The sequence below is a fragment of the Numenius arquata genome, chromosome 1 (assembly GCF_964106895.1).
Source record: "Numenius arquata chromosome 1, bNumArq3.hap1.1, whole genome shotgun sequence".
NCBI lineage: Eukaryota > Metazoa > Chordata > Aves > Charadriiformes > Scolopacidae > Numenius > Numenius arquata.
In genome coordinates, this window is record NC_133576.1 from 125,986,631 (window position 1) to 126,058,719 (window position 72,089).

Sequence of the window (72,089 nt, forward strand, 5' to 3'; positions counted from 1 at the left end):
ATTTTAGAAAAAATATTTAGCAGATTTATGATGTATTAGGTATTCTTAGACATATCTGGAGCTGACATACACAGAAGCAATCCTTCCAGTGCAGCTAATAGAGTAATAATTGTTTATGGCACATTGCATCTGTCTCAATGCTACCTGAATGATACTGACAATCTTCAATGAAGTCAGTTACCTGTTGGTAGGTACAAGGTAATGAATTGGTCTTGAGTTGTTTGAAGTTTTCATTGACACCAGGTTGTTTATAATTTTTCTGAGGTATGATAAAAGAAGTCAGTCTATGGGCAGGAAGCCCATGCTGATAAGAGATGCATTTCCTGGAATTAATGGCAAGATCAATGCTGTTTTTCAACATAAAAGTGAGCAGCTGTTCTTAATAAAATCTGTATGAAATGCTCAGGGTCATACAGCTGAGAGTGCTTGGACAAAGAGAGGCACTTCTAAATGGTGCTTATAGTCCTCAGGATGACCAACAAGTCCATGAAATAGTCATATAACACTCCTGTGCTTTACTTTACCCCCTTGAAAGATAGTGATGATATACCTTTGGTGACAGCTTCTCAGCTGGAAAGGCCAGCTCTAAGGGACAGAATGATGTGTCTGTATTCATGTTGATGTGCACCTCATGCCATGAAGAGCACCACTCAAGACAGCACCACTCAGCAACACAAGGTCTATCTGCTGTGAGCAAGGCTGTCACAGCCTGGTCCTCTAACATAAATTGCACTGCTTTGATGATAATAATTGGCACTAGCTTCTCCTGCATGAAGGACAATGTTATTAGACAGGGAGATGCTGAACAGACTGAAGGGTAAGTCCACTCTGCCAAATGGCATGGCTTCCCAGTTGTCTTCTGGCTTCTCTGATCATCAAACCTCATGCATGTTAATTGCTTCCCAGCAAATCACAGAATCACAGAATCTTCTTGGTTGGAAGGGACCTTTGAGATCATCGAGTCCAACCACAAAAACAAACAAACAAACAAAAACTAAGACAAACACCCACAACCACACACCACACCCACCCACAAACAGACACAAACCAACAATCTCAGGCACTACAGCATGCCCTGAAGTGCCATGTCTACTCGTTTCTTAAATACCTCCAGGGATGGCGACTCCACCACCTCCCTGGGCAGGCTGTTCCAGTGCCTGACAACTCTCTCAGTAAAGTAATTCTTCCTAATACCTAATCTAAACCTTCCCTGCCGCAACTTTAGACCATTTCCTCTGGTCCTGTCATTATTCGCTTGGGAGAAGAGGCCAACACCCACCTCTCTACAACCTCCTTTCAGGTAGTTGTAGAGGGCAATGAGGTCCCCCCTCAGCCTCCTCTTCTCCAAAATAAACATGCCCAGCTTCCTCCAGAATGAGTCTTACAAATGGTGCTGGGGATCCTTAACTGCCACCCTCACTCCCAGAGCATCGTGTGGACCCAGCTGCCCCAGGATGGATCTCTCCTTCCTTGCATAGTATCTGGTGGCACTCCAGCAAGCTCATACCCGCTCACACCTTGCCGTGCTCTGGGCTGCACTCCAGGCTGTGTGATACCTACCCACACGTGGCTGGAAATACACCCTTCTGGAGGGTTTCAACACAGCCATTGCATAACAGCAGATATTTTAAACTGCAGAAACACACAGGATAAAGTTTTTGTAGGGTCACCCTATGAGATTCATTAAATATATTATGCAGTGTGCCATGGCTGGTTTGCTATGGAGGGTGTTCCCATGCTGCTGTGCACCATTTTGCAGAGGTTACACTTGGGAGCAGATTCTGTTGGCACCATATATGTATCTGAAGGTTTTTCTGATCTCTTTATGGATGTTGTTAAAGCATACTAATATTTACACCCGCAATATCATAATTTGTCTGTTTTTTTTCCTTAGACTTCCTCTATTTTTTCCATGGAAGAAAGCAATTTGAGTTTGACCCTGACAAGAAGAGAGTTATGCGCCTCCTAAAGACAAATTTCTGGTTTCAATGTTAAGAAAATGGAATCTGTAACAGTGTTGGAAAGAATGTAGTGTTATTGCACTAGAAACACTTTTTTTTTAATAAATATATGGTATGTGTAAGTACTTCGGCATCAGTCAGCAAACCTCAGCCCCTGAACAATCTGTGTTTCTGCAAATAACAGAAGAGTATTTAACATACTGATATGTATATATGTACATAATTAACATCAGGATTGCTAGCTTACCAAAGAGCAATGTGGCTTTTACATTTGATACAAAATTGTGTCTTGTTTTATTTTTTCCACTGTATTCTTTTGACTCTTCATGCTGTACATCACCCTACACAGAGCCCTACCAGCCAGGAGTCCATGAGGAAGAACATTTCTGTTCCTAGAGCTAAGACTCACAGAATCACAGAATGATATGGGGTTGGAAAGCGACCTCTGGAGGTCTAGTCCAACCTGCCCTGCCAAAGCAGGTCCATCTAGAGCAGGTTGCACAGGAACATGTCCAGGTGGGTTTTGAATGTCTCCAGAGAAGGAGACTCCACCACCTCTCTGGGCAGCCTATTCCAGTGCTGTGCCACCCTCAAAGTAAAGAAGTTCCCCCTCATGTTTAGGTGGAACTTCTTATATTCAAGTTTGTGCCTGTTACCTCTTGTCCTGTCACTGGGCACCACTGAAAAAAGACTGGCCCCATCCTCTTGACACCCACCCTTTAAGTATTTATAGGCATTGATCAGATCCCCCCTCAGCCTTCTCTTCTCTAGACTAAAAAGACTCAAGTCCCTCAGCCTTTCCTCATAAGAGAGATGTTCTAGTCCCCTAATCATCTTGGTAGCCCTCTGCTGTACCCTCTCCAGCAGTTGCCTGTCCTTCTTGAACTGGGGATCCCAGAACTGGACACAGTACTCCAGATGGGGCCTCACTGGGACAGAGTAGAGGGGTAGGATAACCTCCCTTGACCTGCTGGTCACACTCTTCTTGATGCACCCCAGGATGCCATTGGCCTTCTTGGCCACTAGGACACATTCCTTTCAACCAGTTTCAGATATTTCAAAGTTAAGCAAGCCGGCTAATCAAAGCTCCTGCTTGTAATTACGGAGAGACAGACAGGAGCTCCAGAGAGCAATTCCTCCCAGCCTGAGGTGTGTGCCCAGGGATGGAAGTGCTCCTTTCCATTACTGAGTGGAGGGGCAGCCTGTTTGAGCAGTTTATGTTAGACACCTGCTTATAGAAGGCTAAGGTTAAGTGGGATGAATCCTACCCTAAGACATTTATTGATATATATGTGATTAAAGGCTCATCTCCACAACCACAGGAGCAGGGGAGGCACATTGGCCTGTAGGGGAGCCCCAGTCATCCCTGACCTTCCTCCACTCCTCTCCAGCTGTTCTGGAGGAAGCCGCCATTGGGTTGGGGCACACCCATCACCATGTGTCAATGGGAGAGGGTCCCCATCACCTCACAGCTGACTGCCCAGGGGACAGGGACCAGTAACCAGAGGAAGAGCATTTGGGGATTTTATAAAACTTACTGTGTCATGTTTGAAGGGCACTGCAGGAATTTGCAAAATGTATTAGGGGAATGATCAAAGGCAGGGAAATGGAAGGATCAAGGTAGATTGGGGAGGAACAGGTTTGGGAAAATAGAGGGGTGGATGAAGGTGGCTGGTTGCATGTAAGCAGGCTTCAGGTCAGTGTGCTTCTTTGGCCATGCCCTGCGCATTTGGCCCTGTCTTCTCAGTAAATCATACCTTATGTGTGGGTGAGCTCTTCCTACATGTGTTTGGGAGAACTTCAAGTTGAACTGGCTGTTGAGTAGGTTAAGAGGTCTGAGCACCGGCAGCTGGAGCACAGCAGCAAGATGCAGGGACTTGTATGTTACTGGGGATACAGGTGGTGTGGGGACACAGATGATCATACTAATTGTTGAATATAAAGTCTTGGATCTGTAGCAGAAGTAGAGCTTAACTGACTCTAGTATTATCTGTCTTAATATAATTTATCTGGTTTAGTGTTGGATGTTGGTGTCTTTTTTTGCTTCCCAATTTTTATTTTGAAAATCTCTAGTACTACTGACAAATCAGCCTCATCGTTCGGGTGAAAGCAAGCTTTTGAACTGCAGGTCACTGACCTGTATTCAATATCTTGTGCTCTTCTGAGACACGGTTTGAGACCTGGACGCTGAGTTGATATGTTCATTGTCTGTGGTACACTCAGTCCAAGCATTTCAGTTATGTTTTTCTCAGTCTTCTAAACACATCAGATTTTTCCATGCTATAGTAAATTTCTAGCCTGTTTGCATGGAAAATTGGGTGAAGACAAGTGTTTTTTCACAAGGAACAGGCTTATCATGTGATTCTTTCTCCTCTAGAATTCAGATCACAAAAGTTACTTTTTCTTCTGTGTTTTGTTTGTAATAGTCTCATTTCTTGCGGTTTTCACCATCTTGTCTTGGAGGACATTTTGCCTACACCTGAATTTATCTAATTGCCTTTTGTTTGCCAAAGACTCCATAGTGTGTCGATCAGACATAATCCAGAAGGTCCAACATGGAAGGCCCAACACTATCTACCCCAGAAAAAAAAAACAGTTTGGTTTGGATGTTCTTTTTCTTACCATTTATTGGTTTTCTTAGACTCACCCTGCCTGGAAGGGACAAATGTTCTTTGATATTGCTCTTGACGTGGTTATCTACGTATTATCACAACAGGTAGGGCTGTTGTACTGAACTGAAAAGCTATTGTGTAATGTTTTGGACACCCTGAACTAAAAGACTCCAGAGAGTTTATCACCCAAGTAAAACAGGCATAGGTAACTGATAAGCCCTGGCAGAAAAGAATAAAATTCATTTAGTCCATTTATGTCCATAAAGTCCATTTAACTACTGTTTGCAGGAAGTTGTTCCTAGTGAAATGTTGGCTTGGGTTTAAGGAAATGGGGGTGAGGAGAACCCTTTCTTGGTGTCAGAAGCAGCAGATTTATAGGTTCAGAAGTGCTGAAGGCAACTCAGAACTGCAAAGATGCATCTCTCGGCTGCTATTAATGTTGCAGAGAAAATAGTTAAAAGCTACCAAGGTGCAGACTTTGTTTCCAGATGATTCCCTGGCAGCCTCTGAACTTCCAGCTGGCTGGTCTCCAGTCAACCTGTTCACGTTTGCTCCCTGCCAGCAAGATAACAGCCCTTGCAGATTCATAAGCAGTAGCTGTCTCACGGGATGGTTTGGCATTGGTGCCATGCATCCAACTGGGGATCTGTGAGCCTGTAGCAATTCCAGTATATCCCAAATGGTCCGGAGGCCCCGGGCATATGCAGGTCTATTTTCTACGTCAGTGTAGAGAACTTCATCTCTTCTTGCTGCTTCTTTCAGGGCAAGTTTTATGTCTGTACAGCTTGTGTGACAACCTTGAAGTTTAGAGACAAAGGACTTTGAGTTGCTAAGGTTGGCTCTGCAAGGCATCCCAGGGCCTGTCTGCCATCAGGGAAGTCATGCCCGGGACATAACAGAGCAGGTTCCTATCCCAGACAACAGTTCAGTTGCAGGGATGAAGAATGTGATTCGGCTTCCCTGTGTGTTCAGGAAACAGGTGTTTGGCACTCCTGTGCCATTAAAAGTGGCACTCCTTACCGTCTCCTTTTACTGAAATCATTGATGATGCCATGTCTGAGACTGTGCAAGTCACTGAGGTGCAGCTCAGGCACTGCCCCAGTCTGTGACTTGTCGCATTGAATTGCTCTTCTACAACAAAATAATTAGGGCTGACTCACCACCTGATATCCTGGGCCCTATCATGGTGGCCTTCTGACTTCAGCATGGTTTGAACTATACCATAGTGCTCCTAACCCTGCCCAGCACAGCAACCTGGTTCATAATCAGAGTGACTGACCATTCTCCTGTAGCAGAATCAACAGCATTTCTATACAGGAAATGTTTAACATTGGGTGACGTTAAGCCATGAGCTTGTGCAAACTTTATGACACCTGACTTGGAGGGCTGCCTTTGGCTTTTTCATCTTGGTATTGAAATGTACTTGGCTCATTAAGAGAAAATTCCTAATGAATTCTCTAACTTTATGTGAATATCTGGCAACCAGTTGAATATTGCTGCACGGTGACGTGATTTATGTCTTTGACACTTCAGTCTTTGCATGAAAAGCGACATCCTCCAAGGAAAATAGCTTGTTTCAGGATAACATTCTGGGGTTGCAGAAAGATTTTTATTTTGTTGTTTCTAGATAGATAGGAAACACATGAAGAGATTAAGGTATGCATAAGAGCACAGAACAGACATAGAAATACTTCCTGCAAGAATGATGACTGTACTGTACTTTGTAGTGCCACCTGCTACTGCAGAAGTAATTGCAAACATCATTGTGACAAATTATAACAGTAAACAATTCCTACAATTATGAAATACCCATTTTAAATTTCATAATATTAAAATTACAGAACTACCAGTCAAAGTTCCCTTTTCTACACTAATTCTGTAGTGAGAGATTTTGATTTAGGGAAACCCCATTATGATTCACACTGTGAATCTTTTTTTTCATTATTTAGTCAGGGGTGTGGGTGGAAGTTTCTCCTTAGGGAGAGAAGGATGAAAGCCATTAAAACATTTTAAAATATTATCAGATGTAACTAGGGGAAATAACTAAGTGAAGTAGCATGAAGAGTCAAATGCAAGCCCTAGGTCAGTGAGGTACAAAGTAAATGGAAATCACTGAGACAGAAAATTGTTCAAGGTTGGGAAACACTTCTGGGGAAATATGTCTCCTCTTATGCTTCTGCCTAAATGTCCTTTTCAGTTGATGCTGGAAAGAGGAAATGTGCTGGATAGACCTCTGGCAGTGCTTATATTCCTATGTGGACTTAATGCAAGGAACGGTGAGTAGTGTACCTAGAAAAGGGACACTTCGAAGTCTTGCCTCAACACGAACAACAAGGGTGACATTTTTCTGAGGAAGTGTGCAAATAAAGTAGGATTCTTGCCAATATAGGGAGACATGAGCCTGTGCTGCCTGGGTGTACAATGGAAAAACCCTTGAAAATGCTGGCCCTTTCTCAGCAACAGTGTCAACCCCCTCTTCCATAGGCACCCAGTTTGGGTTTAGCAGTGACTTAGCAGATGGGTCCCAGACCTGTTGGGGTGATTTGGGGCAACCTGAGTGAGGTACTGGTGCTTGCGGCTCATGCAAGAGCTGCCTCTGAAGAACAACTAGTGGTAGGTAAGGCAAAGTTTACCTCTCTTCATTGGTTATATGGAGATTTTAGGGAAACTTAAGGCAGGGCCAGCATGCTAGGACTTGTCCACATCTGGTACCCTGATAGAGGTGAGGATGCTGCAGGTCCATGCCCCCAGCTCCAGCAAGCAGTGAGGCTGAGCGTGTATTCCCAGCAGGTACATGCACACACACATACACACATATGCACACAAGCCCACACACACGAAGACACTACAGATACCCTAGCAGCTGGGCCCAGAGACCCTGTCCATCCAGCAGCTGCCCTGGGATGTGCTGGTGTCCCCTGCTGCCTCATGCACACACACACAAACAGGTCTCTCTGCCAACCCCAGATCCCAGTTGCTGACTTGGGCCCCGAGTCCCTCAAGTAGCCAGCCCACAGAACCCTGGTCTCTCCAGTATCCAGCCCTGGCTTATGGCCACTTTGTCACCCAGCTCCCAAACTTTTACCCTACTGTCTGGCTCATCCAGCTGGATCTTCATTAGTGCTCGCACACACGCACATGTACCCAATTGACATGCATGCACCCCGGTCTCTCCAGTCACAGCACCACAGGCACAGGGGCCTCCAGCCCCTGTCCCACCCCAGTGGCTGTCACTGAGACCCACACACACACGTCTGCCCCTGGGAGACAGAGCCCCTCACCTGGGAAAATGGCTAGAAATGGCTAGGGGTTTTGTGATAGACCAGGACAGACTGCTGTGGTTCAGTGCAAGTGCAACACAATGGTCCCACAAGCAAAGTGAGGGACTGTGTAGACACTGGTTGGGACTTTATAAAAATTCTCAGGTATTTTGAGGGGTCTTAGTCTCATTTATGTCTCCTTCTGTTGGGTTTTGACTTTTTTGTCTGAAGGCAAATTCTCGAAAAGCATAGGGTGGCAATGTGCTAGCTGCCACACTGTGGGAAGAGCAGATGGCTGAAATCTCTCCTTTCCTCATTTGAGGGAAATGTGCTGAAGGACACGCAGTAGGAAGCCAATGCAGACAGTGAAACAGGACATGACTTTGTAGCCTAACACTGTGGAAATTCCCAAGACGGAGGGAAGATACTTCTTCTGCTTCTTCTTCCTGATGCTGTTTAAGGTTTTTCACTTGATGACTCTTCAACTACATAAACAGCTCCCACAGCTAGTGCTGGAGACCAGGGCTTTCTAGTCTTGCCACTGGCTGCCTTGAAAAGTAATTTATATAGTTTCCTGGAAAACAACCAGATGTCCCCTCTCACCCTCTGCTTGACTCAGTATCCTCTTGGCCACGTTAAAATTTGGCCATAGACCCTTTGCAGAAATGTGTAAGGCAGCAGAACCTCTCTGTGCAAGCTGCAACACATGATTTCCTAATGTTCCTGTCTCAGCCATCAGACACATCTGATTAATCTGCATCTCTTATTTGCCTGTATCTGTTTAAACATGCCTATGATGCCTTTGGAAAATAAAAGGAAAAAAAAAAAGAAAAGAAGAAATAAGGAGTTAACTACTCCTTAGGGGGAAAAAAAAAACAACCACCAAACAAAAACACCAAGAAGAAAGAAACAAAGGTACTGAGGTATTGAATCAGGAAGTATATAAATCAACCTATAGAAACACACGAAGGAGAAATATTTGCAGGGAAATAACACTAGTTTAGAAACAGAGTTAGAGAAGTTAAGCAGCATTTCACAAATCCCAGGATCATGTGAGTTGTAACAAAGACAGTAAGAAGAGAAGTATCCAACAGACATAGAGAAGTAGAAGAGAAGTATCCAACACACATAATTCTTTTTGTTCATGTCTGAAAATCAAGATGGATTAAGAGTAATCAACAGTTAAGTTTCTTTGGACTATGAACCATGAAGCTGAATCTCTTTACATCTACAAAAGCAGTACCCTTTGAAGAATTATTGTCCTAACCATTTCAACTACCAGCACTGGCACAAAGGTATAAAGTAATTTGCTTTTCTCAGGAATGATGTACGCTCTGCTGAACCTAGATATAATTAGGGGGTGCTACACTACAGTGAGTATAGAATCATATACTAAGTACATTATTTTTCCCTGATATTTGGGAAACTAAAAGTGAAGTACTTCCCAGCACAATTAAAATGTTCATCCTGTATTGAGCTCCTTCATAGCAAAACTTGCTCAAATATGAGAAAAAAATTACAATGGTACATATTTGTATTTCTCCAGGTCACACTAACATTTACTGTTTCCCTTTTAAGGTTTCCAAGGACGATCTTTATCTCCAAGAAGGACAGCAACACCAAAACTATTCTGAAAGATGTCCACCCTGTACTTGACAGCTTCCAGAGTTAGCAAACATGCAAACACTTCAGGCCATCTGCTCTGATGTTTAGCTGTCCTTGTGGTTAGAAATGTTTTCCTCAATTCCTGAGTCTACACTGTAGGTTCCCACATGTGTCCTGGATATTTAAACTCCTCTTATCATTGATAGAGACCTAGCCAATACAGTCAATGAAGTTCAGAGAGCAATTAGTCTCATCTTAAAATCCATGTCATATGGTCAGTTGAATCTCTCTCTAGATTCCATTGTCCAAAATGGGAGCTTAGACACCTAAAAAACCTATGGATATCTACAGGATGAAACATTTAAAGTTAATTCCACCTCTTTACTCATTTGCCTGTACTTGAGACACCCACCTGGGTCTGGCTGCCATGACACAGGAGCTGTGGAGACCTATATCCTCCCAGGGCAGCTGGAGATGAGGTGGGATTCCCCAGAGCATCTCAAATAGCACTAATGGTCAGCTGAGGCCACAACTGCAGTATTGCATCCAGTTCTGGGCTCCCCAATTCAAGAGGGATAGGGAACTACTGGAAAGTGTCCAGCGAAGGGCAACAAAGATGATTAAGGGATTGGAGCATCTCCCTTATGAAGAAAGGCTAAGAGAGCTGGGACTCTTTAGTCTGGAGAAGAGAAGGCTGAGGGGAGACCTTATTAATGCCTATAAGTATCTCAAGGGTGGGTTGAAGGAGGAGGGAGCCAGACTCTTTTCAGTGGTTGCCAGTGAGAGGACAAGGGGCAACGGGCACAAGTTGGAACATAGGATGTTCCACTCGAATATGAGAAAGAATTTCTTCACGGTGAGGGTGACAGAGCCGTGGAACAGGCTGCCCAGGGAGGTTGTGGAGTCCCCTTCTTTGGAGATTTTCAAGACCCGCTTGGATGCAGTCCTGAGTAGCATTCTCTAAGCAATCCTGCTTCAGCAGGGGAGTTGGACTAGATGATCTATATGGTCCCTTCCAACTCTAAAAAAAAATTCAGTGAAATTCAGTGAAATTCAGTGAATCCCAAGTCTCATGTCTAAACTTAATCCCTGTTGTTTAAGACTGTTCTAGAGTCTTGGAGAACGGTCACTGCTTGCCTTTTAGAAAAAATGTTTCATATATTTAACAGTATTTATCATGGCTCCCCTCACTCTTCCTTCCATGAAACAGTGAACACAGAGTCACAAAATAGTTACTTTAATTTTCCTTTTCCAGATTCACAAAAATTCCTGTTGGACTTCATGGAGTCTTTCTGACCAGAGCTCAGCACTCTGCCTGGATCCAAACATGCTATTGCAGCTGAGATCTGTGCTGGCAAGAGCATAGACATTATTTACTTACCAAACATATGGGAACCCAGTTTGTACATTCCAGTAACATGACTGATTTTTGTTAATATCAGTCAAAAAATGTTGAATCATTTTAACACTCAGCTTTGCTAGCATCATGAGATTGGTTTAGATAGAACTCTTAGTTAGCTGATGATGGTCCTCCTGGAGTTATGATGTTGATTATTCCTAGATAGATCAGTTCTTTGTACGGTCTTTTATATTTTATTATTACATTATTACATATATTTTATTATTACATATTAATACATATTATTACATAATATGCTATGTTTTGTAAAATATTAAAATGTATGTATCATATATATAGCATAATGTTATTCATTATGATATATTATGTTACTGTTAGATGTTACTTCCTATTATTTCTTCAGTTTGTCAAGACCTTGTGACATAAGTAGTCTAAATTCATGAGTCAAAAAAAAACTATGAAATGTAGCTCCACATTTTACCTGAAAACCATTTCCTTATTTACTAAACACACTAGAAAATTGCCTAAAACAGAAGACTCAGGCAAAATAAGGACAGTAACATTAGTTAAACACACTACATCACTACCTGATGATGAAACTGTTATGTATCATTTCTACTAATCAGAGGATATTATACAGCATGAGTCAGACATTTACAGATTTACTATATAAACGAAGCTGAGAAGTGTGTTCAATAACTCAAGAGTCAAACTGAGGCAGACAGCCTTAGACAAGGATGAAGACTCTTCTGCTTCTCCTGTTGCTATATGTGTCCATCTCCTCTGCTTTTCCTGTGGCTCCAGAAGCAGAAGATGAAGGAAAAACCCTACAGCTTGTAGAGGTAAGTAATTTTCAATGCATTTCTAAGTGAAACATAAGATAGTCTGAGAGTTAACTATAGTTGCAATTATTTTTACAGAGTATGGTTTGAAATTGAAGATGTACCGTTTTGCAGTTTCCAGAGAAAGCTTTTCCTATCAATCTAGAAAATATGTGAAAATTATGTAGAACTTATTTACCCAAAAGTAACTTGAATATTGCATAAATTCACTTCTGATGTTGTCAGTAAAATAATAACAACACTGCCAAAGCATGAGTTCTAGCAGTAAGGCTCTGTGGCTGTGCAGAAATAGTCAAACTCGGCAACAATTTGCATTTCAGAAGGTGCTTTGAAACTTGTGATATGACTGGTCTCAGTAACATAAGGGAGGAAACTTGCTTGAAGCAGGCATGTATTTCAACATTTTGCTGAATGTTTTTTTTATGGAATACTTTGGGAAAAAAAGGGACTGTTATAGAAATACAACACTTACATAGACACAACACTATTACAACACAACTACTTATTGGAGACAAAGTTGTTGAAATTTAGTAGGAAGACCTCAGTTCCTAATATTGTATTTCATAACTAAAAGTAAATGGCATGATTTGACAAGTGCTGACTCTTTCGTAGTAGTCACCTGCTTTGTTGGGAGTCCTGTCTGTGTGGAGTCTCACTGCTAATCTCTATTTCCTTGAATGAGACCAGTTACAAGCTTTCTCATAAGTTTTGCTGGTAGAGTAATTGGGCACCATAAACAATGGGGAATTAATTATTAATATTAAATATTAGATTTTAAAGACATTTCTTTATATATTACATCAGTGAAACAAGAAATTTAAAAAACTATATGAAACCTGTAAGTTATATGTGACTCTTCACACCAAGTCCTGGGGAAAATAAGCTGTTCTTGCTCCTGGTAAACACAGGGCATGTCAATATGGGAATAGTTCAAGATTACTTAGAAAATTTAAGTGGGACTGAAGACAATACTGATATTCCACAATGCTCTTCTTTTTTTAAAATCTGGTTCAGAGTTATCTACAGAATTTCTACAATCTTCAAAGGGATCACCAGCCTCATTTAAGAAATAAGGATGAAAACCCCCTTGCTGAAAAGCTCAAGGAAATGCAGGCATTCTTCGGACTAGAAGTGACGGGGAAACCTAATCTTGAGACTTTGGAGATGATGAAAAAACCCAGATGTGGTATACCTGATGTAGGGCAATATGTATTCACAGCAGGAAATCCCAAATGGAAAAGAAAAAATCTGACATACAGGTAACCTTTCCTAATCTGGTTCAAAAAAATGTAAATGTAGCATCCCAAATTTGGGGCATCTGAAGTAAGTAATATGCCACAATAATGCCTTATATGGACATCCAGAGTGATTAACTGATTTCTGGAAGAAGACAGACACTCTATAAGGCAGTATCTAAAATGAAGTCATTAAAAATTTTCATTGATGAAAGATATGTCTAAGATTTCTGACTTTTGCACAAGTTATTATTTTTCAGTTAAAATGTTGTGTTCCTAACAATATAACAACAAAGTGTTGGCTTTGCCTTGAAGGATTTTGAATTATACCCCAAAGATGAGACAAGTGGATGTAGATGAAGCAATCCGAAAAGCCCTCAGTGTATGGAGCAATGTGACGCCATTGACATTCCAAAAGGTTGAGGACAAAGAAGCAGATATAATGATCTCTTTTGCTTATAGAGGTAACATTGATATCTTTACCTATTAAACAACCATCTGTAATCATAGAGATAATTTAGGATTCTAACTGATTTTTTCCCTCTTCTTTTTAGACCATCGTGACAACTCTCCTTTTGATGGCCCCAATGGGCAGCTGGCTCATGCTTTCCAGCCTGGTGAAGGTATTGGTGGAGATGTGCATCTTGATGAGGAGGAAGCCTGGTCAAAAAATGGAAGAGGTAAGGACTTGTAACTGGATCCATTTATACAGTTTTAGCTCATACAATCTGTGCTCTTTTGATGTTTAGTTCATGAGCCTGATTACAGGCAAAAAGTGACAGAACTTGTCCTTTTATATTGCTTTGCTCTTTTTTTTGTTCGTTTGTAGGAATCAATTCTCAGAAAAAAGATTTTTTAGGTCATAGTGGTTTATAGTGGCAACCAAGTCAGTACTTAAAAATATTTTTTTTGTTCAGATGAAACCTAAAACTTGGATACAGGAAGATCTGGCGGTGCACTTCTCAAGTCAAATCCTTTATCTTTCTTAACATAGCACTTCAAAGTTTGGTGCTAACTAGGGTATTCAAGTATCATCAAAACTGGCATCTCTTTTTGTTTCGGAGGTTTTTTTCTGTTGGATCACTGAGCCTCCACTCATCATTGGCATGATCCTTGATCTGAGCAGTCTATGTGATAGCAGAAGAAAGAGGATTTGTGTTTAAAACACAAGGACACTAGAGAAAGGACAAGGAGACCACAGTTAAGGCTGGACATTCTTTAATTACTCATAAAGCTCTTCTGTTACAATATTTTTGAGTTGTAATGTTGATAGCATTACTTACAGTCTCTCCTGTACTTGTAGTGTGTTGTGGGAGGATGCATAAGTATTTCCCATTTAGTCAACTGTGCTGAATACTGAAATGGATTTTACCTTTTGTTTCATGTGATTTTTATCCTACAGGCTACAATTTGTTCATTGTTATTGCCCATGAGCTTGGCCATTCACTGGGGCTGTCTCATTCAAATGATCCTGGAGCACTGATGTATCCAACTTACTCCTACACGGACCCCAATGAATTTCTTCTTCCTCAGGATGACATTGATGGCATTCAAGCTATCTATGGTAAGAAAAAATATTTTTATTTAATATTTCTACTTGGGAGGCTGGTAAACAGTAATAAAAACATATTTAAAATATGCTTATTCCACCAAAATTAAAAGTTTGATTGTTGCTGAACGATAGATAACAAGAGAGAAAATTTCTGGAAGCTAACCTCATCTGAAGTCCAGTTCTGTAAAAACCTAATTTTGGAAAAGATGAATACAACCAGTTTTATCAGCATTAAAAGTCTGTTTTTAGTGTCAAACCCTTAGTTTAAAACCATATGCCTCCTCATTCTTTGTAAAGAAGGGTCTTGGTGTCCTCAGAGACCTTCCGAACACTGTCTTTATATTTCTCCATACTAAAAAATAAAATATTCTTCCTATAGGACAGTCTGATGCTGCTGTGCAGCCAGTGGGACCCGTAACTCCACAAGCCTGTGATCCAAATTTGACATTTGATGCTATTACTACCCTACGTGGAGAAACAATATTCTTCAAGGGCAGGTAACAACAATAAGAATATATATTATCTCTTTGAAGTGTTCAGTGGTTTTAAAAAATCTATAATCCATGTGGGAAAACTGTCCTTTGGGAATGTGGAACAAAGACAAGCACTGGAAAATCACCATGTATTTACACAAGTGAGAGTTCTCAAATCATTAATCCCAAGAGCCCTAGTTGACAAGAGCAGTGAAGGAGACGAGGGCTTGAAGGTTGTTTTCCAAGTATTCTGCTGCTCTGGCCACTGCTGCAACAGACTTGTCTCTGAACTCGATTCAACTAATGGCAAAACATGAACATTTGTATATCCCTTAGCAATGTGTCCATGGGTCCCACTCTGTAACTTCTGCTACTGCTCAATACAAGAGCAGGGGCAGAATTGAAAGCACTTTTATGTAGAAAGATGTCTTTTCAGTGGTTATGAAGCCAACTCTCAGCCTGCCTGTCTTACAGAGAAATTGAAGGGCATATGTTCCTCTTGCCTGGTTTTTGGCATGTAACAGGTGCTAAAGTTAAGAGTGCAGTCACTCTAGGCTTCCTTTACATTCAATGGATGGAGGCACTTACAGCCATCTTCCTCCTGTTATACTCCAGGAGATGTAGGAATTGTTTTGCACTTATGCTAGGAGTGGAACTATTTTAATATATATATTTTATTTAAACCAGATACATGCTGCGCAAACATCCTGAAAGGGCAGAGACAGAGCTCAATTTTATCTCACTGTTCTGGCCAAAGTTACCATCAGGAATTCAAGCTGCTTATGAAAATGTTGAGAGGGATGAAGTTTTACTTTTTAAAGGTAATGGAATCTGAAATTCTCTACGTTTTCTGACCAGTTACTCCCTGCTTCTTTACAAACTATGCAATTACAGAGGTCAAAGTGCTTTTTAAGGAAGACCAGTGAAACTGAGGTTCTTACAAACCCACAAATAATTAAACCAGAGCATCACAGAGTTATAATGCTGTAAGGGATCTCCAGAGGTTGTAACCCTGAAAACTTGCCCATCTGTTACAGTTAATGCTCTGAAAAACAAGACAGGAAAATAGCTTCCCTTCTTCACATCCTCTTTTCAGGTAACAGCATTTTGCTTTAGGTACAAGGATTTTAGCTGAATTCAGTTCACAAATACAGGCATTTGTACACTACTGTTACTGACATACTTATTAGTATTTTGTGATTTTTTAAAAAACAAACAAACAAACACCAAAAAAAAACCCCAAAAGAAACATTAGTAGAAAAGCATACTGTGAGAGGAAAATCCTTCACTGTAAAAACAATCAGTTCTTTTCTTTAAATGTCTCAAATAACTTCATTATGCATATATTACAGTACGTGATATATTACCGTATATGAATATGTTCATTGCATCTAAAATAACCAAAGAATTTTGATTAGGCATATGCCTTTCTTAATACCTTAATCTAATGCACATTGTCTAGTTTTCAAAATATTATATGGCTCTATAATCAATTAGCATATTACAGGAATTTAATCAACCTAATATCCCAATCCAATGTCAGCAGATAAACTCATCAACCTCCAGCCAACCCCAAGTGGTTACTCAGACAAATAAATTAATTTGAAAAAAAATCTGGGAAAAATGCTATCCATACACCTTATGATTCTCACGTTTTACTCATAAAAACAAAAGGCGCTTTGGCTTTCTTCGTGGTGTAGTCCCAGTGTAAGAATTAGCACCATTTTCTAAAGTAATAAACTGAAAGGAATAATATTGATAACTAAGACACATTGTGTGCTACTAAATGTTGTTTATAAATATCAAAAACAAATGAAATGCGCTTATATTTTTCAGAGGATAAATATTGGATTCTCAAGGGATATGACATTGCACCTGGCTATCCTAAACAAATCCGTCGTTTGGGGTTCCCAAAGACTGTTAAAAGAGTTAATGCAGCTTACAGTGATGAAACTACAGGAAAAACATACTTCTTTATAGCTGACAGATACTGGAGGTAAGATTTAATGTTCATTTAGCAGAAGGCGCATTTTCACTTGTACACGAGGACTGATGTAATACTATAAAATTCAAATGCAATGATGGTTAAACCAGGTATATTCCAGAAATTTAACCAGGATTCTCTGGTAGTTCAAAAATTTTAAGCATTCGTTAGGAAATGTCAACTTTTCAATAGGATTTTTTTCTCATTCATTAGATTCCCGTAGCAGGAATGTAGTTGCAACTGAATGAAACATTTGCCCAATAAGAGAGAGATTTTTCATGTCAATTACTCACTTTTTCTCCACAGCAATGCTGTTTTTCTGTGCAACTTTGTGATAGTGTCCACTTTTCTTTCACATCTCAAACAAAATCTCTCATTCTCTAAGCAATCCTGCTTCAGCAGGGGAGTTGGACTGGATGATCTATATGGTCCCTTCCAACTCTAAAAAAAAAATTCAGTGTAATTCAGTGAAAATGAACCTCTAATAAAAAGTGTTGTAATTGAATTTCTATGTGAACAAACTATAAATATTCTCCAGTTGTACAGCGGGTCATATTTATAACATAAGTGTGGCTCACGAAAACTTTCAGAGAGTAATTTTGTTTAAGAAGCACATGGTTAACACTAATACAAGTATGTTTCAGTACTGTGCTACCATCTTCTGCTCCCAAGCTTCATGTTTTACTTTTATACTGAACTACATACCCAGTGCCTTGAAATAGAAATTCACTTTATGTGCAAGTGATGGCCAAGGCTCTGGACAGGCCAGAAAAGTGTTACTATATTCCTGGGATGCATTCCCAAGGTCCTCGAGAGCTTTGTTACAAACTTAACCAAATGCAGAAGTTTTGAATCTCAAAACATCCATGCTGTGAGAACCTTAATACAAAATAGGAAGAATCATAAAGTTACTTTGGCTAATCTTTATAAAATTTCTTAGTAACGGTAAAGTTGCATATGTGTAGGAATGTGCTTTGGACTTTCAAAACATTGACTGCTTCCTCAAAAATTTTAATGATGTTTCTTGTGTTAAGATATGACGAAAATAAAAAATCCATGGATCATGGTTATCCCAGGAAAATAGTCTCTGACTTTGGAAAAATTGGCAGAGTTGATGCTGCTTTCCAGAAAGATGGTAAGTAAAACACACTTTTAATCTGAATTTCTGTATTTGGGTTGTTCTGCAGATAGAATACTTGGGCTTCTGTAGATAGAAGCATTTGTTTTCAAAAACCTGTTATTAACCTTAATGAGATGGAAATGAAAAATAGCAAGTATACATGGATTTTTTTTCCAAAATAGTGAAAAAAAGTCACATACGAAATATAATTGTATTGAATTTTATTTCTAGGCTATGTCTACTTCTTCCATGGAACAACTCAGTTCCAGTTTGATCCTCGTGCCAAACAGATTGTCAGACAAATGAAGAGCACCAGCTGGTTTAATTGCTAATTGCAATGTTTTATGCATACTGTATGTTTTTATGTGCTGAATTTTTCAGTATTTCATGACTATAAGGTCAGAATGGATTTGTGCCCAGATTCTGTGGGAGTATAATCTTAATACTTATTTATTGTAAAACAAATACATTTATATAATTTATCATAAAAAAAAAAAAAATCACCAGCTACGTTAAAGTTTCCTAATAAATAATGCTTGTCGTACCATTGTGCCTTGATGTCCTGTTTGCATTAATACTCAAGAGCCAAGTCTGTATTCCAAACACTAAAAAATGTATTTTGGCATGAAACATCAGATTTTTTTCCCAAAGCCAGAGAAAGGAGCAGCCAGCTGGTTCTGAACTCCACCACCCCACTCAAGCCTTGGTGAAAATCCTCTGAGTAGTTAGATCAGTTGGGGCTCGATAACATCAGTCTATAAATCATACTTCCACTCTCTGTTCCTCTTTCCCCAGCTTCCACTCTTAGCCTTCCCTCCAGGGCATATATCTTTGCAAGTGTAGGTGAGGTTGTTTCTCATGCTTTTGGGTTTAGGACCTTGATTCAAACCTGGAAATGTAGATTAGAAGAACGCGTGAGATCAGTAAAAACAGTCCCTTGCTATCATAGGTAGCCACATCATATAACAGACAAATAAACCTCTTAATTCAAGGCTGTTTCAAGTGCCTACTACTCCAGCAGTTAGTAAATCCTTCCTAATTTCAGTAGGTTAAAGGACAAACAAGTTTGCTTAAAGAATGAAAATTCTGGGCCAAAAATATATCTGCTACAAAAAAGTTCATGAAAAAGACAGCTTAACTTCCAGCTTAACTGCAATTTTTTTCAAATATCTTCAACTAAAATGATGTTTGAAGGGTTATCCACTTTCTCTTTAATCTCTGTAACTCAGCTGATAACATAAGAAGGCATATAACCATGACAAAATGTATTTTCTCATAAAACATCTGTATTATCCAACATACTTCAGAGAAAGGTTTCAGGTTACTATAATAGAAGTAATTGTATTTTGAGAAAAGAATGTATAACCTTATAAAAACATATCCATTCAATTTTTTTCACTACTTTGTTGTCGTTTTAGAAGCCTGCTAAATTATATCCTTCATAATAAAGAACAGATTTGGTAGTTCTTATGTTTATTACATTCAGGAGTAAAAATTAGTCTAAATACTATTAAAAGATAAGAAACTGTATAATTGCAAATTAACTTGAATATATTCTATTCTTTATAACCCCCTAAAAATATTATAAAATAATAAAAATTAAATTAAATTACAATAAATCAAAGGCTTTAACAAAGAAGTTAATTTATGTGAATCCTGTTCTCACAAGGTGACTTATATGTTGATTCTTTAATTCGAAATCTTAGTAGCAATGCTATTTAATCTTATTTTCTTGCGTAAGCCAGTGCTACTGAACCATCAATGATAATTAAATAAAAAATTGTTTTAGAAGTATATAAATCTAAATTCATTGTGTTGTTTTAGCAGAGATGGTCTACAAACATAACACAAGATTTATAGGGAAAGATAGTATTTATTACTAGACCAATTGTATATTAAAAAATAAAAATTAGGGACACGTACCCTTAAAATATGAAGTAGAAGCAGAAGATCTCAAGACAATGCCAGAACTTCTCCTCAGATGTAGAGCAAAACACTAATCCTCTCTAGAAGAAAAAAAGTAGTAGGTACTCATGGGGCAGACACAATATTAAATGGGAGACAAGGGGTAAGGAGACAATGACGTTTTGGAGGAAAGAGAGAGATAAAGGGTGATTTACAAACCATGAAGATGAAGAAGTTAAAGAGAGGATAAAGTTTATAATGGCATATTTTTAGTCCATGCTTTCTGGTATCCCGTGAAGTTCTGGTTTTCAGTTACCAGGCACATTTTTCTGAAATTTGTTTTGTAGATATCCCTTGAGCAGGAAGACCGAGAGCTTAAAATTAAATGATTTCTTTGCAAGAAATATTCCCTGTTCTTATGTGAGTGAATATTTCTTTTGCCTGAGGAAGGCACATCTGATGCCTGCAGCTCTTGCCTTCCTGCAGGCACAAGCACCACTTTCAGTACTTAGGTGTTGTTTACAGCTCAGTCCACACAATCACCTGCCATTTTCTTACTCCCTTTAATAAGTTTACAGTCCTATTTGCTAATTACTGCACCATGGTGGAGTACCCTACAACCAGTATCTGGTTACTGTTTTTCTGTGTAGTCATAGCCCATATTATTATTAACTGAGACAGATTTGACCAGGTAGGAGTCAAATTCCCTAAACATGTGCTTAGTGCACTTGAGCTTCTGTAGGGTATCCAAGTCACCCATGCGGGTATGAAACAGAACTTCTCGGAGACCAGCACTTCCCAAAGCTCCACAGAACCTACACTGTCTCTAGGCACCTATGTTCAGGTGGTTGAATCCTGCCCCAACAGTCTGCAGTCTTTCTAAAGGTTTCCTAAGGGTCAAATACCTTATTTGAACCATATGCCATTGTCTCGTGTTTTTCACTCAAGCTGAGTAGTGATTCAGCTTTGTTGACTCTATGGTAGGACTGAGCCTGCAAAGTCATCGCTCAACTCAGCTGCCTGAACAGATACCTAATGCCATCAAGGTGCCTGTAGATTTTCAGTTGGCCTCCAACTACCAGTCTAGAATCATAGAATAATTTGAGTTGGAAGGGGCCTTTTAAGGTCATCTAGTCCAATTCCCCCTGCAATGAGTGGGGACATCAACTAGATCAGGTTGTTCAGAGCCCTGTTCAGCCTGACCTTGAATGTTTCCAGGGATGGGGCATTTGCCACCTCTCTGGGCAACCTGTTCCACTGTTTTAGCAACCTCATGGTAAAAAAATTTCTTCCTTATATCTAGTCTGAATCTACCCTCCTTTAGTTTAAAGCCACTAACCCTCGTCCTATCACAACAGGCCTTGCTAAAAAGTTTGTCCTCATCTTTCCTTTAGGCCCCCTTTAAGTACTGAAAGGCCACAACAAGGTCTCCCTGGAGCCTTCTCTTCTCCAGGCTAAGCAATCACAACTCTCTCAGCCTGTCTTCAGAGGAGAGGTGCTCTATTCCTCTGATCATTTTTGTGGCCCTCCTCTGGACTTGTTCCAACAGGTCTGTGTCTTTCTTATGCTGAGGCCTCCAGAGCTAGATGCAGTATTCAAGGTGGAGTCTCACCAGGGCAGAGTAGAGAGGTAGAATCACCTCCCTTCACCTGCTGGCCAGTTGCGGCCACATAGTCTAGAAGCCACACATCTTCTCTAGGTCCTGGATCACAGCCACCAGGCCTGTGTCAATGTCTCATATTCACTAGACCGTCTCAAAAGCACAACAAATCACTGTTTAGGCAGCTTAATTGCATCCTAAGTGTTTTCATGTGATCTCAGGCTTATGCTCCTGCCATAGTCAATGGTATTGGTCAAAATGTTTGGTAAGGTCCTGAGAGCTGTACAAATCATCCTAAGCTTATCTCCTACATGCGGTCAGATGAAATGCTCTCTAGATGCCATGTGAATTATATTGGTTAGATTTCTGTTGATATAATGCAAGCTTACATAGTTAGCTCATGTGCAGACACCTATGTTGTGAACACTTAAGAAAGATGAATCCTTGCTGGTATTGTGTTAGGATCACCATGATGCAGCAATATTGATGATTCCTGTGAAGCTCTGTGTAGAGTCACTTTGATAAGGACAGGCAGTGACTTTTCTGGGTTAAAACATAGGTCACATTACCGCAGTTTGGGTAAAACCATTTCTAGGAAAAGAAAAGAAGTCACGAGGTAAACCAGCAACCCTAACCAATGTCAAAGATAAGCGTTAGGAAACCATAACCAGCAGCTGCTTATACAACTTCTTCTTTCCCAGACCTCAAGGCCAGCTCTGGGCATATTTGTGAAACATTGCTTGCGAAAAAAACGTGCTCTCCCATGAGCAGTGGGAACTGGATGCTGTGTTGTGTAGGTGGTCAAGTTGCAAAACCCTAAAAATGCTTTGAGTGACATAGGCCTCCATCATCTGTCACTCAAATGTCTTCTGAATAAACCCTAATGTAGCTTGAGCTGTTGGCTTAAGCTAGAAATGTAGCCTAAATTAATTGTTTAAGCCTCTCTACATTCAATAAAGACAGAGAGAGCACCTATAGAGGCCAGTTCATCCTATTCCAAGACAGCTATTGAATCACTCTCCAGATATATGCAGTTGTCAATTTTCTACAGAAGAATGCTTTACTAATAAATGTATAAAGTTAGGTGCAATTCATCTTAACCTGGCTCCTGTCATTGTCTCTATCCTTCCACTTCTACACAGCAGGCAGCCATGGGGACTGGATGGCCAACCACAGTGGGAAAAAAGATAACCACTTCTCCCAGCTCATATCAAGTCTTCCCATAGTGCTGCCTTGATTTTTTACAAAATAAAATTCATATCAGCCAAAGCAAGTTTTACTAAAAGGTGTTCTAGTGCAATTTGAAAATATGCTTGGTGCAAAAGCCACTGAACAGGGGTTTGTCTTTTGTGACCTGTGCCATGTACATAATCAGATGATAGCACCATGATCACTTCTTCTAGCTTTGAAACCTTTGAGACAGACAAATATATCCATTTGAAAACAAGACATATCTCAAAAAAGACATTCTGCACTTCTGGATGAACACACATGTCATTTCCAGTATCAGTTCAGCCAATCTCCCCATCTCAGAAAATTTGTTGTCACAGTTTGTACCTCAGGTACAGAACTGAGTGGGATCCAGGGTCTCTTACCTTACAATACAATGATAAAAAAAAACAAATTAAGGGAAGGGATTTTTTGTTGCTTGTGTTTGTGGGTTTCTTTGGTGGTTTGGTTTTTTTTATGGTAGCTGAGAAATGCCATTAACAAACAAGTTTAACTACCAAGGCTACATTGTGAAATTTGGGCTAAAAAATTCGTCATTAACACCTCCAACTGGAGAAAAGTTGGCTGCAAGTGACAGCAAAAAAGCCAAAAACACGGAAGCAAAGATTTCCTGAAAAAGCCACAGTCTGACATGGGGGTATTGCTTACAACTGTCTTGTAAATGTTGAGTACATGCTGTCAAAGCTCCTTTGAGGTGCTGAGCACCTGCAGGTCCCATTGCTACCAGTGCAAGGGGAAGGTGCTTGGCCAGCACAGGGTGGAATCCCATAATTTGTCACAGCTTGTGTGACTCTTGAAACTTCCTTTATGCTGAATTACTCAAGACAGGAAATAATCATATCCTCTGTGGCTAACGTGGTTAAAATGAAGAAACCTTTCATGATAAAATGGCAGATACATAGATGATAGATAGATAGATAGATAGATAGATAAATAGATACATAGATTAGATAAATGCAGCCAGAGATTATTCACATTGTTTAGGCTGGATTTATAGGGTAAAATCTTTTTTGTTTAAGTACATCCTGGATTGTATCCGTATAATTTAAAGGAAACAATTTTGAAGAGCTGCAGGGAAGAGGTAGGAAGTGATTTGGGGTTTTCATCTATTTTCCAAAACACCCAGTCTCACTTTATGGATAAATTTAGAAAGAAAACTTTCTACTTACAGCACTTTCTCCCAAAGTTTTAATTTTTTTGGATGGGATTCATATCTGGTGCACGACACCCATTTTGCAGGCTGAGAATGGTTGAGAGTTCCTGTTCGTTTAGTGGCCCCATTTCATACAGCTGGATTGGGAAAACTTAAAAGGTGTTGCGTTTGTCTGCCATTTCATCTGGAGCGAAATTGCTCAAGTTTGTTAAAATTCAGTGTAAAATTGAGTGCCAGTTTTGAAATGGTAGCCAAGGATCTTAGGAGTATTCAAATACTAACTGACTTCAGACGCCTGTGAAATCGGATGGGTTTAATTAAGTTTTATTGTGTCAGCCAGCACAGCGTTATAGGACGTGTGGAGAACACAATAAACTCTGAGTCAGTCTACAGCTGACTCTACAAAGCACCCCATAACCGTATGAACTGGGACATAAGAGAGGATGCACACGGAGCAGAAAGCAGATTGCTCTCCTGCCAGGACAGAGACGAGATTAAGAATGAAGGATCTTTCATTTCTGCTTTTCATGTGTGCAGCATTTTCTAACGCTCTTCCCGTCCACTCAGAGACAGACAACAAAGAAGAAGATGCAAAGCTTGTACAGGTAACCACATTATCCATATCTAAGATCTATTGAGTCCTCTCTTTTTAGATGTAATCTGCATGTTCCAGCTATACAGAATTTTGCTGTCTTTCTGAGGCAACGCTATTGCACATAACTCTGTTGCCCAAACTTTACTAAAGTAGGATAAATCTGTACAAACTGGAAAAGTCAAGTAAATAAGAGTCCGGGACAATGTGGTCTGTTTCTGTTTAGCTACGATCCTCGGGAAAACATCTGTTGTGCTCCAAAATGACAGGCAGATGGTTTTGTCAGCAAAGTACACAAAGAATATCAGTCCTAAGGTATTTGTTTAAGAATCAGACCAAAATGTGAAATGTGTTTGCTTTATTTTTTCACTAGGACTATTTAAATAAATTCTATGCTGTTGAGACAGATCCAAATCAACTTGGATGGAAAATAAATGCTGAATCCACAGCTGAAAAACTTAGGAAAATGCAACAATTTTTTGGTTTGAAAGTAACTGGAAAACCAGACACTGAAACGCTGGAAATGATGAAGCAACCCAGGTGTGGAGTTCCTGATGTGGGTCTCTATGGTGTTACTCTGCCAGGATGGAAAAAAAACAAGCTGACATACAGGTAGTATTTCGATGATTACTTTTTGAGTTTAAATTTTGGTTCTGTGGATATCCACATTTGTTATATAACTTCTATGGCAATCATTTCCAGTTGGGAATACAAAAAAGTTTCTCTTTCCCCAGCTGTTAGCTATGCATATTCCTAAGAGGAATTTCTGAGTCAAGCTGGGTGTTTTACATTTTCTGAGTAAACCATAGTATTTTGCCTGTCTTATGTCACTCCTGACAAATATTCTGTGAGCCAAACAAGAATATCCATTGCACCCTGTACAAGCCCCCTTATCTTCAAAATTTGCTAAGACCAACAGTTTAGTATTCACAGAAATCTGAGGAGATGATTTTCCTCATGCTCAACAGATGATGTCCTGGCTAAGGGCCATTTTGAGAAAAACTGATACCATGTACACAGTTATTATGAAAAAGACATGTTGGACAGTTATCATATTCCTCAAACCCAGTCCAAGATGATTCTTGGGAGCTATTGGATTACAAGTTAAATTGCTTCTTATACACCTCCTATATACCATCTCAACATGGAACATATATATATACACCATGCTTCTTATATGCCATCTTAACAATTTCAGAGATTTTTTTTCTGCAAACACTAAGTATTGTTACTTGAACCCCCATAACTGCAGAATTGTGAACTACACACCAGATATGAGCACAGAGGATGTGGATAAAGCAATCCAGAAGGCATTTAAAGTGTGGAGCACTGTCACCCCACTGATTTTCACTCGTATTCATGAGGGAATAGCAGATATAATGATTGCTTTTGGGACCAAAGGTAATACGCTGACTGCATGCCAATGGCAAGATTAATTTAAAGATTTTCCAATAATCATGACATAAACTCAATGTTGTTTCAACATCGTATTATTTAGCTCATGGACATTGCCCTCGTTATTTTGATGGCCCCCTCGGTGTCCTTGCTCATGCCTTTCCACCTGGCAATGGTTTTGGTGGTGACGTGCACTTCGATGAGGATGAAGATTGGACTACAGGCTCAGTTGGTAGGTGAAGAAAGGTTTCAGAAGTGTTATGCATCTGGGTAAATTCCTTTCTGATTTTATTTAGATGAAGGAATAGACTGAGATGAAACACAGTATTAACCATAAGAGCAGTTTGAGGATATTACAGGCCATCCTCCAACTTGGATACTTACAATGACACTGATGTAAAATCAGCCTGATCTACTCTAGTTCTTATTTGACACTGGTGAGGATTCCAAGGGGACAACCCTTTTCAGATACAGATGCTACAGACAAAAGCCACTCTTACCTGGGGGTTGGTAGAGCCCATGTCCACCAGAGTTTTACAACCCGTTATAAAAGCTATCCCATTTTTCCCTTCTGGTGCACACACTGGCACCAAGCCTGGCACTGCCACACACTGCAGAGGAAGCAAAACCTGCCTTGCAGCAGCCCTCAAAGGACATTCCAACCACCTAAAAACCATTACAGCCACCAGTCATAATGAAGAGTCTTCATTAATAGTATCAAGATAGTTCCAGCTATAGGCTGTTATAGCTCTACTCTGCACTCAAGCTAGGATAGGCTTATACATGAAAGTGTTCTCCAAGCAATTTCAGTTCCCTGGCAGCAGCCAGGAGTCTGAACATGCTGTTCAGGCCACCCACGGGCAGTGTGTAGAGCTGATTACAGATGTATGCCACCAGGCCAGTAAAGAGTGGAACACCAAGTGCTGTATCATGTAGCTGGTACCTGTCTGCTCCCCTCAGCCCGCAGGCTGGCCATACATATGCGACCTCTGACAGATCCATCAGTACAAAGGCACATTACCCTGTTGTATGTTAGATCCTTTTCCAATTCAGTTTTTGTGATGGAAAACTGCAGAGGACAACTGCAGTAGGAGAATCGAGGTCACACTGCAGGAAAAGCATGGAGCTAACAAGAAGGTGCTGTAAGAGCACTGCACAAGGCAGAGAGACATGGGTTTACTGTGGCGGAAAGAAAATGAAGGATGAGGGGTGGACATGTCATGCTAATAAAATGTAATGTTTTCCCCATATTGAGACTGAATGGGTCCACCCCAGTTTTGCTGCTGTTCCTCAACAGCACAGCTCCAGCGACTAGGCATTGCAAAACTTGTTGGAGAGCTCGGAGAACTCATGAGAGGGGAGGACGGGAAATACATGTGGAAAAACTGAAGCTTTGTTTGTTTTTTTGAGAAATGGAAATCTTGGCTTCAGCCAGCCTTTCTTGGGCAATCGATGACCAGCCCTCTGCTCTGCCACAGACTTGTGACCTTCACTAAGTCTGTTGATATTGCTGCCTCTTGGTCTGCAGGACAGATGATTGTTCTTGCCTAATTCAGAAAGGCGTGTTACTTGGAGGGATGCATGTTGAAGGAAATCCCATTTTTATGTATTTACTGTGTTAACATATTTCACTGGAAATAATCATGCATAAGCATAATATAGTAAACAGATATTTTATTAACAAGGCTATAAAGAACCCATACACTTGAAAGCCCTAATGGTAAGAAGTTAAATCACTCTGTTAACATTTTGTTTTTCCTTCTCTATTCATGACCTCATCTTTCTTTCTCAGGTTTATAGGAGGGAAGGTGACACACAGAGTGACACTTTGATACTTCAAGTGAGCACAGAGTGCATCGTCTTATCCTTGACCCAGAGAGCCGTTAGTTTGATTTGACTCACTATCTAATCTGTTCTAGCTCAGCCAGGAAACCCTGCCAGGACATTCCTCAGAGCTGCACCCACACTCACCCCCAGACATCTACTCATGCCACACACATACTTTCAGTAGCTAACAGAAAGAACAGCAGGAAAGAGGGCCAAAAGTCACACCCTTCTTGTAGGGGAAGAGGACAACCTTATCCTATACATAATCTATTTTTACTATGTGTTTACTAGATATTAATATGCTTACTGTAGTGAATTTCAATATATTGTATGAAAACTGTCACTGAGCAGTTAGCCCTGCTGTGTTCATAGTGTATCAGCCATTTGCGGACCAAAATTAGATTGATCTCGTTATCCATTTTTTAAGGGTTCAACTTGTTCCTCGTTGCTGCTCATGAGGTTGGCCATGCCCTGGGACTCTCCCATTCTAATGATCAGACAGCCTTGATGTTCCCCAATTATGCCTACGTCAGCCCCAGTGAATTCCCCCTCTCTCCAGATGATATAAGTGGCATTCAGTCCATTTATGGTGAGTAAAATCCATGCTTAAAAAAAGTAAACAAGAGAGAAATAATGTCTTTCACAAAGTTTCACCATTAAAAATCATTGTGTTCTCATAATGTCAAAAATGCATTTATATGTGAAAAACCTCAGTGTTTCTACAATTTTGTTGTATCCTTTCTAAAATATCCCCCTTAGGATCTCAACCAAATGCCCCAGATAAAAGACCAGCCACCCCTACCTCACCTAAAATCTGTGGCTCCCAGATGTCTTTTGATGCTGTAACTACACTCCGACGAGAAGTCATTTTTCTAAAGGGCAGGTAAATATTGATAGGACATTTGTCTCTGTGAGTTATATTTTTTCATTAATTCTACAAAGACTGAATACTTCAGTGGTTTGCATGATTATGGGATTTATAATGAGACAAATGGATAGAATTCAGTTCATGGAAACAAAACTATTAGTAGATATGAATTATACTAGTATTTTTCAGGATCCCCAGGAAAAACATGCTTCATTTTTTTAAAGAAAACATTTTAGTCCCAATAAAGCTTTACGCCCAAATGTAACTGCTTGGTCACACCAAGCAGTAACATGAATAAATGCTGCAACCGTTTCCTAAGAAATTAGTGTTTTTTACCATATAGTTTGACCAATCTCTCCTCCAATCACCTATGGAAGCCCAAATCCAGATATCCAGGTATACAGAGAATAACTTACAGTCAGGCTCATCTGGGACTCTGTAACTCTCTTATTATGTGGTACAGGAACAACCAGAATTTTTCAGCTACTTGTAGCTGATGCCATTAATCAATCAGTACCAACGAAAAGGGTACTTCCAAAAAGAAGCCAGAATAAAAAAAGCCTCAGTTCCCACCACAGGGAGTGTTTTCCTTTCTGACACATCAACCCAGGTAGCTCCACTGACAAGAAAGATCTTGTAAATCACAATGTGGTTTACATTCTTGTGCATATATAGAAATATCTGTGGTTTATTATTTACTACAAAAGCTGTTTCATATTTAAATCAGACACTTACGGCGAGTCTATCCTGATAATTCAGAAGTTGAACTTGAATTAATTTCTACCTTCTGGCCAATGCTACCATCTGGTATTCAAGCTGCGTATGAGAACATGAAAGATCAGATCCTATTTTTCAAAGGTAAAGTATGATATTTTCTTTAAATTTTTCTTACCTTTAATTTTGTGGGAAGATGGAGGAAAGAAGCGATACATACATAAAATTCACTTTTCAAATGAATAAAAAAAAACTTAAAACATTTCATGTAGCTTTTCTACAATCTACATTAAGGGAGTGCATTTTTTCTTTTACTGTCTCAAAATCACTGGTGAAACTAAATTTTTTATTTTTTTTTTTATCAGGCAATAAATTCTGGGTTATCAGCGGATACCAGGTGTTGTTTGGTTATCCAAAGAATATCAACACACTGGGCTTCCCTAAAGGTGTCAAGAAAATTGATGCAGCTGTTTGTAATAAAAATACAGGGAAGACAGACTTTTTCATAGGTGACAAATACTGGAGGTAAGAAAAATTGACAAATGTTTTTTAGGATTGACTCCAATATAATCTGGATGCAGTTGACTCCTGTACAGGGAGGAGAATATAGCTTTGACTTTTTAGAGCTGAAGGGTATCCTGAAGTGGGCATTCAGATGTGGACGCATTTTGATGCATTATGCCTGGAAGATGAAAAAAAATCCAGCATATAGAGAATTTTTACAAATACAATAGACAAAAGTATCTCTAGAAAATAAAGATCTGAAAGCTAACATACTTCAGAAGAAGGCTGGCTGGGATGGCTTGTGCAGAATTACTCTGATTTCTGAAAAATCCTGGATTATTTTACCTCTATTAGAGAAATAGAAATGATAGTCCGTTTTCCTTTCTTTGGCTGGTTAACACTGGATTTGCAACATGCTTCTTTTAAATCTTGTGCCAAGCTGGCATGAGTGATTCCTGAGACCCAAACACCAGGCAACCAGAAGCAAAAAGTCAGCTTCGGGAAGCTGGTGGATTCCTCCTGTGTGCAAGGACAACTGCTGCAAAGGCCTTCTGCTGGCAACCAGGAGCATGCAGGGGTCAAAGAGACTTTATCGTGACTAATTGTGGGGTTCCGCAGGGAGACATAAGAGTGTCAGCTGGATTATCAGCTGCATGTTGTTTCCTGAGCTTTGTTTTTGATATTTTTGGAAAGAGTAATTACAATATTTTGCATTGCTATTTTACTGCCTTGGTCACAAGACAAGGGCATGTAAGAAAACCACAGCACGGATTTCTTATCTAGTAATTTATCCTCTCAGTCTCATGCCCCTGTAAAAAATCTTTCTTGTATCCAAGGAGAAGTAAAACAAGGGCTTGTTTGTTTGCTTGCTTATTTCCTGAGAGGGTTCCTCAAATCTTCAAGAACCTTTTAGGTCCTTCTTTCAGCCCGCAAATCCGGCTCCATCTTATGAAAATTGACCTGGCTCAATTAAGAACAGCCTGATTGTATTAGAAATAAGTCAGCTTCCTTTCCTCCAACTAAATCTGTCCGCTGGTAGAGGACAATGTACAATATTATATAAAAGTCTAAAAGGAGTTTAAAATTAATGCAAAAAACTTGCACTTGCTATAGTGGAAATCAACCTGGCCAGTTTCCATGCGTTGCCTGTCACACTGCTGTCATTAGAGGAGGTCAATCGCATCCCTGCTGTCAAAAATGTGGGTCTTCCTTCAGTTTGCCTCACTCCAGATGCTTCTTTGGAGCTGTGCCTGCCTTTATCAGCAAACAAGTAGCCACCTTATGGAAAACGCAATGGCCAGAATCCTGCAGATGTTTGTGCGAGTAGATAACTTTACTCTCTGTAACCCCAGTGAAATCAGTCGAACTACAGGTGGTGGACACCTTTCAGCAGCTGCTTAATTCTTTGCAGAACTGATGTCTAAACTCTCTAAAATTGCACGTCTCCCTTCATATGATTTAGGTATGACGAAAACACCCAGACCATGGAGAAGGGTTATCCTAGACAGACAGCCTATGACTTTCCAGGAATTAACCAGAAAGTTGATGCTGTTTTCCAACAGAAAGGTAAATGAAATGAGCTTTTAAGTAAAATCAGTTTATTGGTAAAGAACATAAGTTCTGGAGTTATGATGAATGTCATTATTGCTGTATCCTGCAAAAGATAGAACTGAAGACATGCTCTCCTTTGTGTACAAAGATGATGTTCCCCACATTATCAGAATGAAGCTACTTTTTGTAGCCATAACACAGTGCTTTACTTTTTCACTTCCAGGATTCTTCTACTTCTTCCATGGATCGAAGCAGTGGGAATTCGACCCTACTGCTAAAAAAGTTATCCGCGAAATAAAGAGTAACAGCTGGTTTAACTGTTAATACCATTAAACTTTCTTACACACAGCAAATGTCAAAAAAAAAAATCATTCTACGTTTCTCAAAGGTTGTTCATATATACACTACTATACAGAAGAGGCAACAGGACTAGTTTTCATATATATCTACTATTTTAATAAATCAGCATCAGCTCTAATTATATCTCAAAAGGCCAGAACGAAACCGCATTTTTCCCCTGATTAAGTGCAAAATGTCCAACATAATTTATTATTTTATACTCCAGATGGGTTTTCAAATATTTCGGCAATAAACATCTTTAGATTGATGTCAGCTATTTTCTGCTTCATCTGTTGAATGCGTTCGACATTTCTGAGTTGTGAAAGACTTCACGTTAATATGGTAACATCCTTCCAACAAGCGATGTTTGCATTTTGCTTTTTTTCTCTCCAAACATCTTCAAGAACGAGGTTTTTCGTTAATCACTTGTTTTTCTGTTCTCTCTCTTGTCTTCTTCTCCTGCTCTTTGACTTTTGCAACCTTGTCCCTTTCACATCATATCATTATTTTGCCATCAAAATCACCCTCCCATCTAAATACATTATCTCATCCTCATCTTTCTTTCCAGTGTCACAATTAGCATTTCATCAGCAGCCATTTTTTGTGAATCTATGTGTGACATCCTTCAAAAATCAGCCCTGTCCCATGCAAGAAATGGATTCTTTTACATTGCAAAACACAAGCTTTGCTCCCCTACCACAAAGTATGTGCTTCAAGTGCACATATGTCTGAGATTTATTACATGCTGCCATTGCACACAGAGCAAACTCCTCACAAAATCAGGCAAAATCTATAAAGTCACAGCCATATCCTCTCCAAGTATTTCCTTTACATTTAATTCCGGAAACAGGCCCAGAATACACTGCCAAATGGCCAGCCATACTGCGTGCACGGCTGGGTATATCTGAGAACATGGTCTCGTTAGTGTTGGCTTGTCCGCCTGCTCCCTAGTTCTCATATATCTGGCTGTTCTACACACCTGTTGTATGTTTGAGTAAAAAGTTTCCTTTTGCTACGTCCTTTCACAGTACCAGATACAAGAAGGCAATGATCCCAACCTGAACCTTACCTACCTGGTTGGGTGCAAACAGTGGGAGTACCGTTATGGTGCTGCTATTGCTATGAGAACCCCACAGGCGTGGTTGCACCAAGAACACAAAAACAGAGGCTCATATATGCAGATCTACAAAACTAACTGTGGTGAACACCATCACACTCTAGATCCCTAAACTTAAAGTGGGGTGAAACGGTAGACGTTTCAGTGAGATTCATGTGACTTAACTTTAGCTTCCTGTCTGCCTACCTATCTACGCTACATGAGTTAGGGAAGATCCCTGTACTGAAAGAAGAGTGAGAAGTTTTCCACAACATTACTCATCTCGTCTCGTCTCGTCTCGTCTCATCTCATCTCATCTCATCTCATCTTATCTCATCCAAAGACTGTGCTGAGGCAAACCAGTACCTTCAGCCCCTGGAGAAAACATCTCTTTGCAGAAGAAGGCTAGCCAACTAGCTTAGAGCAGCTAACTTTCAGACAGCTAAAGTTCAGTTAAATTAACCTTTTTTTTCTGGGTATCTTTCATTATTTATGTGATCCAAAGTAGACATACATCCTACTTTTTTAGTCTCTGATGTTCACTTTTTGGCAAGATACACCAGCAGCTTTTTATATCACCATAAGCCAGTGACAAAGTTGTTTGAAGGAACCTGCTTGGATTGCCACTGCCTGTGGAGTGATCATGATATCCCACGAGACAAGAGCAGAACATGCTGGAGATGTGTAGGTACGCATAAGGAACATGCTTCCTTACCTATTTCTGTACTTCCAGCCTCCTGAAACTCTTCACCAGCATTCAATTCAACTGATGGCTGTGTAGAAAGCACAGTTTAACAGCACAGTCACAGGAGCTGCCAAGTTACACCCAAGTGTTTATACTCAGAGGCAAGATTACTCTTTCACACACACTCCACTCAGTGTGTAATACAAATGTAATTTTATTTGCAAGAAAATTTCAATCATTGAGTCATCAAGGAGATTATTCAGATCTTTGTAATACATGGGCAAGTTCCTCTGTCTTCAGATACATAAACAAACATCATAGCTGCTCTGTGCTCCTTCTTTTCTGAGGTGAAACATTATTTCACAATTTATATAAACCCCTTGTCTTAAGGAAAGTTAATCTTTAACAGTGAAATGCTGTTAATGAAGTTTCCTGACTGGCAGCTTTGGCATTCTGTTAAAACAACGAGGGTTGCATGTTCACAGGTCACCTGCAAAAATAAATAGAGCAATGAGTACTGCTTTTCCTTTATTGGTGAAGAAGGCCTGAAAATCCACTCCCAACAGAAAAAGACTTGACTTTTGATTAGTGATAACAGCTTGGTCACTCAGTTTTCCCTCTTCACTGGCCATTTCTATGGAGGAATAGGAACCAGTATAGGAGTGTCACAGCAGAAATCCAGTAATTAATCCACTGATTTAGTTAGTGGGGATTAGTCAGTGGGGATTCTTTCCCTCCATCTCTGATAGGAGGCTGGCTAACATAGGATTATGTCTTACACCTCACCATATCCTCCCACAGCCCTAGAGAGCTACCAATACCACCTCCATCTCTTATGCCAGTTATAGCTCCTCATAATGCGTGTCCCCATACTACACTTAGGTCATCAGCTGAGTAATGCTGTGCAGTTACCTGTGGGCTGACCAGCACTGGCTAAAGTTGGCCAGTACCTTCAGTTACCGTGGGACCAGATGGACACACGAACAGACGCACAGAAATCAGGCTCCCACATGGTCAAGCTAACCTAATTTTCTCAATGTTTTTACTAAACATCCTTGCTCTCCACTGCACATTTCCATTTGGGTTTGTACTACCATATTCCCCCAACTGTTGACCAAAGGAGTTTGAAAGGGCAGACAAGGCAAGGCAGAAAAGACCTGTATAAACAGGGAGAAAGCTAATCCATGCTTGTCTTTCCGGTTGTTTCGTATCACAAAGAAAAAATGGTAATTTGTTTCACAGCCAATTAATGTTTTTTTAACAGCTGCTTTTCAAATGGGTCATAGGATAATGATGATGAGACTGGATTAGGAAATGAGGAAATTATGCATCCTAATGTAGTGTGTTGCTGAGACACACAGACTACAGCATCCCTCATAGATTGTCCTGAAAAGTCCTGCTTGCTTCTCTGCCTGCAAGACCCTGGTATCCCAGCACTACCATGGGAGTGCTTTAGCTCCCAGAGCGGGGCAGAAGCTGTGTATAATCAAATACTTGCTAGAGCAGAGCTTAAAACCCACCTCTTCCTCTTACCCTTTCAGGTGAACACAGGGTACTCTGTACCCTGTGTTCCTGGGTGACAGACAGATACCCCAAAATCCTTGAGAAAACTGAAACTTCCTAAGGGTTTGGAACCTTAAAGGAAGAAAAAAGAGAACCATGGGAGCTTACATATGGAGAAAGAACTTGTCATTACCTGGATGTACATAACCACTCTTCCCTGCACTCAATGATATCTCCATGCTTCTTGCTGCTAATTGCCCAAATCCTGATTAACAGAAAAGGAAGCGGCAAGGCTGGTATTTAAGTGCTGATAGCCAATACACTCTTTAACAGCTTAGGAAGTTCGAACATTTTTGAACACCAAACCTTCAGACATGCCAGAGCCGTACCCAAAGCAGAGCATTGGAACCCAGTACAGCCATTGCAGGTACTGGGCAAGAAGGACACCAGAAGGTACAGGACACAGCAAGAAATGCAGAGGAGCTTCACAATGTGCCTGGCTAAAACAGGAGAGCACTTCTCTGAGGGCTACAAACACAGGGAGAGACCCTTGCAGGGTGAGCACTCTTCATGACAGTTGCCTCAGTGACATTATGGAGTGGACCCAATAGACAGGACCTAAAGGTTTGAGATGTGGGTTCTGTCATTCTGGCTGTGAATCAGAGTTTTTCACCGTCTGCCTGCATTCATTAATTAAATCAGCTGGGGGGGTGGGGGTAGGGTGTCTGCTGGGGTTTTTCTTCATGCATTATGTGCTTCATGTGTTTTTATGATCTGTAAGCACTGCGTCTTGCTACCTTTCAGTAAGTGAATAGACATAGATGTGTGTGTTTGTGTGCTCCCATAAAAGTGCCTTACCCACGGATGTGTGTGCGTCTGTGCAGCCTCTGTGGGGATCTGCTGGCCTGTGGGGACCTGCTAGCCTGTGGGGACAAAAGGAGTGGGGGATCTCACCAGTGGCATGGAAATGCCTTTTGTCGATTTTATGAACAAATGTTGCTTGTAGGTCTGAGGGCAGTACAGCCTCCATGTTGTAACTGAGCAACACAAGGTGTTAAACCGTCAGATAAAAAGCTAGTATGAGCTCTTAAAGCCCAGGTATGGTGTGGGTAACTCAGGCTTGTGATAGTGGTCGACTTGGCAGTGCTAGGGTAACGGTTGGACTTGATAGCCTTAAGGGTGTCTTCCAAACAAAATGATTCTATAGTTCTACAGATACATTAAGTGACTGTGGGGTGTCTGATTGACCTTGGACTGATGCTTGGTGGTTGCTTTTGGAGCAGATGCTGAGGATACAGAAGATTAGCACAGGCCGACAAGGACAACGCTCATTCTTGCAACAGGCTGGAGTTCTGAACCTTGCACTGCAGAGCTCAGCGTATGGGGGTCCGGGGCAGGGGCGGAGGGACACAGCTGCCACCCACGGGGCACAGCTGCCACCCAGCGGTCACAGTTGCCACCCACGGGGCACAGCTGCCACCCAGCGGTCACTGCTCCCCCGGCACCTGGTCCCAGTTATCCCCCACTAGCCCGGCTCCTCGGATGCTTAATTACAATCGTGCAGTTCGGCAGCTCACAGTTTTCTAAATAATCGCTTGCATAAAGGTATTTCAAAGAGAGAAATCTATGCAAGGAGAAGCACTTAGATTTGAAAGTGGAAAATGCTTTGTGAAATCTATGAATAGTGTAATTTAAATTAAATAAACTGAGCCATATGTTTACCATATTGCTGGCGATTCAAATGAAAGAGAAAACATATAGAAAAACATTGATGGAATACTATAAACTATGTCCTGAAGGACTGAGTTTCTATTACGGAAACTGGTAAAAGCTGTTTTACCTTAGATTGAGAAGGTTACACTGAAAAATCAATATTTAAAAGTGAAGGTGTTTTTTTAGAAAAAAGCTTACAGACATATGGTAAATATCATGATTAAACAGAAGAACTTGGTAATAAAGACAAAAAATATGTAGTTTACAAAAAGCACTGGAAAACATTTTTCAAACATGTATGTAGGTATGTATATAATACAAACATATATGGATATTTACCTCCAGCTATTTTTCGGACTGTCATCATTACTTTTTTAAGCACTGCTTTTGATTTTCACTCAAGATTATAGAGGAAGTGATTTATACAATAAATATATGAACTTTTTTCTTTAAATCATGGTGTAGTTTAGCATAGGTTATTATAGTTTTCCAAGTAGCAGAACAGTGTGTTTATCACGGAATACTACTGCAAACAGGATTATTGTGACCAAACCAGGCTCTTAGTGCAAAAGAAATACACATTGTTTAAGCAAACAAGAAAAGGTTACACTGATCTCAGGAGGAGACCAAACTGCTACAGGTATGTTCTGCAAGTTAACAAGTGTTTGTTTACAGAGATGCACAGAAACATCACCTGGACATGTACTTTAACAAGCATGGAGTATGGAAGAAGAATGGCTATTATTTAAGATGTCTTTTTCATTTCTAAGGGTGATAAACTCTTTCCTCATTACCAGGATCATGTTGCAGCCTGTGTACATCATGAGCGAGAGGACAGGCTTTAATTAGAGAAGAAGGTGCTGATTCAGCAAAGTCTTCGAGTTCATGCCAAAATTCAAACACATGTTTAAGTAACACTACTTTTGAAACCTTTTGCTCAGTCAGAGTCCTAATGAAGACATCTGTGCTCATTATGACCATAGAAACATACTGCCATAAGAAAGTTCACACAAAACATGACCAATCCTCAAGTACTTGGTTAAAGAAATGTTCGCTCACATTGTTACATTCCAAATGATCTTGAGTGTGAAACAAGAATGGACCCTACCATCTTCCTTCCCCTTGCAGTCTTCTCGACTCTTATCCCCAGAGCTGATTAAAAAAATAATGTAGCTGAACATACAGTTAATAGAAAAGTCTGGCAATGAAAACCAGGTGTTAATTAGCATAAAGAGAATATAGTTTATTTGTACTGAAATTAGGCCTTATGCTGAATTGAGCTTCAATTCAGCATGAAAGGAAATTGTAGTTTTGGAACTTTCTATGATATCAAACATTCAGATTTTGACAAGCTTAGTTTATTTCCATGAGCTTTCTCTAAGGCAAATAGAAATTTTGGCAAAAAGGTCTAAACAATAACTTTATTCTAGTCTGTAGAGGGAATACTACTTTGTAGATGATTACTGCACAGCTTTTGTATTTCAGATACACAGCTCTGAAGAGATAGAAAGGAATGGATATGTATCTGTAGAATTATTTAACAAAAAGAAAAGGATATAGCAAAGAGGTTACATGGAAAAAGCATGTGACATATTTGAGAATAGCTGGACCACCAACACTAGCACATCCTTGATGATGAGCAATCCTGTAGATGTCTTTCTTTAGATGTCTAAGTCTAAAGAACGAGGCAAGGTGTACCCAAGAATAATTCAACTCATCCTAAGATGAAGATTTCATCCTGTGAAAAGCATCTTCATCTAGGACGATCAGATGAATCCCCACCTGGAAGAACGTATGTCTTTCAATCATTTTCAAAGGAAACCTATGATTGCATAATCACAGCACTATATTTTTTGTTTGAATTATTACCCACTAATTTGCAAATGTGTAGGTATCTAGTGCTATTTGAGGTTCTTAGGGTATCCTGCTTGGCCACCAGCTGCAGTTCTTGAAAGTTGTGGGTCTTCTTGAAACTTTATGTCCTGCATCATGTCTACCAGATATGCAGAGATATTTGGGGTACCCTGTTGTTAGTGGTGCTAAACGCTTGCACTTAGGCAACTGAATTAGTTGACCCAGGTTTAACTTAAGTGAATCTTCTGTGCAGGCTATCACAAAATGAAATGATCTCATGATATGTTAAGGGCTAAAATTTTCTTATGATATTCCATTTCTGACCTTCTCTTGCTTTTTTTACCTCGTTGCTATTACACGACGCTGCCGCTAGATGTCAGATTGTGAAAGGGCCCCACTAGTACACACAAATGCATGATTGCAGTTAACAGATGAATTAGAGCAAAGTATTATACAGGGTAAGGGGAATGGCCGGAACAAAACGTAACTTTATTGATCCTTAGCTTTTGGCAGTATTAAATTACTGGCCTTCTAGGAAGAATCGCACTATTGTGACACACAAGAATACAGGAAAGCTCCTGAAGCCACCTTCTTCCTTTGGGCTTTTACGCTCTTTTTAAAGCATCTTTCAAAATGAACCCTGATTTGTTACAGGAACTTTTAAGAATTACCACAATGCTAACACTAAATAGCAATAGAAAACTGAGACACAGAGCTTACCCATTGCAAATTAAAATCATATAAAGAAGAAATAAATTACCAGATCTAGTTTCTTCAGTCATTATAGACTTACCTATATTTACAGCTCAGCTGGCTCAATGGCCTTGCCCGTCAGTCCCGTTCTCACAGCTAGATTACACTAACTATGGGGCTTGGTGATGAAATGTCATGCTACGCTTGCATGCAAACAAGTTGGCAAACTGGACACTCTAAAGAAAAGGAGACTTGGCACATCCTCTGTGTCACGTTGTGGAGTTGATGAATAGTCTCCATAGCAGGTTAAGAGACCTCATGCAAAGATCAGAGCTAGGGAGACAGCCTTGGACCACGTCCTGGTACCCAACAGAAGGACCAGTCTCGGACTGTGAATCTTGTTCCTCTGTCGTCATGGTCTCAACGTCCCAGAACAAGTGCTAGAAAGGGGAGGAATGATGGAAAGGCAATGTTCGGTGTAGAAGTACAGGACAAAAAGGCTTCCCACTTTTTTTGGCATACAGGAAAAGTTCTGTAGTCTGTGGTGGTGTAATCTGATTTAATCTGGTCACTCTACCCATGTTTATAGAAAAGTGAAAAAATACTTCAGAGAACTTTATTCTCTTTTAGTACCTTGTGTAAAGTGGAATGATGCAAAAGAATTATGATCACTGTGAATGATACTAAAACCAAAGCTGATGTCAGACTTAACCCTTCCTAACTATGAAGGGAAAGCCATGGGAGAGAATGCATGAAACACTGAAATAATGAGTTAATTATTTAGGATGAGAAAGAGACTTTAAATTGCCTCAGAACCATGCTGTGACACTATTTCATGGCACTGCACAGCCTTATCCCTTCACCTGAATGCTCTAAGTGGGCTTCAATCATCGTCTTGGCACTACTGAGCATATGACCTCTTTTCTAAATCTGATTCTCAGTTTTCTTCCCAAAAGTGTCTAAATGACATGTGTCTAAAAGTGACAAGTGTCTAAAATCCTTTTCACCAGAGCATTGAGAGGTGATTCTGCCACTTTACTCTGCTCTGGTGAGACCTCACCTGGAGTACTGTGTGCAGGTCTGGAGCCCTCAATATAGAAAGGACATGGACCTGATGGAGCGGGTCCAGAGGAGGGCCACCAAAATGATCAGGGGGCTGGAGCACCTCTGCTATGAGGACAGGCTGAGGGAGCTGGGGTTGTTTAGCTTGGAGAAAAGGAGGCTCCGGGGAGACCTCATAGCGGCCTTCCTGTACCTGAGGGGGGCCTACAGGAAGGCTGGGGAGAGTCTGTTTACAAAGGCCTGCAGCGACAGGACGAGGGGCAATGGTTTTAAGCTGGAGAAGGGGAGATTTAGATTGGATATTAGGAAAAAATTCTTTACCGTGAGGGTGGTGGAACACTGGAACAGGTTGCCCAGGGAGGTGGTTGAGGCCCCTTCCCTTGAGATATTCAAGGTGAAGCTCGACGAGGCCCTGGGCAACCTGGTCTAGTAGGAGGTGTCCCTGCTGACTGCAGGGAGGTCGGACTAGATGACCTTTGGAGGTCCCTTCCGGCCTGGACCAATCTATGAATCTATCTATGAATCTATTTCAGTCACTGCTCATGTTCACAGCTGTGAAAAGGCACCTTCTCTCATCATCTCGTCCCGGGTTGGTGCTAGGCTATCTTTCCTTCCCAAGAAAGAAGCACCTCAGTGTTCATTAAGGATATAGTTTCTGAAACCCTACGTGATGGGGGTTTCTTTCTCTTTTTTCTGCTATTATTTGCTACATCATCATGACTGTTATCCCTTTGATGGTCCACATGGAACCCTTGTGTGTGCTTTTGCCCCAGTGAAGGAGTGGGAGGGGACAACCATTTTGACAGCACAGAGGACCATGGAAACAAATGGTACACGGAAATAGCTTATAAATTTTGCAGATTCAAGGGTTTTCTGTGAAACAATCCTTGAAATTTACAATCAGAAATCAGTCTATTCCTGAGTTACCTGGGGAGAAATAGCGTAACAAATGTTATGGGAAGTCAGAACAGTTTAAAAACGTGGAAGTGTGAAATGTAAAAATCTATAGTAGGAAATAAATTCAAGGTCATTTTGTAAAGTGAATATTACATGAACAGATTGATAAACCTTAATCCCAAGAAAATTCTTTGAAACATATCTCTAATAGTGTTTCAAAACCGGACTAGCTCAACAAATCCTGAAAGAGTTATTTCTGACCTATCCTTGTAGCAGGAGGTGGAAGAACACAATTTGATCCATCATGTGTGACAATAATTTAATAAAACAGTACAGTTCACAGTTTTTACTGCTGGCCACTGAGGATCAACACATATTTAGAATCTCATTATGTTACTTATTGTTATGCCTTCGCTAAGGAGCCACTGGATAACAGTTTCCCTGTTGTGACAGGAGGCTGCATGACCCTAAAATGAGCGACTGCTGGTTTAATGATAAGTCCATCCTGAAGAGCTTTGCAAGATCAGAGTTGTAACATTTATTAGTTTGTATTGTTGAGGTGAAAAATCCTGAAGTGTCTGTTGGACATACTGGTTCCTTGTCTTCACCAGAGTAAATTAAGCAGCATCAGAGAAGTTATACTATACAGTGTCAGAGAAGTTAATCTATAGTGTTAAATTATTAACTTGGTCCCTGGCACACCTCTGTCCTGGACAAACTAGCATTTGGAGGTGATTCAGGAGTCAGTACAGTTCAGAGACCTTCCTCAAGAAGCAACCTGCATGTACCTGCCCTGTTTTGAAAGATAATTTTAGATAAAAGCAGAGTGGTTCCAGAACTATTTATTTTATGAGTACAGCAATAGTCAGTGTTTGTTCTTTGCACCTTGATGGCTTGCCACACTCATGTGGATAATTATGACATGCCTGACCCGCTTTCTTGTTTATATCATTAGGTTTTGATCCCATTTGATAGGCAGTCTGCCATCCACCTGGGTCTTACCCAATCCTTTCCACTTCAGGGTGCTATGATAGTATATCCAGGTTTTAGTAACCTTTCTTTTGGGACCTGATAAGGAAAACAAATCTGACTCTTAGTCAGAATTAGAGGTCCAACCTTAAAAACCTGTAAAAAATTGCAAAAGCCTTTTTTTTCCAGATATTACACTGTTTCATAAAGGGGTTTTTGAGAGTGCATCCTCTCATTCATCTCAGTCCTTTTTGGGTGGGTTTGCTCGATAGTGCCACTGAAATCTGCTGCCACGTGAGGTCCTGTTCAATGCCTGCTGTTTGTCCAACTACACTCTATAAAATCCCTCTTTACAAGGCAAACTTAAGACTCCTATTAGTCTTAGTAATAATATCTTCTATTACTGTGTCACTTGGTCTCTTGTCAAAACAACAATCAACTTCAAATCTATCCAAGCCTCAGGCTCTTCAAAGCTCTGGTCTGACTTTTTTTCTAATGAGCCCCAGAGCTCAGCTTTCATCTGCCTAATTTCAGTATCCGTACAGATTGCCTCATCTGAAGAATTTAGAAGCCCAGCCCCACATCATTTCTCCAGTCCTTCAGTTTACTAGGTAGGTCCAACTCCAGCCATAGATCACTGATCTAAGTGAAAGTATTCCCAAGGACACAAACATCACCACTTGCACAGGTTGTCACTATCTCCTCTGAGTTTCTGTGATTTTTCACCAAATTTGGTCTTCTGAGATGTTGGAAAATTTTACCTTTTCCAAAAACAGTTTAAATTCAGGATCCTGACTTGTAACCCTGAGGTGGTAAGAAATACAATCGTCTGCCCATGATGGAAATACCAGTGGGGTTTTTTTTAATTATTTAGAATTCAATTTATTCACTGTTGCAGCCCATGAATTTGGACATGCTCTGGGCCTCAGTCATCCCACTGATCCACCTGCTTTGACATATCCTACTTACAAATACCAGTCTCCATTTGAATTTTTCTTGCCAAAGGATGATATGAAAGGGATCCAAGCATTGTATGTCACATTCTGTATACCTCTTAAGGAACAGTCTACTTAACATGAAATGAAAAGAATTACAGGCTGTTTCTACTTCTTTTGATGCTGTTACAGCACTAGGAAAAGTAATTCTCCTCTTCAGAGATGGATAAGGTTTACACTCTCTCTGTCATCCAATGTGCTAGTCCTGACTCAGAAATATTTCTAGATGTTTTGCAGTTTCTTTATTTTGCACGGTTTCTCAATTTTTTTGTATAGTTTCATTTTAGAATAGCTGAAATCCGAGTTTCTTTGTTGGCAATAAGCTTTTGGAAGAGACAAAAACTATGTTTTCTTAAGACTTTGTTGTCTGGCTATGATAAAGGAGATGAACAATTTTTTTCCTCCAGAGAGGTTAAATTATAACTGCACTGAAGTCATAAATTCCACTATATCTGGGGGAAGACTCAGCCTTCAAAGGATTACAATATCTACAATACTACTAAAAAAACACTCTGAGAGATAATGATATTTGATCTGTGGATCAGGTGATCATTCCCCGTCACAAGGAGTCCTTTGAACACAAGGCCACAGTTTGACTTGGACTTATTACCTCCTGAGCAGACACTGCAGAGGCTGGGAAGGGTGAATACAGATGGATGCCCTTTCTCTTAGAGCATCAATCAAATCATCATAGAAGAGGATGGCCAATGATCATATAGATCCATTTCAGCTCAATTTTGCAGCAGAATTGCCAAACCCTAATTCCTCTGTGGAGCTGGGATAACTTCCTCTTTTCTGGCCTACCACTTCAGCTACTGCTATATCAGGGGCGAAGGGGACCAAGAACCTCTTCTGCAAAAAATTTAAAGTTTTTTCAGAAACTTTCAGTCAATCAGTAATCTGCTGAAAGCTGTGACAATCACTGTTTCCTTTAGGCTTCCCAGATTTAAAGCAGTCAGCATGTTTGTACCATTTTGGAGCAACAGACCACTGAAATCCTGTATACTGCAGCCACACTTCACCACAACCTGCCATGAGCTAGCATGGAGTCATGCAGGACTTCACTGGACTTGTGCCTTAATAGCATGTTGCCAAAAATAATGATTGTCAGCACAATAATTTGGAAAACAAAGAAAGCTTCCTAAAATACGATGTAATTTATGTAATTTTCATTTTTCATTGGGAAATGAAAAATGCCCCAGATTTCACAAATTGTTTGCCATATCCTTTGTGGCCTGTGAGTCATCTCTTAGATCTGTGGCAGGAAGAATTCTTGCAAATCAATTTTTTTATTACCATTCAGTCTCTCAATCTGAAGCTTGTAGAGGAAATATCACCTACAAAAATGCCTTGACAGACCAGAGGTACCGTGACTGTAGCTGGACTAATGCATGAATCAGTGCTGGGGACTGACCTCCAGCTGTGGATATAAACAATATGACCAGAATGACAGAATCACTTCACATGGTGTTGGAAGGGACCTCTGGAGATCACCTAGTCCAACCCCCCTGCCAGAGCAGGTCCACCTAGAGCACGTTGCACAGGAACGTGTCCAGGTGGGTTTTGAATGTCTCCAGAGAAGGAGACTCCACCACCTCCCTGGGCAGCCTGTTCCAGTGCTCTGCCACCCTCAAAGTAAAGAAGTTCCTCCTCATGTATAGGTGGAACTTCTTATATTCAAGTTTGTGCCCATTTCCTCTTGTCCTGTTCCTGGGCACCACTGAAAAAAGACTGGCCCCTTCCTCTTGACACCCACCCTTTAAGTATTTATAGGCATTGATCAGATCCCCTCTCAGCCTTCTCTTCTCTAGACTAAAAAGACCCAAGTCCCTCAGCCTCTCCTCGTAAGGGAGATGCTCCAGGCCCCTAATCACCTTTGTAGCCTTCTGCTGTACCCTCTGCAGCAGTTCCCTGTCCTTCTTGAACTGGGGATCCCGGAACTGGACACAGTACTCCAGATGGGGCTTCATCAGGGCAGAGTAGAGGGGGAGGATAACCTCTCTCAACCTGCTGGTCACACTCTTCTTGATGCACCCCAGGATGCCATTGGCCTTCTTGGCAGCAAGGGCACATTGCTGGCTCGTGGTCATCCTATTATCCACCAGGACTCCTAGGTCTTTCTCCTCAGAGCTGCTCTCCAACAAGTCAGCCCCCAACCTGTACTGGTGCATGGGGTTATTTCTCCCCATGCAGATGAGGATCATGGGGTTCTCCCCATGCAGACTAGATCAAAGAGAAATCATAGGACTGGTATGATGAGGCTACTCTGAAGCACATAAGACGGCGTTTCAGGCGGAGCCTAAAACATAAGGCTACATCTGCAGCAGGAAATAAAATACACTTGGGACCATTCTCTGACTTGGAGGCCAACAGGCATGAAACAGCTCATGCCCACGCTATTAAACTCTCTTAATCTCCAAGTCAGGTTGGCTACATCCAAGCTGGTTATTGGGATTCATCCCTGACCCATGGCATGTCCTGAGTAGTGCCTGGGAACTGTTCAGAGGATTGGTCCAAAATGAAACCACGCAAGAGCCACTCCAGCAATTTAAGAGTACAGAGGATTGAGATGTAGTGCCTGGGAATGTTTTTCGGTACCACAGCATTTACTAGTACCAGCCATAGCCTGAGCATCCATCTGTCTCTCCCAAACACCAGGTTCACAGATGCCAGTGCAGCATCTTCCAGTAAGGCCCACAAGGCAAAATGCTTTCTGCTCTCCTCACCTAGTCTCCTTTCCTTTCCTTCCTTTTCTCAGTTCATGTTAAGTGCTGTTGCTGCTTATGAAGTTCCTGAGAGGGATTTGTTTTATTTTCTTAAAGGTCATTTATTTTGGGGCCAGGAGGGGTGCAATCTTTATCTAAAGACATCAAGTGATGAAGAATTTCCCAGCTCATTAAATAAGATGTTTTAGCATTTGAATTATTTTCTATTAATTTGCATCAAAAAGTGAGACATCTTTAATCAGATCCAAGGTCTTTTAAGGCTTTTGACATCATCAGCTGGATGATAAGCTATATAGGAAGACCAGCGTTCAACCTGGTCTGCACTACTGGCTCAAGATCCCATAGAAATACATCACCAGTTGCATCATGTAGCAGTTTTATTTTCTCTTGTGCTGAATCATAGCAGTGTCATCTTTTTCCTTCAAATTCAGATTCAAGAACTGTATCTGCAACTGCACTGCTGGGAGACTGATAATTTTTGAGTAAAACCTTTCTTTTTTCAGGCCCTCATTACTGGGTAACTCGAGGATTTCAAACGCTGAGCCCCCCTTACACCATCTCTGACTTAGTTTTTTCCAAGAAAGGGCAGCACATTGATGCAGTGGACTACCTAAAGGATGAAAAGGAGATGTTTTCCTTCATGAGAGATTAATATTGCACACACATTCATTACCATCTGACCCTTTTGGACTGTACTACTATTGGAAAACAAAGATTTTATTTTTCACTAAGGAAATGCAGAGAAACTAAAAGTATTGGATATGTCTGAAAAAAATTTAGATGCCTACAATGTATATGGCTGTATATGAGTATCTCAAGCAAGACTTCCGTTATACCCAATCTGGACCTGTGATCTACTCCAATCTCTGAATAATGGTTTGGAGGGTGCCTGCATTGAACAGAGCTAAAGCCAAACAGAGATTTCTCTGCCATCACTCCAGCCTCCCCAGGGCTGCCAATTTCATAAGCAGAGTGAGATACACTCTCATGCCATGGTTAAACACAAAGCACAGGCATGATTTGTCACATCTTGGCTCCTCCAGTTTCAGTGGTACCCATGTTTGGAAGATCCACAAAATACTTATTCCATATTCTTCCAAATAGCACAAGGTACAAAATAGTCCTGAAATAAACTGTTTGGTTAAACTTCTTCGCAAACACCAAACTGCACCAGAGGAAGAGAGCAAGAGAGATGGCAGAGACGTCTGTCTAAGTCCCAGGCCCTTAACCAGCAAAAAGTGTGTTAGATACATGTAATTGATCCCTTCTTACCCCGAGCCCCTTTTCCACCCTTACTACTGCTCATTCTTTCTCCAGAAAGAAGCTGGGGAGAAATATGCACAGCCTAGAAGCCAGTCTAATCAAACCTGCATTTAAAATAGAATCCATCAGCCTTAAAATTTTCTAACTCCATCTAAGTAGAAGTGAAATTTGAAATACTTACAATAGTTAAGGAAACAAAGGATAAAAATATCTTAAAATTGGTAAAATGATAATGGAATATTTTCACATCTTTGCTTTCCTAAACAATTTTGATTATTTGTCCCTCTTATCTAATATATTCCTTTTTAAATTTGGTTTCTTTGCTTTTCCTAGTGAAATAGGAAAAACAAATGGTAACTGAAAATTGAAGAAAGAGGCAGTTACTCCAAAAGAAAGGGGAAAACAATCCATTACTTTTCCAATAAAAGTTTTCTGGAAAATTCTGATCCAAATATCTTAAAATCAGCTCACACTTGCTAAGAAAATGGAATAAGGATGGAGAGTGAATGCAATATTATTACAGCTGTTCAAACCACTGAGCAAACACATTGATTCATTCTAAAGAAACCACATTTGGAAAAGCTGTAAAATTTTCATAGGAGGTATTAAACTCATTTGACTTGATGAATACAGAGCATGTGTATTTTCTGGAATAGTCATGAGTAATAAAATAACTAAGGATGGAACTAAACCAAATGTCTGTGCTACTGTACTTAGTACTTAGCAAAGTTGCTATGGAGTGCATCCGTCTTTCCATGAAGACTACCATTAAAAGTAGCATCAAAACTTTTAATCTGATTTTCCGTTTTATTGACTTAACAGTGGGACACTAATCTTAGAGAAAACCAACCGTGAGTCGGTTTTCATGAGCCTTCTCTACCAGTCCTAGGAAATTTCCATTATTCTAAACCTAATGATGTTTCTTGGTTCTTGTGGGGGACTTCAACCACCCTGATATCTGCTGGAAAGGCTACACAGCCAAGCATCTACAGTCCAGGAGATTCCTCTAATGTATTGATGATAACTTCTTAACTCAGCTGGTGGAGGAACGAACGAGGAGAGAAGCACTACTGGACCTAGTGCTGACAAACAAAGAGGGACTGGTGGAGGACATAAAGGTTGGGGGCAACCTTGGTTGCAGCGACCATGGAAAGCTAGAGTTCAGGATCATGGGCAGTACACGCAAATCAATAAGTAGGACTGAAACCTTCGATTTCAGGAGGGCTAACTTCAACCTTTTCAAGAAACTGCTAGGAGAAATACCATGGGATAAGGGTCTGGAAGGTAGGGGGTCTCATGAGAGCTGGTCAATATTCAAACATCGCTTTCTCCAAGCTCAGGATCGGTGCATCCCTAAAAGCAAGAAAACAGGCAAGGGAAGCAGGAGACCTGCATAGTTGAACCAGGAGCTTCTGAAAAAACTCAAGCGGAAGAAGGAAGTTTACACTGAGTGGAAGAAGGGACTGACTGCTTGGGAAGATAATAAGAACGCTGTTAGAGTATGCAGGGATGAAATGAGGGAAGCCAAGGCCTCCTTGGAATTAAAATTGGCATGGGATGTCAAAGTTAGCAAGAAGGATTTTTTCAACTATATTGGAGGCAAAAGGACACCTAGAGAAAATGTGGGCCCACTGTTGAATGAGACTGGTGCCATGGTGACAGAGGATGCAGAGAAGGCGGAGTTGCTAAATGCTTTCTTTGCTTCAGTCTTTATTGCTCAGGCCAGCCCTTGGGAGCCACGGAATTTAGAAGAATCAGAGAAAGACTTGACAAAGGCAACCTTTCCCTTAGTGCAGGAAGACCAAGTTAAGGAGCAGTTAAGTGAACTGGATACCCACAAGTCCATGGGTCCTGATGGGATGCATACACGAGTGCTGAGGGAGCTGGCAGAAGTCATTGCTGAGCTGCTCTCCATCATCTTCGAAAGGTCCTGGAGAACAGGCGAGGTGCCTGAGGACTGGAGGAAAGCCAATGTCATCCCAGTCTTCAAAAAGGGCAGAAGGAGGACCCGGGAAACTACAGACCAGTCAGCCTCACCTCCATCCCCGGAAAGATGATGGAACAACTCATTCTGGGCGTCATCTCGAAGCATCTGGAGGAAAAGAAAACTATCAGAAGCAGTCAACACGAATTCACCAAGGGGAAGTAATGTCTGATTAACCTGATAGCCTACTATGATATCCAGGCATGACTGGTTGGATAGATGAGGGGAGGGTGGTGGATGTTGTCTACCTTGGCTTCAGCAAGGCTTTTGACACAGTCTCCCACATCATCCTCATAGGTAAACTTAGGAAGTGTGGATTAGAGGAATGGACAGTGAGGTGGACTGAAAACTGGCTGAAAGACAGAGCTCAGAGGGTGGTTATTAGGGGCACAGAATCCAGTTGGAGGTCTGTAACAAGTGGAGTCCCCCAGGGGTCAGTACTGGGTCCAGTCCTCTTCAATATCACAGAATCACGGAATTGTCAGAGTTGGAAGGGACCTCTAGAGATCATCCAGTCCAACTCCCCTGCCGAAGCAGGATTGCCTAGACCACATTACTCAGGACTGCATCAAGGCGGGTCTTGAAAACCTCCAAAGAAGAGGACTCCACGACCTCCCTGGGCAGCCTGTTCCAGGGCTCTGTCACCCTCACCGTAAAGAAGTTTCTCCTCATATTTAAATGGAACTTCCTATGTTCCAGCTTGTGCCCGTTGCCCCTCGTCCTATCGCTGGAAACCACTGAAAAGAGTCCAGGTCCATCATCCTTCAACCCACCCTTTAGGTACCTGTAAACATAGATAAGGTCTTCCCTCAGCCTTCTCTTCTCCAGGCTAAAGAGCCCCAGCTCTTTGAGCCTTTCCTCATAAGGGAGATGTTCCAATCCCTTAATCATCTTAGTTGCCCTACGTTGGACTCTCTCCAGCAGTTCCCTTGAACTGGGGAGCCCAGAACTGGACACAGTATTCCAGTTGTGGCCTCACCAGTGCAGAGTAGAGGGGAAGAACGACCTCCCTCGACCTACTGGCCACACTCTTCCCTATGCAGCCCAGGATACCATTGGCCCTCTTGGCAACAAGGGCACATTGCTGGCTCATGGAAAGTTTGCTATCCACCAGGACCCCCAGATCCTTCTCCTCAGTAGTGCTTTCCAGAAGATCCATCCTTAACCTATATTGGTGCCTGGGGTTCTTCCTCCCCAGGTGCAGGACACTACATTTACCCTTGTTGAACCTCATTAGGTTCTTCTCTGCCCAGCTCTCCAGCCTGTTCAGGTCACGCTGGATGGCAGCACAGCCCTCTGGAGTGTCGGCCAGCCCTCCCAGTTTGCTATCATCAGCGAACTTGCTGAGGATACACTCTGTCCCCTCGTCCAGGTCATTGATGAATATGTTGAACAGGACTGGGCCGAGAATTGACCCCTGGGGGACACCGCTAGTTACAGGCCTCCAACTTGACCCTGCTCCATTAATTACAACCCTCTGAGTTCTGTCACACAGCCAGCTCTCAATCCACCTCACTGCCCCCTCATCTAGCCCACACTTCCTTCATTTTCTAATGAGGATGTTATGGGAGACAGTGTCAAAAGCCTTGCTGAAGTCAAGGTAGATGACATCTGCTGCTCTCCCCTCATCCAGCCATCCAGTTATAACGTCATAGAAGGCTATCAGATTGGTCAAGCATGATTTACCCTTGGTAAATCCGTGTTGATGACTTCCAATAACTTCTTGATCTTCAATGTGTTTGGAGATGACATCTAGAATGAGTCGCTCCATTATTTTCCCAGGGACAGAGGTGAGACTAATTGGCCTGTAGTTCCCTGGGTCCTCCTTCTCGTCCTTTTTGTAGACTGGTGTGATATTTGCCTTCCTCCAGTCCTCAGGCACTTCACCTGTTCTCCCAGACCTCTCAAAAATGATAGAGAGTGGCTCAGCAATAACATCAGCCAGTTCTCTCAGCACCCCATCTGGGTGGGTGCATCCCATCAGGGCCCATGGACTTATGTACGTCTAGTTTGGCCAAGTGGTCTCTAACCCAGTCCTCCCCAAGAGAGGGAAAGTCTTCCTCTCTCCAGACCTTCCCCTTGTCTCCAGGGTCTGGGATTCACGAGGGGCAGCTTTGGCAGTGAAGACCAAAGCAAAGAAGGCATTCAGCAACTCCGCCTTCTCTGTTTCTTCCACCACCAAGGCACCCACCTCATTCTTCAGTGGGCCTACATTTTTTTCCCTAGCCTTCCTTTTTTTATTGAGATACTGAGAAAAACTCTTCTTGTTATCTTTAACTGTGGCAGTCACGTTAAGTTCTGCTTGGGCTTTTGCCCTTCTAATTTTTCCCCTGCATATCTTCACTACACCTTGATATTGTTCATAAGTAACCAACCCCCTTTTCCAGAGATCGTAGACTTTCCTTTTCTCCCTGAGGTCCAGCCAAAGCCCTCTGTTTAGCCAGGCTGGTCTTCTTCCCCATCGGCTCATTTTATGGGACCTGGGGATGGCCTTCTCCTGTGCTTTTGAGAGTTCATCAACATTCATCAATGACCTGGATGAGGGGATGGAGTGTACCCTCAGCAAGTTTGCTGACGATGCAAAACTGGGAGGGATTGTTGACACACCAGAGGGCTGTGCTGCCATACAGTGAGATCTGGACAGGCTGAAGAGCTGGGCGGAGAGGGACCTGATGAACTTCAATAAAGGCAAGTGTAGGGTGCTGCACCTGGGGTGAAATAACCCCATGCACCAGTACAGGTTGGGGGCTGACTTGTTGGAGAGCAGCTCTGAGGAGAAAGACCTAGGAGTCCTGGTGGATAATAGGATGACCATGAGCCAGCAATGTGCCCTTGCTGCCAAGAAGGCCAATGGCATCCTGGGGTGCATCAAGAAGAGTGTGACCAGCAGGTTGAGAGAGGTTATCCTCCCCCTCTACTCTGCCCTGATGAAGCCCCATCTGGAGTACTGTGTCCAGTTCTGGGATCCCCAGTTCAAGAAGGACAGGGAACTGCTGCAGAGGGTACAGCAGAAGGCTACAAAGGTGATTAGGGGCCTGGAGCATCTCCCTTACGAGGAGAGGCTGAGGGACTTGGGTCTTTTTAGTCTAGAGAAGAGAAGGCTGAGAGGGGATCTGATCAATGCCTATAAATACTTAAAGGGTGGGTGTCAAGAGGAAGGGGCCAGTCTTTTTTCAGTGGTGCCCAGGAACAGGACAAGAGGAAATGGGCACAAACTTGAATATAAGAAGTTCCACCTATACATGAGGAGGAACTTCTTTACTTTGAGGGTGGCAGAGCACTGGAACAGGCTGCCCAGGGAGGTGGTGGAGTCTCCTTCTCTGGAGACATTCAAAACCCACCTGGACACGTTCCTGTGCAACGTGCTCTAGGTGGACCTGCTCTGGCAGGGGGGTTGGACTAGGTGATCTCCAGAGGTCCCTTCCAGCACCATCTGATTCTGTGATTCTGTGATTCTTACTTGCACTTTCTATAGCTTTCTTCTTAGATCAAGCAGTTTCCTATGGCTCCCTACAGATTTTCTACTAGCAGATTTAACCAAAATCTTCAAGCATTTCCTTTTCTGACCTATGCAATTCATTATTTTTTTTTTAAGGTATGAGAACGTATAACTGCATCCATGCAGACTATATTATGTAAACTGCACAATCCAAGTGAATTTGCCCGAAACCATTTGCATAGGTGAAGAGTAAAGGTAGTCAGGCAGCCGTAGCAGGGCTGCTGGGATTGAGCAAGTGTAGGGATTGCACGCTTTCCTGAGGGAGAGGCAGCAGAAAAAGGCAGGAAGGGGCTGTTTATTATCTTACTGCTCCTAAAACACCACCATCAAAAGCACTATTTCGATCTTATTTACTGATTGCAGTGAAGAAGTCTTGCCATTCCAAATACATTTTCAAAGGCATGAACAAAATAGCAGTAACGCTGGTGCATTCATAATATTTGTTTCTTCTTTCAAAGCTACAATGAAAATAAAAGAAAGATAGCAAAAGACCATGAAAAAGATACTCATAAAGAGTTCAAAGGAATCAATGGCAAAGTAGATGCAACACTGGAAGTGAATGGTGCATATTTAACTACACAGCAAGGAGGCCTGACCCTGCCAGTCTGTCCTCTGTGGAAGTAAGGATGTTAATATAAGCACAATGCCTGCTTCCAAAAATCGTACTTTTATTTATTTATTTCTGCTTCAACAAAGACCCTGGAACATAACAGCTCCGTATTCGAGCCATGAAATTATCAGATGATTTCAAATCCCAAGACATAATTCTGCATTTAATTTAACATTTTTCTCCATGCTAGTTTCAAACTGTTATGAAATTCTTAATATTCTCTATCTTCATTTTTCTGCTGAAAAGCCCACAGCACACAAAACCTATGAGGTTTCAATTAAGAAAAAGACATATACATATTCATTGCAGAAGTAAAAAATTACCCTTTTGAGTCTTGAAAAATGACTTGAAAATCTCATACAATTACAGCTCCAACAGAGAGGCCTTGAATTCCTAATACTAGATTTTAAAGGAATACCATGCAACTGTGACAAGCAAGACTGGGAAATTCCTGAAGTTTGTTGAAGATAATTTCTTGTCGCAAGCACTCAGTGAGCCAACTAGGAAAGAAGACCTTCTAGACTTGTACTCTATGAATAGAGAAGGACTTGTGGGAGATGTGATGGTAGGTGGCTGTCTTGGCTATAGTTATCACACAATGGTTGAGTTCAAAGTTTTCAGTGTAATGAGAAGAACGAACAGGCAGACCTGCTACTCTGGACTTCAGGAGAGCAAACAAACTGTTTAGGGAGCTACTTAGCAGTGTCCCCTGGGAATCTGCTTTTGAGGGCTTAAGGGTCGTGAGTGCTGGTCAGTTTTTAATAACTACCTTTTAAAAGCACAGGAGCAGGCAATTCCATTGCATCACAATGTCAAGAAGTCGTGGAGAAATCCAGCTTGACTGAACAAGGAACCCCTTGTGGAGCTCAAGAGGAAAAAGAAATAGTATGATCTCTGGAAGAAAGGTCAGGCTTCACAGGAAGATTACAGAGCCATGGTTCGCAAATGCAGGGAAAAGATAGGAAAATAACTTGTATAGAGCATGAGAAAACTGAAAAGAGAATTGGTAACAGCCAGGCAAACAGTTTTTCCTGCGGCAGGCAACAATAGCTACTGACATGCATTGAGCACAGATGTTCTGCAGATGTTCAGAGGTGTCAATCAACAGCAGATGGTGTTCACTGGGGCTCACATCTCATACCCTCCAACAGCAGGAACTGCTTCTGAGAACTCTGTCTAGAGGTGATTGTGAAACTCTTCTCCATGACTCAACAAGAAATGCATAGATGTGGGTTCTCCAACAGACACTTTAGACTATAGAGAGCAGCAGGGGCATTTCATGAACACAGACAGGATGTGGCAAGCATGAGATTCGATCCCAGAAATTCTTCACCAAGATTTTTCTTCGTGAGAGTAAGTTAAAGATGCATAAGAGTGAATGTGTCTGTTCTGTCTGAAACATATCACTGACATTCAGGCTAAGCTTAGATAACGTACCTCAGGAACAGCCCAGATTTGGAGCAGCATGGGGCTCAACATGTATGCTATGGTTTAACCCCAGCTGGCAACTAAGCTCCACACAGGTTCTCGCTCACTCCCCTCACAGTGGGATGGGGGAGAGAATCAGAAGGGTAAAAGTGAGAAAATTTGTGACCTCAGATAAACACAGTTTAATAGGTAAAGCAAAAGCCGTGCACACAAGCAAAGCAAAACAAGGAATTCATTCACTGCTTCCCATTGACAGGCAGGTGTCTGTCATATAATTAGCATTATATGCTAATTCTGCATTTTTAAAGCTGCACGAGACCTGTTACAGCTCTATAATGTAATACGATGCTAGAAAACAAATGTGGAAATATGGACTTGTATTAAGTCCCTCAGATTTTATGATCACTGTTTAACATGCATACGTATCTACAAACTATTGCAACAGAGCCTTTAGAATGAGCTAGTTCCTCTAATGAACACTTCCTTTTTCCATTTTTCCTTCTTTTCATTTTTAAGGATTTAATTACTTCTTTTCTGGTCCAAAAGCCTATAAATATGACAGAGAGAAGAAAAATGTGATTAATATCGTGAAAATCAGTTCCTAGATTTGTTGCTATAGCAGTCCTTAGTAGATCATAAATGGAAGTAGAAGAAAGTGAAAACTGGACCATGAGGACTAGAAACAAGGTTACTCCCTTTCTAAGCTTTTCCTTTTATGTAAACACGCATCACAAGGAATGCTACAACTCAGTCCAGTAATATAAAACTTTTCTGATAAACAGATCAACAACAGTGTTTCGAAGAGCTTCAGTTTCACCTAGAAACTCCTGGACCCAGAATATTGTTACCTTTCGCCTACCTAGAATCACAGAATGGTTAGAAGGGACCTTAAAGATCATCGAGTTCCAACCCCCCTGCCATGGGTAGGGACACCTCCCACTAGACCAGGTTGCTCAAAGCCCCATCCAGCCTGGCCTTAAACACTTCCAGGGATGGGGCATCCACAGCTTCCCTGGACAACCTGCTCCAGTGCTTCACCACCCTCACAGTAACGAATTTCCTCCTAATATCTAATCTAAATCTCCCCTCTTCCAATTTGAAACCATTACCCCTTGTCCTGTCACTACATCTCCTGACAAAGAGTCCCTCCCCGGCTCTCCTGTAGGCTCCCTTCAGATATTGGAAGGCTGATATGAGGTCTCCCCGGAGCCTTCTCTTCTCCAGGCTGAACAACCCCAGCTCTCTCAGCTTGTCTTCATAGGCAAGGTACTCCGTCCCTCTGATCATTTTTTGTGGCCCTCCGCTGGACCCATTCCAACAGGTCTATGTCCTTGCTGTGTTGAGGACTCCAAAGCTGGACACAGCACTCCAGGTGGGGTCTCACGAGCGCAGAGTAGAGGGGTAGAATCACCTCCCGCGACCTGCTGGCCACACTTCTCTTGATGCAGCCCAGGATGCGGTTGGCTTTCTGGGCTGCCAGTACACATTGCTGGCTCATGTTGAGCTTCTCATCCACCAACACCCCCAAGTCCTTCTCCTCAGGGCTGCTCTCCAGCCATTCTCCACCCAACCTGTATTTGTGCCTGGGATTGCCACATCCCAGGTGCAGGACCCTGCACTTGGCTTGGTTGAACTTCATGCGGTTTGCACAAGCCCACCTCTTGAGCCTGTCCAGGACCCTCTGGATGGCATCCCTTCCCTCCAGCATGTTGACCATGCCACTGAGCTTGGTGTCGTCGGCAAACTTGCTGAGGGTGCACTCTATCCCACTGTCCATGTCTCCGACAAAGATGTTGAACAGCACTGGTCCCAGTACTGACCCCAATTTGACATTGAACCATTGACCACAACCCTTTGAGTGCAGCCAGTCAGCCAGTTCCTTATCCACTGAGTGGTCCATCCATCGAACCCATGACTTTCCAATTTTGAGACCAGGATGTCATGCGGGACAGTGTCAAACGCTTTGCATAAGTCCAGGTAGATGACGTCTGTTGCTCTGTCCTTGTCCACCAAGCCTGTGGCAGTATCGTAAAAGGCCACCAGATTTGCCAGGCACGATTTGCCCTTGGTGAAGCCATGCTGGCTGTCTCCAATCACCTCTTTATTTTCCATGTGCCTTAGCAGAGATTCCAGGAGGATCTGCTCCATGAGCTTGCCAGGCACAGAGGTGAGGCTGACTGGCCTGGGTCTTCTTTTTTTCCTTTTTTGAATATCGGGGTTATGTTCCCCTTTTTCCAGTCAGTGGGAACTTTGCCAGATTGCCACGATTTCTCAAATATGATGGAAAGCAGCTTAGCAACTTTGTCCGCCAGCTCCCTCAGGACCCGTGGGTGGATTTCATCAGGTCCCATGAACTTATGCACCTTCAGGTTCCTTAAGAGGTCTTGAACCTGATCTTCTCTTACTGTGGGCAGTTCATTTGCAGAGCCCCTGTTTTTGCCTTCTGTGACTTGGGCAGTGTGGTTAGAGCCCTTGCCAGTGAAGACTGAGGCAAAAAAGTTGTTCAGTAGCTCAGCCTTATCCATATCCTGGGAGGCCAGGTCTCCCGTTTTGTTCCGGAGAGGGCCCACAACTTCCCTAGTCTTACCTTTATCCTTGACATATCTATAGAAGTTCCTAGAATCAGTTCTAATGAAATTCAATGAGAAATCCTGTCTGACCACTTCCTAAAGACCTGCATTTCTAAGGAACAGGGTGACATAATGGGAAACCATTGCAGAAGCTGTGACTAACCAGACCCTCTGCCAATGGAACCAGCAAAATTATTCCAGAGAGAGCAGGTCTCTGGAGGAAGAACCGCTCTTGTGGTTTAAGTGGTCCTATGCAAGATAGACGAGCAGATCGGCAAAGATTCACACCCATGCAGTGTCTAATTATTGGAGTTCAGTCTACAGCCTCTTCAGTCTGACTTTTCATCACCACAATCCATTTTCATCAAGGAAAAGGTGATGACAGACCAGAAGCTAATCACCTCCGTCTTAGTTTGAAAGAACTTATTGCGTGATCTTATGAATGAGGCCTGAGACAATACCTACACAGTTATTTAGTTGAAAACAATGATAGAGGATTTGCATATCACTCACTAAAACATGAGGAAGCATAGTTTAAAGTATGGATATGAAGTCTGGTGCTTTCTGTTGTCATCCTGTTGTCACAGTTGTTTGCATTAAACCAAAGAAAACTGGTATTTAAACATATGTACCTTTCCTATTCCTTCCCTTGTGCTTTTGTATGCCAGTCACAAATCATAGAATCATAGAATCATTCAGGTTGGAAAAGACCCTTGGGATCATCAAGTTCAATCATCTACTCTCCTCTACAAAGTTTTTCCCTACACCATATCCCCCAACACCACATCTAAATGACTCAAACTCATCCAAGGATGGTGACTCAACCACCTCCCTGGGCAGCCCGTTCCAGTGTCTGATCACTATTACTGTGAAGAATTTCTTCCTAATGTCTAGTCTAAACCTACCCTGTTGCAACTTGAAGCCATTCCCTCTTGTTCTATCGCTATTTGCTTGTGAGAAGAGACCAGCACCAACCTCTCTACAATGTCCTTTCAAGTAGTTATAGAGAGTGATGAGGTCACCCCTCAGTCTCCTCTTCCTCAAACTAAGCAGTCCCAGCTCCCTCAATCGTTCTTCGTACGATTTATGCTCCAGGCCCTTCACCAGCTTTGTTGCCCTCCTCTGTACCCGCTCCAGCACCTCGACATCTCTCTTGTATTGAGGTGCCCAAAACTGGACACAATACTGGAGGTGTGGCCTCACCAGTGCTGAGTACAGGGGGACAATCGCCTCCCTACTTCTGCTGGTCACACTATTTCTAATACAAGCCAGGATGCCATTGGCTTTCTTGGCCACCTGGGCACACTGCTGGCTCATAGTTAGCCGCTTGTCAATTAGAACCCCCAAGTCCTTTTCTGCCAGGCAGCTTTCCAGCCACACTTACCCAAGCCTGTACCGATGCATGGGGTTGTTGTGGCCCAAGTGCAGGACCTGGCACTTGATCTTGTTGAAGTTCATACCATTAATGATGGCCCATCGATCCAACCTATCTAGGTCTCTCTGTGGAGCCTCCCTGTCCACATGCAGATCAACACTCCCGCTTAACTTGGTGTCATCTGCGAACTTACAGATGATACACTCTATGTCGTTATCAAGATCATCAATGAAGATGTTAAACAGAAATGGCCCCAACACTGAGCCACCAGAAACTGTTCCAGGCAGGACTCTTTAGATGGCTGCGAGAAGACTGGACAATGGATCAAGCTTACAGAAAAACTCCAAATGTGTAAAACACTTGCACCCAAAGCAATTTAAGCAAGAGCTTCTCTGCCTCTGTTCCATTTACTTCATGACAGAAAATGCCATTTTAACCCCCAGAACAGCTTGGGACCAAGGTATAAGTGGGCCTTAAATCTGTTGTGCCTCCCCTCCAAACTGTGTAACCTATGCACAAGACAAATGTATTTCATTTCAGGTATCTGCAATTCATTGAATGGTTTTTAGTCTTCTGTCCAACTTCTTGGGGATGGATCTTCCCTTCTATCTCCTTTAGAACAAAGCCAAGTGTGAAAAAATCTATGATCCAAAACTGGCACAAATTTGTCCAAGTGTGGGACTACTACAAACAGCCTCCAGTTTTACACATCCAAATGACAGTCCTGCATAGGCATCCCTTTATTTTCTACTGCCATCAGTGAAAAACATTTTTTTCATCTTTAGCTCTTAGAGCAAAAAAGTGCAAGCTAGATTTGTCAAACATGCTGATAAAAGGGAACAGCTATTTATTGCCATTATGGAATTTAGCAGACATTATTGAGCAATACTGAAAATCAGGATAAACACAGAAGGAAACAGTTGTCAAGAATTTGAGAGGCTTGCTGAAAGTCACAATGCTATGAGAAAACACAGTAACTCATTGCAACAGTGTCCATAAAAGACTGACTAAGATAAAGGCAGATTACTTTTCCCAAGATAAGAAATTCCAGGTGTCATTTTAACAGATTAATTATCCATGTCAACAAAATCTTAGATTAAGAATCTGATTTTTCAGTAATACACCGCCTAGATGCAAATTTGGAGAAGCCATATCACAATCTCTCCACTGGAACAGAATCCCCTCATACAAGGAAAACAGAGCATTGAATGAGATTTTGGCTATGTGGATAGAGAAAGGAGAGGAATTACTGCTCTGTGGAGGAAATTAAACTACTCCTGGGATCATATGCACTAAGCAATCGATTGTTTTGATTTTTTTACATATTCTAGTTATTGAATAAAAACATTTTAAAACACCAAAATAAATAAATAAATATAAAGAAAATGTGTGTTAGAATTATGAATTATAGAAATACAGCTTCAAAGTGACACTACTGTCACAGTAGAAAATGTCTTTATTTGTGGACTTTGAAGTTAACAGTTCATACCTGTAATTTTTGTATTTAAATATTTTTGTATATACGTGTAAATATACCAAGAAACTTGTGAGCTAACTGGATTTTAATAAATCTAGCAAGACACTGTGCACTGATGTTCTATCAAAGATGGTAATTTTCTAATTAAAAATTAAATAGGATATTAGAAACTACCTATTCTTTGTTATGCAATTTTTCTTGTTGGGATTTTCAGTGCAATTTTGAGAATTTTAGCAACACATAGTATCTGAACCATCCAATCCCATTATTTTCTAATTATCTTTATTCCAAAGTTTTTAATCCAAGAAAAGATTGCAAAAGATGGAATTCAGGTTCAGACTTGCACAATGGCATTACATCTTTCCCTAATATTTTGTTTCATCACTATACCCAGAGAAGGGCATTTTTTTTTTAATATGCCATGATTTATGAAATTAACAACAAGCTTATTTCATGTCATCAGTTTAAATCTTTTGAAGTATTAGCTAAGTTTCCCAGCTTCAGTTTGAAGAAGTGTCCCATCTGCTACCACTACATATTTTCATCAAATTAATATTTTTTTGCTTATTGAAACCAATACTTGTGTTGTTCTTAGTTTTCTCTTTGAAGAGACATATTGTGTCTGCTTTTCAACTTGTCCTCATTTCTGTAAAATTAGAAAAGGAACTGTGACAGTCTACTTCAGCAATATTTTTTTCTTACTGAAGGCTCTTGCAGATACTTTATAATGAGATAGCTCTTTACGTTTTTTCTCTATGGGTTGTGACAGAGTGGCAGCTGGAGAGAATGGGGTGAAGAGATCTGATGGGAAATACAGGCCTTATTGAAATCAGTGATTTTTAAACTGGCCTCAAGGGGTCAGAGGTTTCACCTTGAGACTTAAGACATTTGGAAGCCAGGATCTCAAAGTCGTGCTCCCACATATGATTTATGGTAATTTGAAGTGTGTTGTACCATGCTTATGTAACCAAAACACTGCACAATAAATCCATTATGTCTGTATTTTATTTTCCTTGCTTTGAAGTTTCTCATACCCTGTGGTTTATAATAATGGCTTTTCTGTTATTCTTGCATAGTAGAAAGTTGTATAACTCTGGAAAAATTAAGAAAGCACTGTGTGATCTAGCTCAATTTAGGTATCGCAGAAAAGCTCTGCACTGTGCCCAAGTGGGCACTGATACTTGGTATCAGCCCTTCCTTAAACGTTTGCTCTCTCTGTGTAGAGCCCATGGGTGGGTATTACAGCACAGCACTCTCAATTCTAGAAGACCAACGCACACTCAGTTCACCAAGTTCATATTGTCACACACCAGTGAATGGAGGAGTTCGGGACAGGCATATTTGTCACTGCTGTCATCTCCCATTTTTCTATTGCTGTTGTACCTAATCATAACATCTGAGGATAAATACTGAAAACAGTGAATTTCTAGTGTAACCTGAACATACCCAGCAAGGAAGAGTTTAAAGGATGAGATCCTCCCATACATTGAAAGTAAGGAGAAATATTTTTTGGCAAGAAAGACCTCTCCATAGATGTCCTTCAAAACCTCCACTTGGAGTCTCAGTTAGGGAGAGCAGTTTTCTGTTGAAACGCCCTGTCCCAAGCCTGGGCACTAATCACGATGAGAGTGCTCTTGTATGGACACGCTGCCACTTCAGGTGGGCTCTGGTCCTTGCCATAATTCTGGGTCTTTGGCTGTACGGCTCAAATCAGAAGTCACTTACCGGGAGCAGCTGAAGATCCCTAGGGCAAAACAACATAAATTGCTGAATTCTTAGACACCTAGTTTGGGTCAACCTCCAACGAGGCCTACTTCTCTCCAGAAAGAGACTGGGGAACCTAGACCTGTAGAGATTAATCTTTTAGATTAATCCTTCCTTTAGTGTACTTCATATTTTTATTTTTATTAATATTTTGTACCTTAAAGATGAAATATGGGAACCTTCCATTTCGCCTCCCTTTTGCCAACCCTTACTACTGGTACTACTTTCTATATATAGTGTCCTGTTTTAACGACACAGCTGGTCCCTTACTTCCTGAAACTGGCCTTATACCTACCTAAACCCCTGGCTTTAAATTGTGCAAAATTAATGCAAAGTGGCTGTAAAATGTTTATCAATTAAAAGTACAGAACCAGACTGTGAAAGACATTCTGGTTCACTGAGTTCAGAGCTGTCAGGCAAACACACTGCATCGTCCCCTTCATAAATTTACCAAGTCCTGTTTTAAAGCCACTTCAATTACTGCTCTTCTCACCGGGAAGCTGTTACAGAGCTTCATTCCTCTGACGATTAGAAACCTACTTGTTTTCTATCTTTTTCCACATACTTTTCTACATTTTACAAATTCAATCATCTCTGCTTTAGTTTAATCTCTAGGATGTACTTGAAGAAAATGGTCGTGTCTCCTCATCATTGCAGCAATGCAAATCACTGCTGCTAACTAGTGGTGTTTGAACTTTAGTTGTGAAATTACCAGCTGCTCTCCCATTACACCGAAATACAAAATTGCTCCATAGCAGAAAGCAGAGAACCTGTTCCACTAAAATTCAGCAGATTTAGCTCAACTCACACCAGTAAGGATGACAGTAAAGGGAAGTAGAAGCCCAGCTTAATATATGATGTACCTCTGTGGAATTAGGCCATAGCTAGTTAAAACAATGCAGTTATTAATTACTTTGCAATACATTGTAGATGAATCATCTGCAGCTACCAGCAAACTTGGGTTTATAAAAATACTTGTAAGCTACATTTTTAAATTCAATAATGGGTATTTTAGCTATCACTAACATGTTTTTAGATATCACTATAATCAGTTCTGTTTCTTCAGTCAAAACTTCAACTTTTTTCTCACTTTTTCACTTTGTCATCTAAACCCCTAGACTTCATCTTATAAGAATTTCTTTGTCTTATTTTCTGCAGAGTATCAATGTATATACAGTATACTACTTCATTTCTTCAGTTTTAAGAGTCCTGAGACAGATATTTCTGCTGCACAGTGCCAGAAAAGCTGCTACAGTGACAAGCTTTGGAAAGAAAGGTAATTCAAAGGTATTTAAGGGGAGGGCATAATTTTATCTTTGCTCTATAAACTTACTGAATTTTACATTCAGTACTTCCTAAGCATATACTGCAGATAACTCAGTAGGGAATTACTCTCCTGATTCAAGAGCATAGTTAGTACGTGGCATAAAGGAAAGTCTGTTTTTATACATACTTTTCTAGCTCATGGGGACTTTTGACAGTCAGGAAGGCAACTGGCTCATGTGTTTGGACCTGTACCTGGAGTAGATGTACGCTATGATGAGAATGAAAAATGAAGTCTTCTGGTGTGTAGTGTTGAAAACAGGAGAAAAGAACGGGGGTGGGGAGGAACTCTACTTTGGTGCTTGAGCCTGGTTAGAACAAGCCTCGATCACATTTTGTTTACAATTTGATACAGCCTGTATCAAAACAAAAATTCCCCAGTCGTTGCTTCATATTTCTTCCTGACTATAGCCATGTTCTACTTCCCTGTGACGCACTTCTGAAACTGCTATTTCTCCTCTGCATTGTCCTTTAAAGGTATTAACTTGCACTTTGTTGCTGGTCATGAGTTTGGCTACTCTGACTTTCCCCTTCAAAAAACAAGCACACCTGAAGCACCCACATATGAAAAACACAGCATTCTTGGGCCACCACTTTCCCTTGAGGCTGTGCATGAATGAATGACAGTGAATGATATGAGCTACATTTTACAGTTCTGTACTCAGTGCACTAAAGCACGTTTTATGTTACCCAACAGGCCTTGCTGCCAACAGCATCATCAGGTTTAATACGGAAATACAAAGAGTAGTTAAGAGGTGGAGGGAACACTAATACAAAGCTAATGTTTGTGAACTGAAGGATTTCATTCTGAAAGCAAACATGAAGTCCAAGGAGACCATAAAGGGTGCCAAACCAAGCAAATCCCTCCTGATACACACTTCTTTATACCTGCAGTTGTAGAATCATAAAACAGTTTGGGTTGGAAGGGATCTTTAAAGGTCATCGAGACCAGCCCCCCTGCAATGAGCAGGGACATCTTCAACTAGACCAGGTTGCTCAGAGCCCCATCCAACCTGACCTTGCATGTTTGCAGGAATGGGACATCTACCACTTCTCTGGGCAACCTGTTCCAGTGTTTAATCACCCTTATTGTAAAAGATTTCATTCTTATATCTAGTCTAAATCTACCCTCTTTTAGTTTAAAAACACTACCCCTTGTCCACACACAACAGGCCCTGCTAAAGTAGTAGAGAAGTGTTCTTTCTTAAACTCCAGTTCTGGAAACACTCATGCACAGGGAAAAATGTTTCCCCACAGCAGTCTTACTTTTCCCTGAAAACGCTCTTGTGTGCAAAACTAAGTAATCATGAAGGATTGTGAAGAACACGGATCTTCTTTTAAAAGGCCATCTTGATTCTTCCTTTGTTTAAGGTGCTGTAAATTTCATGCAGCCCCACTGTAGTTGAAATAAAACAGTGACTAGAAGAATAAAACTCACTGCAGGAAAAAAAATAATGTTTAGTGGACACTAATGTCAAATTCAACAGACACAGTTGCTTCTCAAGACCCTCACTGCCATAGATCCTCTGCACCTCAGGTTGCAGATATAACACACCTTATTTAGCATTAACATGAGAAAGTCTCTACCCTTCCTAGCTGTTGTGCAAAGTCAACAGCAAATGTATAATCAAGAAATTTGTTTCTCCTATCTTAAGGAGAAAAAATCATAAGGTCTCATAAGGAATAAAATTGATTTTGGGACTAAGTCCTGTCCCCACTGAAAGTCTCCAGCAAAGCTGCCACTGACTTTAAGAAACATATGGTAATGTTCTAGATGAGATTCAAGGCCTCCGTGACAGCCAGGGGCAGATGTTTGGAAAGTACAAGGCAAAGCATGTAGACAGTAGGTCTTGCCCTGGCAACTACCTTCAGTGTTTGGACAAGGATGTTCATGATTTTATTCATTTTATATCAGCTAGGAATGGTCAAGTCCTCAGGTGAAACTAACCTAATATTTGATCTTCTTAGTAGTTTGAGAGAAAAGTGTTGTATTCTTCAGAAATAGATACAGTAAATATTGTACCTTATTCATTCTGAGAAACAGAGAGAAGAACAAATTTTGTAATTCCAGCAGAAACAGGACTTTCTGATTCATCCTTATCAGCAGTGATGAAGAAAAGGTATTCTTTACCTGAGCATGCTTTAAGGGAGAAGTGATTTCCTTCTCCTGCTTTGGACTTTCCCCTGAACAGAGAATCCTACAGCCAGAAAGCAGCTACAGGATGCCTCTTCAATCCTAAGTAATGTGCATTTGTACCTGATAAAGGTTTTTAAGAATGAAGGCAAACTGACCTACATTTCTCTGATTTTTATATAGTTCACTCTTATGATTTTCAGCAGCCACTGAAGGTTTTTAAATTCATCTGTTTTCAAAACAGACAAAAGAAAAAGGATCTGGCTTTGTTTCTTCTTATCTGAGACTTTAAATAAACAGATATAATCTGTCTATTGTTTGAATCATAAACAATTGTCTGTTAAGAGTGACGTTCAGCGTGCTGTATTGAGAAACTTAAACTGCATGCCACATATGAAGGTACTTTTTTCTGAATACAAGGATTATATAACACGTTTTATAACCCTTGTAGCATAGATAACATCAAGCAATATGAAAGTTTTCAAAATGCCACGTTAGAGAAAAAATATAATTTAAATAAAATGCATCATTTAAGAATTTCATGTGTGCTCTCCTCTGTTAATAGAAAAGAAACAAAAATGTAAAAATTCAAGTGCTAGGTAAAGTTAATAGTGTGACTGCTACTATGATTTTTCATTTCCATGGAGAAATGTTCTAACCACAGAGAGCATTGCACCTAATGGCATGCCAAATCACCATGCCTTCTACCTTCTCATTTGCTCCATTGGCCTTGAACAATGTTAATAATTAGGCTATCAAAATGGGCATGGTAAAGAGCATGGGAAATACAAGGAGAATGTATATTTGTTTAAGGAACCTGTGGCTAGTGTGACAATTGCTAAAGAACTCCTAGGAAGAGAGAGGGAGAAGGGATGAATGGTGAGCTGAAAAAAGGAAGAGTTTGATGTGAGGTGGAAGAAGGTTGGTGAAGTGACATCTGGCAGTAGCTTCTAGTGAAGGGGGATCAAAAAAATCAGATAACTAAGCTGCAAACTTCAAACATCTTCAAGTTGCTATTGGCAAGATGCAAAGGGTTTCCTGAAAGAAAAAGGATTGAATCAATATTTGCAATTTGTTGAAGGTCGGGTGTGGCCATTTTGGAGCAAAGTAGGCAATTGAAGAGCTCTGCCTGTCATCATCACATGCATGCAGAGCAGGACCTGCTAAACAGTAGGAGTGCAGGCCTGTTAAGTCCTATGCTGGTTCAGAGCTAGTATGTTCCCTAGAGTTTTTGGGAACAGTTGATGATACTGCCTGCAAAGAATGTTGTGGGACTTTTCCTCTACGCTTCATCCCGGTATTTTGTTGTCTTACAGTTTTTGGAGGTACAGAAAGGTTATAGGAAAATAATGGTGTCTATGGGAATGGATGCACAGAGACTTTTTCTTACTCTGAGCTGAGCAGGCAGGTAGGAGTTGCCTCTCTCTTCGCATTGACTACAAACAGAGATTCAATAGTTATTTTAAATTGGAAACCTCAAGTGTAGATCTCTAAGTAAAACCCACACCCCAATTAAATGTTGGCTTCTGAATATGTCCATAAGCATCTCAGTGTTGACTATGTCCAGCAGCTAGGTGCCTCTCCCATGTTCTAGGTCCAAAGGATGTCCCAGTTAATCATTTCTCTGGTTAGCTCTTCCAGGTCTCTTCTCTACAATTGTACCCAGGTTGTCGTTTTTTCTCTCTGAAAGTGTGGCTTCAGTAGTCACAGCTGAAAGGTTTCTCAATCTTGGAAAAAGCTCTGAACTAAGGATCAGAAATGGATGACATAATTCCCGTTATGGAAGAAGTCATGCCCCATGACTTAACATTTTCTACTGTTTGTTTCAGGTGACTGAAGAATTTTTTATTGCCTATTTAAGGGTAGGATAAATCATTTCCTAGTGGTGTTTGTTTGTCATTCTTGTCAACAGAGAAAGCACACGTGACCAGCTAACATTAGAGGAGTACCACACTTATGAGCTTGTAGACACTGGTGTAGCAATCATGCTGGGGGAAAAGTTCCCTATCTAACTGATTCATACTCATCTGCCCACTCATCCTCTGATGTATCCAAAAAGGAAATAAAATTAAAAAACCATGAAAGGCATGTAAATTTAACTGGAATAATGTTGAATGGCTGGGGACAGAATGTACAGAAGAATAAAAATGCATTTTGAAGAATAAATATGGAGGAATATTACAATAGCCAACATGCACCACTGGGAAAATTTAAACATTCTAGCAATATCTCTGAGTTTGTATCTTGTAAGGATCTCAGAATCTGTCCATGAACAACTGAAATAAGATTCTAGGAGAAAAGAGTGAAGACAAGCTGCTAAAAAGAGAGGTGTGACGTCAAATCACACAGGATCAAGGGGTTGCTCCCAGTTACTCATTTCTTTGAACAGTATAAAGGATGGGAAGAAATTTCCATACTGCTTCATCAGTAGGCTCAACAAGAAGACAGAGAATTTTAAGATTAATGACTCTGTAGATCTGAGTTGAGGTTATGATAATTTGACGTAAATGGGCAACTACGTGTTTAGAGAGAAAACGATCATTTCCAGACCATTTTTATAAATTTGCTAAAAGGTATAGGTTTTAATTATAATTAACATTCCTAAATAGCTGCTTGATTCCTCCTTTTGCTTAATGCAAATCGATAACTACTCAATGACTATTTAATTGCTGTTTATTGTGCAAAAGATTACCCAAATTCACATGCAAACAAGCATGCACATCTGAAGAACAAAGCTAATAAAATGTGATGTTTTATGAAATGTTCTGTGAAGCAGAAAACACAGAAGAGTATCTCTCATTGTTATCTTTGAGTTCAGCAAAGTTCTTAGCAGATGCTGCACATAATTATGTCTGTGCATCTTTTAACACAAAACTCAACATAATTTGATCACTGTGTTGTTCAAAAGTTCCACTGCCAAGTCAGGAAGCACAACTCATGCACTATGAGCAGTGTGACAAATCACACTTGACAAACTGAGATTAGACAAATAGTTTGGAAGCAAACATAGTTTGCAATTGCATCTTCAATAAGTCTGTGAAGAATGAATGCATTCATTAGCAATCTAATGGTCAAATCTAAATACACTGTAGGTCTGTACACAGATCATTTCTATAAAAAGGTCATTTAGAAATCTCTAGTGTGGGCATATTTTTATACCTCTTGTCAAATCTAGAGTTGAGGAACTGGGCTGGAAAATTTGATTTGAGAACATGACTAAGATTCACAATGGGAAATTCAACGCAGTAATCTTTTCTTTTGACCACAGAAAGCTGGCATCCTCGCTAAATGCTGGTTAACTTAAGAAGTCCTAGGATTTCTCAGGAGAGAACTGGGGCTTTCCATGATTAGGTTCTAATTGAAGGAAGTGCTTATTTCACTGTTTCATATAACACAGCTGCACATCTATTGACTTTTCTGGACTAGATTTTAATTATATTATATTGCCATATTATTTCTTTTTTGTTTCCTCCTTGTGGGGTTTTTAGAGAAAGTAGAAGAAAGGATTGTTATTCTTCTTCCACTAAATTTCAATTAAAACCCAATAAACTGATGTGTCCTAATTTCTGTAGATTACATTCTTCTGGAGACAATCCAGAAAATATGGAATAATGATTATTCTGTGCCTATTGAGTAGGAGGGCAGTCAAATAAAAACACTTAGTTTACCATGAAACACATTCGGTCACAATAAGTTCACCCAGCACAAATGGTAAATGCAAATATTTTAATCGAAATTGCTACACAGGACAATGGGAGCTGATACATGCAATACGTTGAACTGCAGAGACTACAAGTTAGGGCCAACTGTCCAGATACAGCTTAAAGTTGCCCTTTTGTGTGGTGTTAGTCTTGTGTTTACTGTCCTTCCTGGGATAGTTTAAGTCAATGCACATGGATGACCCTGTAAGACTGCAAAGAGCTAAGCATTCAAGCTATGTGTTGACATAACCTTTTAAAGTCTTGACATTTATGTTATCTCATTTCAAAGATCAGGAATTGGTTTTTCAAACCTCAGTTTCCCAGTCGAGATATCCAATGTCCCAGGATCATTTTCACAGACGGATCCCTTTAGAAAAATGAGGTACCTTCCTTCTCAAAGTGTAAAGAACATATTTGAAGGTACATCTTTATTCCAAGAAGAATTTCCAAATACCCAAGAATCAAATCCTAAAAATACTTACTATCAGGCAAGTTGCCTTAGTGGGAAGATTACCGCATAAGGTAATAAGTACTATATGTTTGTAGACCTATACCTCACCTTAGTCACTCAGTAATAGGAACTTATAGTTGGACATCAGGTTATGAACGAACTGATTTGCTTCCATGCTCAAGATAAGCAAACAGTTTTGTAACTGTCCTGGTGTTTTAGTCAAACAAAATATTTTGACTGGCCTGAAGGGTTTCATTTGCTTTTTTAAAAACTTTAGTTACATGTAGCTTTAAAACATCATTCTGTAACAAAGCATAAAACTATTTTATTTAAAAGTTGCAAAATAACCAAACTTTTGGGAAGGGCTGAAATTATTTAATGAATTCAGACGGACCTCACAAAACATTCCATTCAACATGAAACTGCATTATTTTAACAGATTAATTATTTCCCTGGGAAAGTTCACTCCACTCTATTTCTGCGGCTGTTTGAAATGTATTAGCAAAATATGCTTTTCTCTGTTTCTGCATTACAGATACCTTTGTACAAGCGTATCCACACATCACCAGTTTTTTGTGGCAAGGGTGTCACTAAGTGGCAAGGGTGGAGGAAGAAGCAGAAGTTGATGATACCTGTGAAGCGGTGCCTGCAGTCCTTATACAGACAAACCAGACAGAAGAAGAGTTTGCCTGTAGCAGACAGAGGGGACTGAACTAGTTCCTAGGAACTGATCTGGCTCCAGCTAGCCGTTTTGGTTGACTAAAAATACAGTTGAAGCCCACATAACCCAAAGGCTATGGTTGGGTTACAGAAATTAAAAAGCAGAAGAAGTAACAAGTGCATGAGCTTCAGACTGAACTACCACTACAGTAAGCTGAGTATTTCTGGTCAACTTTTTAAATGTCATGGTCTGATTTTGGAATAACCATTGGTAAACACTAGGTATTTTATATTATTATTATTATTATTATTTTCAGGATTAACCTTAGATATTATAGTAGAATATAAATTGCTGGGCCTTATTAACACAGGTTGGAGTTAGGATTTTCTCTTAGTCTCTACCAGACCAGCTTCTGTGTCTTCTGACAGCAACACATGCCTTGTTAGGGGCAGATTGGGTCCCGCTGGTTCCTTCCTGTACCTTCAGTGTCTGCCAACTCCCTCCAATGCTCATATTGCACAATGACTCACATCCAGAAATGGCATTGTGTCTTTCAGTGAGATAGCCCGAGACGTGGGTTGGAGTGGTGCACACGCAGTCTGGGCAGAGGTTTCCTCTGCTCTCCAGTCCGTGTTAATAGCGGTTTCCTGCATGCTGCACGCCTTACTCACCTCTCCTGAGTCTCTGCCAATGCAAAATAGGCATGACAAAGCATATATTTCCTTCTGAATTTGCATTTGATTTTTTTTTGCCTAAAATGCCTATATTCTTAGGTTTTGGTTTAGATTCTGGACATATTATCTCCTGTTTGACTATTTTGTTCTCTGACACAAACAAACTTTGAACTTGCCCCTTTCATAGAGAAGTATCTGCAGCAGGTTTATGTCATGGACCACAGTTCTTCAGGGAGAACAAACAAATACATTCAATGTTTCAGAAAGATTAAAGAAATACAGACTTTCTTTGGGTTTCATATCCCTGGCAAGTTGAATGTTTAGAAAGTGACAAAGATGAGCAGTCTCAATGTGGAATCCTGATGTGAAGATATAGCAGCTGTCTCTCTCTTTGTTTCATATGAATGTGAAGGCTTGTTGTTTGCCATCCTTACACACTGGCTGCTGAACTAATACTGACTCCATTGCTTTAGAGGTAACACAGCAGAAAGGTGCCCTCTTTTTAATAATACCTAAAATACTTCAATGAAAAAATAATTTAAGAAATGGAAAATCCATTCAGCAAATTGAATATGGTATCATACTTCTGCACTGTTACTGTAATTGCTATAGTCATACTCACATAACCTCACATCTTTCAAAATCTTAAAGAAACATTAACTAATATATGTTCAAAATATACTTCCACATTAATAAATTGAAATGAAAAAAAAAAAGGGTATAACCACAGTGTACAGGTGAGCACTATAGCCTGTAAAATTTGATGCTGTCATGCCATCACCGTGCTGGTATAGCCAGTATAGCTCTCTGCTTGGGTCTCTCTCATTCCGCAGTGTATTTGCTGCTACTTGAACTATTTTCTCAGGAATCAACTTGATCGTCACTTACCGCTCCTGCATTGTGAAGGCACATGTTCCCTTTAACACAAAATATTTGAATTCATGTTTTGCCTTTCAGAAGTGCTGGTCAGAACAGAGATGATAAAGCTCTAACAGTGTCTCTGTTTACTTTGTCATTGTGGAGACATAATATGATGGCAAAAAAACAACGACAAAGTGACAGAAGTCAGAGCTAGACTCTTTTTCAGCATGAATTTCATCTGTGAGTCTTTGATGCACAGTAGATAGGCATACCATTAAACCAAGCGGTTCCCACTCCCAAAGCAGTGTCCCCAAGCAGTGTCCCTAGTGTGTCAGCTTGAATACTGCCTGTCTTCTTGCCCCAGCTGCTGTCATCTCTCCTGCTGCATCCTGTGGGGTAGGGAGGTCTGCAGAACCGGGCAGGCAATGCTCTGCCCTCA

At 40.8% G+C, this 72,089-nt stretch overlaps 2 protein-coding genes and 1 pseudogene across 2 annotated transcripts; all 3 read left to right on the forward strand.

The window, feature by feature from the left end:
• The window catches only part of LOC141465695 (stromelysin-1-like), an 8,284-nt pseudogene extending 6,289 nt beyond the window's left edge, over positions 1–1,995 (forward strand).
• Positions 1,996–11,535: 9,540 nt separating this feature from the next.
• LOC141472133 (interstitial collagenase-like) lies at positions 11,536–18,336 on the forward strand. The gene is made up of 10 exons (XM_074158969.1): positions 11,536–11,640; positions 12,655–12,899; positions 13,191–13,339; positions 13,430–13,555; positions 14,278–14,439; positions 14,807–14,924; positions 15,588–15,721; positions 16,737–16,896; positions 17,919–18,019; positions 18,236–18,336. Exons 1-10 carry the CDS (start codon positions 11,536–11,538, stop codon positions 18,334–18,336), a joined length of 1,401 nt encoding a protein of 466 aa, XP_074015070.1.
• Positions 18,337–24,271: 5,935 nt separating this feature from the next.
• LOC141471815 (matrix metalloproteinase-27-like) lies at positions 24,272–31,958 on the forward strand. The gene is made up of 10 exons (XM_074158535.1): positions 24,272–24,497; positions 24,858–25,096; positions 25,737–25,885; positions 25,983–26,111; positions 28,134–28,295; positions 28,466–28,589; positions 29,302–29,432; positions 29,654–29,813; positions 31,255–31,358; positions 31,567–31,958. Exons 1-10 carry the CDS (start codon positions 24,336–24,338, stop codon positions 31,665–31,667), a joined length of 1,461 nt encoding a protein of 486 aa, XP_074014636.1. The 5' UTR covers positions 24,272–24,335; the 3' UTR covers positions 31,668–31,958.
• The last annotated feature ends 40,131 nt before the right edge of the window (positions 31,959–72,089 follow it).

Bases quoted from the DNA above. Each gene is read 5' to 3' on its own strand.
- LOC141472133 (XM_074158969.1), top strand. From the start codon at position 11,536: ATGAAGACTCTTCTGCTTCTCCTGTTGCTATATGTGTCCATCTCCTCT. The intron at 14,440-14,806 runs GTAAGAAAAAAT...TTCTTCCTATAG, and splicing joins TGGCATTCAAGCTATCTATG to GACAGTCTGATGCTGCTGTG. The intron at 14,925-15,587 runs GTAACAACAATA...TATTTAAACCAG, and splicing joins ACAATATTCTTCAAGGGCAG to ATACATGCTGCGCAAACATC.
- LOC141471815 (XM_074158535.1), top strand. From the start codon at position 24,336: ATGCACACGGAGCAGAAAGCAGATTGCTCTCCTGCCAGGACAGAGACG. The intron at 25,886-25,982 runs GTAATACGCTGA...CGTATTATTTAG, and splicing joins GATTGCTTTTGGGACCAAAG to CTCATGGACATTGCCCTCGT. The intron at 26,112-28,133 runs GTAGGTGAAGAA...CCATTTTTTAAG, and splicing joins TTGGACTACAGGCTCAGTTG to GGTTCAACTTGTTCCTCGTT.